The 59,986-nt window shown below is 44.4% G+C and overlaps 2 protein-coding genes across 4 annotated transcripts in view; both read right to left on the minus strand.

The window, feature by feature from the left end:
* NDUFA13 (NADH dehydrogenase (ubiquinone) 1 alpha subcomplex, 13) overlaps nucleotides 1-309 on the minus strand; it is a 1,643-nt gene extending 1,334 nt beyond the window's left edge. Inside the window, exon 1 of the mRNA XM_010563304.1 lies at nucleotides 263-309. Coding sequence (XP_010561606.1) covers nucleotides 263-309 — 47 coding nt within the window. The remainder of the gene's footprint in view (nucleotides 1-262) is intronic.
* Nucleotides 310-10,564: 10,255 nt separating this feature from the next.
* GATAD2A (GATA zinc finger domain containing 2A) lies at nucleotides 10,565-54,853 on the minus strand. Of its 3 annotated transcripts, none has more exons than XM_010563208.1 (12): nucleotides 54,835-54,853; nucleotides 41,934-42,008; nucleotides 31,943-32,214; nucleotides 21,090-21,219; nucleotides 20,421-20,552; nucleotides 18,761-18,850; nucleotides 16,561-16,692; nucleotides 15,246-15,413; nucleotides 14,134-14,413; nucleotides 13,276-13,565; nucleotides 12,316-12,433; nucleotides 10,573-11,278 (listed from the first exon to the last, which is right to left on the minus strand). In XM_010563208.1, the coding sequence occupies exons 3-12, from the start codon at nucleotides 32,203-32,205 to the stop codon at nucleotides 11,148-11,150; spliced, it is 1,734 nt and encodes a 577-aa protein (XP_010561510.1). In that variant the 5' UTR covers nucleotides 32,206-32,214; nucleotides 41,934-42,008; nucleotides 54,835-54,853; the 3' UTR covers nucleotides 10,573-11,147. The 3 variants fall into 3 exon arrangements, with proteins under 3 accessions (XP_010561511.1, XP_010561510.1, XP_010561509.1); XM_010563207.1 differs by having other exon boundaries at nucleotides 12,247-12,433; XM_010563209.1 differs by lacking the exon at nucleotides 18,761-18,850 and having other exon boundaries at nucleotides 10,565-11,278; nucleotides 12,247-12,433.
* Between the last annotated feature and the right edge of the window lie 5,133 nt (nucleotides 54,854-59,986).

Here is a 59,986-nt window from a genome sequence, read left to right on the forward strand (position 1 = left end):
CCCCCCCCCCCCCCCCTCCTCCCGGTGCACGGCCGTATCGGTGCATGCAGCCCCCCCACACACACATTTGCACACTCCGTTCCGTGTGCCCCCACTGCCCCGGGGACCAAACCCCCGTGGGGGAGCGGCGGCGGGGGCTACGGAGCGGAGCGGGGGGGATCGAAGGGGGGGGTGCACCCACTGGCAGGCAGCCCCCAGCTGTGTGCACCCACCAACAAGCGTGCAAGAAAAAGCATGCACCCACCAGCGAGCGTGCACCCACCAGCGAGCGTGCACCCACTGGAAAGCGTGCACCAAGATTACTGACATGGGTGAGCACGCACCGGTAAGCGTGTGCTAAAAAGCGTGCACCCGCCAGCAAGCATGCAGCAAAAAAACGTGCGAGCGTGCACCCACCCGTGAAGAGGCCCCTGGCAGCATGCCCACGGTCCCCCAGCCCCTCGCCCCCCAACCCTGGCTGCATTCTGTCGTCCCCCCCCCCAGCCCGAAGGACCCTGCAGCTCTGGGTGGCAACACAGCCAGCACCCACCCTTTTATCTGTGCAACCCCCCCTACCCCAGCCCTGGGGGTCCCAACTGTGCTGCCCCAGCACCGAGGACCCCTACAGCACCCTGCACCCCCCGCGATGGTTTTCCTCTGCAACCCCCCCCCCGGCTCTGTAAGCCCTGGGACGCTTCAAATCAAGGTCACTCTTGTCTTAAGCTCTAATCAGCGGCCGTAATCCCTCGGCTGCCACGGGGACTTAATAACTTTGCAGATGGCACGGCTGAAGCCGCCGGGCAGGCGCCCACCGGGGTGCTGGGTGGGTGGGGGAAGAGGACACCCCAGGGAGTAGGGACACTCGGGCTGAGTCCCACGGGCAGCAGCTCCCTGCTTTCTCCAGCATCGATTTGCTCCCGGCCACCCGTGGGAGCCATGGGATGGGGGAAGGATCGCTGCCTCCTGGCCCAAATCCTGTCCGTGGAGGACATGGGGACGGGTGAGCCCAGGGATGCTCGTGGTCCTTACGGGATGCACCAGCAGACACGGGGAAGGCTCCTGCTCTTTGCCCCATCCTGAGCGACCCCGTGGGTTCGTTAGCACCAGCACCCAGAGCCAGGGTCATCCTCTGCATCTACTGCAGCTCGTTCAGCCTTTATAGGAAAAGACTAACTTGGTTGGCTTCCCCAGTACCGAATCATTTCATTCCAACCGAATTTGCAGGACAACCGAGCTGAGAGGTGGGAAAAGACCCTTGCAGGGGAATGAGCAGACACCCCTGACCTGCTCCCTGTCCCCGGACCTTGTCCTCCTGCCCCACTTCTGGCAGAGATGGGAGTTAAACCCAACAGCAACCCGTGATTCTCACCGACATCCCTCGGGGAAGCGCCTCTGGAGGGGAAAACACGGCTGTTTTCTCCCCATCCAAGTGCTTTCCTGGTGGGTGCCCCTGGAATAAGCTGCACCTTCAGGCACAACCACAGATCCAGGTCTCCAGCAGCTACTTGGCCCATTGAGAAAACAAAACCGTTCCCTCGCTGTTAGCTTCGCTCACGCTTGGAGCAGGGAGCCCGGCCAGAGCACAGTCAAACCTCATCCCCCTCCGCTGCCGTAGTTTGAGCTGCAGCTTCCCCGGGGGGGTTCCCGCTCCCCAGCCACGTTCCCACCCCGGGAGCTGTTTCCCCACTTCCCGTGTGGTCCCTTCATTACCTCCATGGGCCCTGTGTGCTCCAGGGTCAGGCACCGAGCTCCCCCAGGACTCTGAGTTTTTTTCCCCTTTGAGGATGCTCCAGAGAAAAGGCTGCACCCTCAGGGGGGGCCACCCCTGCAGCGGCTGCTCCCCATCATGCCTAGGCTGATGGAAACCTCCCGTTCCCTTTTTTTTCCCCAGCTCTGAGAAGATAGAAAGCTATCGGTGGCTCATGATAAGCTCACTGAGCTAATAAGCCAGAAAAATGAAGGTGTGGAGGGGATGGGGAGGCAGCAGGGGTTTTTTTTTTTTGGTGGGGGAGGACATAACGTAAGCGGGAAATCACCGAGGGCACGGCTTGGACCGGCTCTGGACTCTGCAGATACTCCAGCCCCACCACACGCACCAGGGAAAGGCTAGAGCAAACCCCCAAAGCCACGTCTCGGGGATGAGGGCTTATGATTCAGGGGCTGAATTAAACACACCAGACGAGGGGAAAGGGAAGAGGAAGAAATTCAGCCTCATTTCCCAGCAGGCAGGGCTTTGTTCCTGGGTTCGGAGTGTTTAACGCTTACCTGTGGATTTTTCCGCTGGCAAATTATCCTAACGAAGCTGGCATGACTTTGGCAGGACACCTACGTGCATTCCCTGATCCAGCCTGGTTGTGCGCAGGGAGGGGGAGGAAGAAAAGCAGGAGAGATCAGTCAGCTCGTGTACAGAGAGAAATCCCCGTCCCTGAGCAGGCCAAAGCCTCCAGCTCCCCTCCACCTCGGAAGCCAAATTTCTGTGTTTAACTCCGACCGGGTCTGGTGGCTTTGCAGGACCCCGAGACCCCCTGGGTTGGGGAGCTCAAGGCTGAGGGAGATTCCATCCACAGGGAACACTGAGGCCAGAGCCCTGTCCGGCCGCTAGCTCCGTGCAAAGGCATCCCGGGATGTTTCATGCTACCTGCTAATTGCCAGAAGATGCAAAACCCATTGGGTCTTGTTCTGCTGCCTCCTCTGCAGCAGGGAGGAGGGGGACAGGCTGGAGCAACACCCTGGCATTTCAAACTTGGTGCACCGACAAAAACCCCAAAATCCATGATGCCGTCACCCTACCTGCAAGATGCATCGCTGTGGCACGGGCAGCTCGCTCGAAAAGCCACGTCTCTGGTCCAGGCAGCACAGGCAGGAACAGTACCGTGATATGGGAACTGCTGGGAATAATGTTCCGTGATATCAAGGAAAGAGCTGCCCAGCAAAGAGGGGCTGCCTCAGGCTGGGGGCTTACACCCACGGGGGGTCACAATCCCCCCGAATCCCGAGAGCCTGCGGTGATGTGGGTACCATGCAGGCATCCGCTTCAGGAGGAGCTGGCTGACGCTGAGGACGGTGCACGAGTGGGGTTGGGGTCTCTGGAGCAGACCGAGGGGGGACACCAAGTCCCCAGGGCTGCCCCACCGCAGCGAGGGTCAGCACGCCGGCTCCCACCCTGAGCTCAGGCAATGGGCGCAGTGCTGAGTGCCGGGACTGAGGGTTGCATAAATGGGATTATTTCTGCATCGTAGGGGGAAGGAACACATTTGATGAGGTTTCTGGGTACCACCACCTTGATTTACCCTTCTCTAGGGCTGTCAACTCAAAACCTCATAAATCCCATCAAACAGCTCCACCCAACCATTCTGAAACACAGGCGAAGCCGGTTGCGTAGCATGCCCCCAACCCACTGATCTCCCAGACCTGTAATTAGCAGAGGAGGCTCAGACCTGGCCCTAATTTTAGCAGCAGACTTCAAGGAGTCGGTCCTTTCAATGGCCACCGGGAAAAGCACCCGAGGGCTGGGGTGCCAAGCGCTCTCCTGCTCTTAAGCCCGATTCAAAAGCGAGGCTTTATTACTGCAAAAAGGGAACAAACAAAAGTTGGTCTGTTCTTCAGAAGTCATTGTTTCACAGCTTGGGTTGTCTGACAAATTTCCTTTTTAATAAATAACCTTTATCCTTAGGAGTGGAATTCCTTATTCAAATACTCATTATTAAGGCAATTATTAAGGCTTTTGCTAAGCAATAGCTCAATATTCCCATCTGATTCACCTGGAGGGAGAGAGCTTGGCTGGTTCCAGCATCCACTCGCCCACCCGCTCCCTGCCCTGAACCGAACCAGCCCTTTTGTTCCAGTCTGGGGTGGCCTAAAACTGCGTCATTTCCCCATCACCACCAAAGTCCAGAGAGGGGAGAGGGGGACTGACATGAAAACCAGCTTTTTAATATTTTACTTGTATTTAAAAGGGTTTTTATATGTCTCTCCCTGATACACCTGAAACCTACTGCAGCTGTAATGATGAAGAGGGGCTCCTTTGTTCATCATTTATAATTTACAGCAAAGAAGGTATTTAAAGAGCCAAACTTTCCCTTCTTTGACTGTATTAATCACAGCCTAAGCTTTTTCTTTTTTTCCCTGTGGCTGAGGCCAGCACATCAAGGTGCAGGACAGGATGGAGCAGCTCCCACCTTCCCAAGCAAGGCGAGACCCCCCCAGCCGGTTCGGAAGAGGGGAGCCCGGAGGAGCTGATGCAATCCCGCCCCGCTGTTACGCGGCTGCCGCATCACGCTCCCGCTTTTGGGACGGGGCCAAGTATTTGTAAGATCAAAACAAACCTGGAAGCCTCTTTGCTCCCGAGGGGATCCCCTCGGTGGGGAGCAGAGCTGGGGGTTCACGGCTGGTCAAGCCATGGGGCAGCCTCGACAAAGGGGAGGGAAGGCTCTGCTGTAGCTGACGAGAAATGGGAATTAAAAGAGGTTGTGGACAGAATTACAATGGTTATCAGGAGTGATTCAAATGCTCCTGGCTCTCGGTCAGGGCTCTGGAGGTGATGGGTTTCGCCGACACCCACAGGCCCTCCTCCTCCTCCTCCTTGTCCTCCCAAGGGGCTCAGCCCCTGCCCAGGCTGCTGGGAGCAGCAGACCTGTAATTTCCAGTGGCTACATTTCCTAACACAGCCCTTAAACTGGGAGTTTTTCAGGGTAGAGTGTAGTGGAATTAACCCTTCAGATGCCAGCAATATCTAAATTAGCACACACAATTAGCACAACAGAATTACCTCTGTGACTTTTGAGATGCTAACCTGCAGTACAGGACCCCTCTACAACGTTCTCTGGTTCAGCTGCCCCCCAGAGCCTGCCAGGTTCAGGTATTGCCATCTTCTTCTACCACTTCAATCCACAGTAGCTTCATGTCTTTGGTACCAAAATAGCCTAGCGTTAATAGCGTTCACTTCAGCAGTTTTGCATAAAAAGACTTCCTCGAGAAGAGCCTTCACCAGCACAGCAATTAAACAGCTTTGAGGAAAATGAAATAGCCTGAATTAAACTGGTTCCTGAACTTGCATATTCAGAAATTTAGAGATTTTTCCAATTCTAGAAGGTCAGAAGCAGCTTGTAAAGGACCCAAAAAAGCCCAAACATTTCAACCATCTGTGAACACTGAGAAAGGTTCAGGTCAAAGCTGACCCAGTTACGTCCAGCGGCGCCGGGAGAGGTGGACTGGGGGGCACCTGGGTCTGCCCGCACTGCTCTTGGCTGTCGGTGCAGATCTGCTTGTAGAACAAGGCTGCTCTTGCGGGGAAGGGGCTTTGCCCCTCCCTGTAACCTCCTCCTCACCGCTCTGCCACCGCACGCTGTCAGCAGGACCCGCAGAACACTCCTCCCATGGCGTCGGCACTTGCAGTTCCAAAACCAGGTTTTAAGACGCCAAAACAAGTCGTTCCTGCTTTCACCCAGGCTAAACCACTTTTCATCCTCAGCAATTTCAGGTGTTTCCATCAGGAAGGCTCGCCAGAGCACAGCCAGACAGCAACCATCACTTTGAAACTGCATCTTCCCATTTACCGTAGGACAGCAGCTCAGCCTGCGGCAGAGGACCACGGCTGGAAATGGCGATTGAGTATTTCTGGCAGGATGAGGCTGGGATGCTCGATGAGTTTCCAGCTTTGCCCAGGGACTAGCAGTTACGAGTTACAGACAGACAGACAAAAGCCCAGGGCTTGATCCAACACATGCACAAATCCTGAGTTACTGCTGTGGTCTTGCCCTTGACAACACAAATGCACACACTGCATATGGAAACATGAGTTGTAAAGAAAAAAAAAAACCCACCTATTTTTTTTCCCCTGCCTTCAAGCTGGCCTTCATTCTAGAGCAGGAACCACGTCCCTTCTTTCCTTTCTCCTCCCAAACCAGTGACTCTGGAGCATGGGCTGTTGGCAAAGCCACATTTCGCCTTGCTGCAAATCACCGTGAGCCAAAAGACAACAATGCATGGCTTCGGGGAACTGCCAGTACCACGAGAGAGTAAGGTGTGATGGGACTCACTACACGCCATGTCTGCGGCACTTCCCAGGCTGCTGTGCAATGTCCCAAAGGCTTTTTTTTATCCAGAATTGGGGCCAAAAATATTCTGGCAATGTTCTTGTTCAAGTTTGGAATCTAAATCTCCTTTCTCCTCCCAGAAGGTAGCAATCCACCAGCTTCTTCAGTTATCCTCGATTATTTAAATAAACTTGAAGAACACAGGGTTAAATTTCTCATTTTGGAATTGCAGAATGACCACAACTGCAGCTCTCCAGCTCCCAGCCCTCTCCGGGGCACGCAGGCAGAACACAGGCAGCTTATTTCATCTTCTCCGGCTTGCTTACTTGGGAGGTGAGGATTTTACGACAGGACACGTACAACAGATAAAAACCAAAGGGTAACCGAGTGGCAGAGAGCAGCAGTTCCAGGGTGAGAAGGGCTGAAGAGGTGTTGGTGTCTCGTTTCTGCCTGGAGAACGTGTGCCCCGTCCAGAGATGGCATCTATGAAGACATTTAATCCATTTGTAGCTTTTAATTTCAATCCACAAAATTCCACGTAGACTTTGTCTTCTCTTCTTCCTTTCCCGTTCTCCCATCAACCTGGTTTTTGGGGGAAGAAACTGTGCCCTTGCCAGAGGAAAGGAGTGGACCACAACCTCATCTCAAGCATCCTCACCTGTAAGCAAGTGGTGCGAAACAAAAGGTATCTCAAAACAGATATACTTGAAATAAAAGACAGACCCAAGAGTTTGTCCATTTGTTTATTGTCATTCAAATACTAAAAATCCCTCACAATACAATATACAGTTATTGATTTCAGATTCTTCTGCCATTGAGACTATCAGGTTTTAGTGGGAATTTTTTTTTTAATTTTTGTTTTATTATCAAAGATTTAGAGTCACAATAAATACGAGTGACAAAAACATACCCTGCGCTGGCGTAACATTACTCTGTTACACTCCTTTGTTAGATGATTATAAATTCTTTTCTTTTTTCTTGTTTTAAAAAAAGCACAAAGCAAGTTATTTCGCTAAATGCAATATACAACATAACTCTGCCTTAAGCAGACAAACACTACTGCGGTTCCTTGAGGTCTTTTTGCATTATATATATATTTATATATTTATATATTTATTATTATTAAAAAAAAAATGCCTTCTGTGCCCCCTCCTTCCAAAAGGAGAAAGTGAGAAATGAGCCAAATAGGGTTTCTGATGAGACCTGCCTAAGTCTGCTCTGCTCTACTCCTGCAGCCCAAGCCCCCCACATTCCATTCTGAACTGTACTTTGGTAGATTTTTTTGTTTTTCCTTCGTAAGCAAAAAAAAGTGACAACTAGGTCTGAGAATTCAGAGGTAAATGAATGGTTCCCTAAAACTATGATAAAATATCTACAGAAAAAAACCAACCCCAAACTATCTCAAATTTAAGATTAACCAAGAGTCTTCCTCACTATTAGAGCTGGAATGCCATGTACAGGAATCCCTAGAATACAAAAATTAGCAAAGTCACCCTTTACAGGAACTGGAAACGCTGTCCAAGTCGTTTGCGCTATAAAAATAAAAGGTTCAACCAGGCCACTTGTCGTGTTTCTGAGCGAAGGACTGCAACCTCGCCAACACTCAGAAATCAAACAGAAAATAAATTAGGTTATAAAAAAATAAAATTAAAAAAACCACACAGCTCCCAAATTGCAACACGGGTTTCAAATGAAAATCCGGGGTTTATTTCACAAGTTGCTAAAATCTAAGTACAATAGTCATTTTCATTATTACTGTATTATAAAATCTTGTAGTCGCAACGTCTCAAAGAAAGGTTATATGGCTTGCAAGAACCAACGCTGCTCTAACCCTCTCCCCAGGAGAGGGGGGAAGCAAGCAGCATCTGAGCAATGTCAAACCAGCTCATGCAGCAGTTTGCAGCGAAGCAGTGGAGGGTCGGGGAAACAGGACACGATGCCAGATACTCCACCTGAATGATACTGATTTACAGGTTAGACTGTCGAGCAGCACGTTCAGTCTCTTGTTCTGAGGGAGCTTTAAGTAAAACGGTCTTTTTCCAGGAGAGGGCCGATGAGGTGACTTTCGGACAGCTCTGCAGCAGAACTAATAGCCCTTACGGAGGCAGGAATCCCAAACATGACAGCAGTAGAAATAAACCAAAGATTTGTTCTTAAAAGCATTGTCTAAACCCCCCTCCTTCACAAATCCCAAATTATTTAACCTTTAGGGTGTAACACGATTATGTGAATATTCCATCTAACTGAGCTTTTCTATTTGTTGGTTTTTTTTTAGTTTTGTTTTTTTTTTTCTGCAAGAAGGGGAACATACAGATGGGGAGGAGGAGATTTGGAAAGACTGTAGCAAGTGTTTTAAGGACTATCTAAACGTGGCAGGGTACCTTAACTAGCCCAGTTCAACACTACTCAACTGAATACGCAGTTTTGACTACAAAGGAAGAAGCAATTCTTCTGGCATTTAACATACGTATACCACTGAAATATTTCCCTGGTGCATTTATCTAAAACTTTGCAGAAACACATATGGAATAAATATATCCTCTAAGTTACCTGCAACACTCCAAGAACCAGAGATTAAAAAACAATGTCAAAACTGGTTTGAATCCCGACAGCCTAATATCCATGTAGTATTTTCTGTTCAGTTACAAAGCCTTCAAAATAATTCTACCCCAATACGTAAGGTAGTATTTGCGTGATTTTCTTCTACATTAAACGAGAACAGATCGCGGTCTAGCATTGCTGAGGGAGCAATGTTTGTAAGACAGTATGTGCAGCCTCATTTTTATTTTCAGTTCCAAATCTTGAAATAAGCCTTCTCGATTATTTTAAGGCTTATCTGAAGTCTCCCCTATCCATTGTGCTGAAATTAAAATTTACAAGCTGCTGTACTGAACTGGCGGTATCCAAAAAGGTTCTGACATAGCTTTTAAAACAGGCAGGTTTAATACTTCTGCTTCTCTTTCCATTCCCCTTTTTTCCAGCATCAGCTGAAGCTACAGCTACTCCAACACTGGAAAGAAATTGTGACGCTGTCCAGGCTCTCCAAAAAGGCATTTCCATTTTAGTTTGAGAAGTTTTGTGTGTTCTTTTTAAACAAATGCACTCCCCCCAGGTGATTTAACAGTGCCAGACATTTGCATCAATGATAAGATAACGCAGGCAATTTGTCAGAAGAGAGAAAAAAAAAACCAAAACAAAACCAAAAAATCTCCACACAGGTAAGGAACTGAAACTTTTTCATAGTATTTCAAAGTGCAAAAATAAAATGCACTCAATTTCTCTCTCCACATCTCCCAATCCACAATATCTTGGAATGAAAAGAAAAATTAAAAACTCAAACCAATTCCTCTCATCCCCATTTAGCTCTTAATATACATTTGTAAAACAAACAAAAAACAAAGTCAAATTGAAATTCTAGGGCTTTATACAGCAACAAATACCATTTTGCAAAACTAGGTTTTCTATACTACTGAACAGTTTTCAAAGTATCTAAATACTGATATTCACACAACAGAAGAGGGGCTAAAATGAACGAGGTTTTTTTCACTATGCAATAGTTAGATCTGAAGGGGGACAACCCTATACAGTTATTGGTTTAAAGTTAGATCTAACAGCAACTGCTAAGAAAATAGATTCAGCATAGACTGAATAGTAACCCCTCCCCCCCTTTTCTTTTATATATAGATATATAGATATATATATATAATTTTGCAAATAATTCTTATCAGCACTACTTCTAGTACTGATATGCAACACAAGTAGTAAGGCATGTATTTCTGCCACTTGAATTCAACTTTAATTTGGGAGAAGCACAGGGAAGAGGGAGGGAAGATGACAGAAGAAAAAAAATCAAACTGGACCTGATGGATTTGGGTTTAACCTGTGGAATCCCCAAAATATATTAAAACCACGTAGAAACCTGTCCTTAAAGCAGGGTTACCTAAAGCTCTATCAAAAATGAAATACTGAAGTGATGGACAGAGGAGCATGCTTGGTACGCCTGGAAGAACAGAGCTCTAGAGGGATCAAGGTAGGCAGTCCTGCCCCCAACATGCCCAACACGTGCTGGCACGGTCATCGGGCCACCGCAGCACAGACCAGGAACGGCTGCTTCTCGGCGGGTATCGGCAGAGGAAGGAGCCTGAGACCTGACAGCAGCTTCCTGGTCCTCTGCTCCCTCCACTTGCCCGTTCTGATTGCGTGCAGCTTCTGGAATTCCTATTTTATTTTTTCTTTTTTTTTTGAGTAAAATTGCTCAAAACAACAACAACAACAAAAACCCTCCAAAAAGAAAATAATCAAAAACAGTTTCAACTTTTAAGTCTCTGGGAACATATGAAAGGCCCAACTGCTCTTCGCTGAATTAGAAAGACTGAACAAAGGTGTTTGTCTATTCAGTAAATTAGATTTTAGACTACCAACAGTTCAAAGTCTATTCAAAACAGAATCCAACAAAAGTGAGAGACTCCTGCACTGGTTCCCACCTGCCAGACAAGTTTTGGTGGCAGCCAGTCCCTTAGAAAAAAAAAAAAACCAAACCATACTCAACTGGAATTTGAGTTTGCACTTATTTATCATTAGCTCATCATCAGAAGATTTTGAAACATTATAATCTGTAGACTGCCTTCCTGGCTAGAGGAGGGGCAGGGAAGAAAAGCAAACATGAACGTGGCTCACTAAATGCATCTGCAAGATCAGGTTGAAATTCCTCTCTCCTTGAACTGACATCCATACTCGATCGCGAACGAACACCGTGTTCCTGGTGAACGGGTAGTTATTAATAAAGAAACCAAAGGCAGAGAGTCATTTAGTCCTCCTTTTGTGCTGGTGACAAAAAAATCCAAACTAAATACATAAAGCCAAAAAAAAAAAGAATTCTTCCCCTTCCCTGACAGCCTTCATCATCAGTCAATCATAAGAATCTGAGAACCAAATGAGCTTAAGTCTTTCCCACCCACATGGTGTCATTTTCTCATAGCAGGGACAGCAGCACTCGATGGGATGAGGAGTGGTCTTCTTGCATCCTATAAAGCCTGGGGCATATCCAGCTGGGATTAAAGCAGATTCCACTGTACTGTGGTATAAAAAGGATGGCAGAAACAGGAAAGTCTTCCTCTCGGGCATTCCTCTGCATTATTTCCACGTGGCGGACTGTGGGATGGACCGTGGGGGAATCATATCCAGGAGATATTCACGCTGGCGGTCTACTGCTGAAGATGACTTGTGCACAGCTAAACTAGGATTAACAAAAGGTAAAGCCCCACCTGACAAGATATAAAAGAGAAGAGAGAACAAGTGTCACAGTATGACACGAACAGGAGACAAAACAGTGGCAAAAACACACTATTCGCGTTTCACCCACGTGAAAACGGATCATCTAAGCATGGATCATCTAAACATGGGGCACTACTGGCCACGGAAGTCAGATGCCTTCAGAAGATGAAAGCTTCCAAAACCACCTGAACAAACAGGAGCAAGATTTTGTACCAGAAATGAAGATTTGAGCAGGCTAGAGCTCTCTACAATGAAATTACATTTTAAATGATAAATTAATCTGTCAGGAATAAAAAAATCAAAAGAAATCCATTCAGTACTGGGCAAGAAAGTAGATCACAGAAGAGCTAGTTGCTACAGTGTTTCCCTCCTGGAGATCCTAATTATCATTTAAGAAAACAAATGACTCTTCTCCAGTCAGATTCTTATATATATATATACACACATAAAATTACATTAGAATTTATAATTTCCATTTATCCAAAGCACCAGCTTTTATTACTTCAAAACCTGAGGAATGCTGGGAGTGTGCACTGTAGCCTTACCTAGAGCAAAAACATTTATTTACTGTATGTTGCTTTCAGCAAGAGAAAACACCAGTCAAAATTAAACAACTGAACTAAAACTCCCAGAAATGAATGACAAACTCCTGCAGCATGGTACTGGCTGTGCATACGGACTCAGTGATGAACAGTCTGACATTACATCTATTTAGTCTATTTATAAATGTGTAAAGCAGTAGTTTTTATTTGGTAGCACCACCCGATTGCCCCTTTTGACAAGCATAAACCACACCAAAAGCAAGTGCCAACACCAATATGAAGAGCAAAGCCTCGCTATCATCGGGCTTTCATGCAGGAAGTGTCAAAGAGAAAGCATCCTTACCCAAAGAACTATGATTGTTGGACAGAGTGCAGCTAGTAAGTACAAAGAAAAGAAACTTTAGAGAAAAATCTACCTGTATTGATGGGAGTCTTCTTCCAGGCGGCAGCGCTGCCCTTGCTGACAGGTCTCTCAGCATGCTTACCTGGCCTACTCCCAAGTGCTGCTGCAGACGATGCATTCTGCAACTTGGGTGACTGGCTAAATGCATGCAACACTCCTCGTGGAGCTCCAGGAGGACCTCGAGACATCTGGCTAGAAGTCTGGCAAGAGAGCAAACGGTAAGACAGGTGTAGCAGTTTTCTGTCTCTCAAGTACAATAGCCTTGATGAATCTTTACTGCTCCTCTCTCCTTTCTTGGCTTCATCTGCCAAGCCTAGAATGCATTACTATAGTTTCAGGGCTGAAAACTTCCAAGACATCTCTACAACAAAATAAGAATCAGCTTTCTACTTCTGAAAGCACCTGTAAGGATGAGGAATTATAATAACTGCAAAGCAGCAAAAAAATGTGCTGTGTAAGCATCTCCATACACAGGCAACACTACTTCCCTGACCTAAATAACCAGTACCTTGATTATTTCAACTCAAAGCAGCACTTAAGCAGCTTCTGTCTTCCTCCAACTGAAAGGTGGTTTTACAAGGTGTGTGAGACCTTGGCTGCTACCATCACCTTTAAACTTCACCAGCAACATTACGTGTTCCTGGCTCAAGCCAATTTTTTTCTATCTTAGGTTAATTTACTCTTCTGCCTTTGGTGCTGGAGCACCTCTTTCCATTTGGTACATCCTAAAAAAAAATTCAGGAACAGACTTTGCAGGATAGGAGTTAAACACTCTGAATAATTACAGTGACTGCAGAGAAACACCACTCTCATCTGTTCTTCAGGTACAGAGAACGTAATTCAAGTATCAGGTCCCCACATGACAAAAAACACTTTCACCAGCCTGGTTTTAAGTTTACACTCAAACACACACACTGTGGAGCTTAAATAAAGCAAGTCCACATATCAGTTTCATGCCAGGATATCAAACACTTGCGCTTGGAGCCACAGGACCCTTGCCCCATCATCACCAAGATCTGGCTTCTGGTGGACAAAGCCTTACCTGCTTGAGTGAGTGGTGCTGCACTATAGGGTCTGACTTGGTCTGTACAGGAGATGCAGTCTGTTGCAGTATCCTTTGCTCAATCTCCTGCTCTTGCTGCAGTGCTTTTACGAAGGCAGCCTTCAGTCGGTTAGTGTGCTCAGCTTTCAAGGCCTTTTTCTGATTTGATGTCATGCAGGTTTCACACATAATGGTTCCATTCTTCTCCTCCCTCCAACGGCAGGTGAAGTCAGTCTTACACTGAGCACACATATAGGGCTCGCGAGATGATACAGCAACCGAAACTTTACCTGGAGAACACAATCAGCTTAGCTCAGCTCCACCTGTGGCTTCCACGAATGAATAATACTTGAGAAAACTCAAGAATATTACAGCATAAAAAAAAAAACAAACCAAAAAACCAAACCCAAAGCAAACCCTCCACCCTTAACTCTCCTCAGTCTGAAGCCTTTTGCATTACTAAATCTTTAAACTCTTTACTTCTGTGAATGTGTGCGTAGGTATCTGGCAGATACTTCTTTAGACTCTGGTTAGAGAATTTAGTGGCGATAGACAAACAAGTGGCTGATAGGAAGTGAACAGCTCTGGGGAGAACTAGATGCATTTTAGAGAAATCTTTTCAACCAGTGTCTAGCCCATGAGAAATCTTAACTTTTTTTTAGAATTTTTTTAGACCTTCTTTATAATTTTAAATAAAACAGTTTGAAAATTATTAAAGGAATTGAGTCTTAGATTTGACAGAGTATGACAATTTAATCCTGTGACACCTGAAACTCACTGCTGCCTGCTACTGAGGTAAAGTCCAGATGGGAAAGATGCTCTTCTTGCCTTTGAGGAACACTTTTAACACTATCTCACCTTGAGTTTCCAGCAAATTCTGCACAACTTCTTCCAACCCGACTAAGTAAATAAATTCGTTATTAGCTGCACTTGGCAGGAAGTTCATCTCTGGTGCAGGTGGTTTGGGAGGAGGGATCTCCAACAGCGTCTTCTCCAGCTGCTTCCGCAAGGCGAGCTTGGCAGCGGCTTGCCGGCTAGCCGGCGAGTCGTTGGAGTTGACAATGGAAGCAGCGCTGGTCGTAGTAGCATTAGCCTGAGCGGATGTCACGGTTGTACCTTTGATTGAAGTTGGTGAAGCCTGGGAGGAAACACGACACAGCTTAGTGACAAGTGCCAGATGGTTTGGCACTTTTAAGACACGTGCTTCTCTCCACCAAGAGGGACGAGAGGGAGGGAAGCAGCGTTGGCTCCAACACTGTGTGGGGTGTTTGTGTGCAATGAAAGCTGGCTGCTTGGGACTAGACTGAATTGTCTGCTTCTAAATCTCATTTTCGCATGTGACCAAACAGATCACAATACATATGTTTACTGCAACTTTGTACCTCCTGGTACAAATATTACCTGTCATCTAACACTAATTCTTTTTCTAAAAACCTTTATTTTTCTTTACTGATAATTCTTATAATTTTTTTAGAAATTCTAAAGAAAAAAACAAAAAGGAGTCCTTTTCCCTATGATTTTGTCAAAGCACTGACTTTAAATTGTTTCCTTTATCTACAGCACTTGTATGGCAATATCAGTGTTAGATGTTAAGTTGCTGCTTCAGTATCTCTTGGTGTTTCAAAGAGGAGGGCTAGCCCATTTTCAGCTCTGTTTACAAGAACACTCATTTATGCTTCTTACGGAAGAGAAAAAAAGATATCCTAATGGACAGCAACATTCAGTTCACTGAAACACTTATTTCTTTCCAATATTCTGTAATGGTTTTCTTCATTCCTATGTCCAGGAGGTGAATGTGAACAGAGAAAGGGACTGCATGGGAAGAACAAGGAGCAGTAATAAGTGACCACATCAGTTAGATGACAGCAGGTCACACCAATTAGATACAGTAACCCAACGATCATTAATTACAACTGTTCATCTCTGTTCCTCTGAATGTTATGTTTGGCACAGAATCTTACGGAACTCACCTGTGGGATATTGACAAGCAGGCTGGTGTTGGGGACATTGGCGACGCGGATCAGACCCTGCTGGATAATTCGCTGCCCCTGAATTTGTACGCTGGGGACCGATGCCCGCGGTGCCAGCAGCAGTGGAGGTGGCCCCGTGCTGGAGTGCTGTCGGATGTTGTGGATTTGCTGGGAAGACACAGAAATGGGCTGATGCAATGGTGCCATGGACAATGGGGAGGATTAGATAGTGGGAAGTAAGTGGTGGAAGTCGAATGGGATGACATGAGACAGTGGAAATGAGGCAAGGCAGGGAACGCAAAGAAAGCGTGACAATTAACATCCGCGCCAAAATGTGATGTTTTTCCCTTTCCCTCTGTCAAAATGAAACAAGTAGAAGGTAATGTGAAGAGATGCTTCTATGTGAGGCCATCACATTACGGCCAAAACAGCTGTGCCCAAAATCTAAGTTTCCGAGTCAAATTTCTTTCAAAATGTATAGTTGTTAAGCCTGTTTCATTTTAAAGGCATTAGGAAAGCTATTTCTTAGAATGAGGTTTTCTCCATAATCAGAATAGAAAGAAAATGAAATACCAAATCTCTACCTTCCTCCTTAATGCTGGCTATGCAACAGATAAAAGCAGACCTTTCACTGCAAAATAAATCCTCATTTAACAAGGAAATATTTTTTTCCTGGTATCCCACGAAAGTCATAATTTTAGAAGACCATATCAAATTGAACATTGCTTTCCTACTCCTTTAGTGACACCACCATGTTCTGTTATAGGTGATAAAGACCCTGCAAAGCAGCACTTTCAGACATCCAGTCAACTATCTCATTTCAGCAGCTCTTATTCAATTGCAAGACAGACACAATGAGGAAAGAAACCCTGAATTTTAGCATTTGAAAAGGTGAAACTGATATGACAGAAAGAATAATGAGGGGGAAAAAAATGGAAGAACGAGGGATTGTGTTTCGTTTCCTCTGCTGCCGCTCTCCTAAAAAGCGGGTGAAGCTGGACGCCTGTAAATTAACTTTCATAATAAAGGCAAACAAACTGCTTTGGCGCAGCTAAGGGAAGCAGCTACACAGGTAAGGCAGTATCTTGCATCATCACAGGATTTTCTCATGCTTCACTGGAAGCATTATTGGAGAGCACAATATGCAAAACTGGAATGATGCAGGACCTTTCAGTAGCAATACATGTAGCCATACTAAGAAATTTCAGCAAGAGCTTCGTAGGTTCCCTCCAGACAAGCACAAAGATGACTAAGAAAAGTAGTTAAGATGCATTAAGGAAAAACAGAGTCAATCTACCACAAGGTAAATACTTACCTGTGCTCCTCTGACAAGAGGTGGCATTACTATCTGCGTGTTTTGCTGAGTTCCTAATTTTGAAGAAGTCTGCTGCCCTCCACGGACCAAGGGAGGAGGAATAACAGTGCCTGGTATACGTGTAGAAGAGGTCTGCAAAACAGAAAATAGTTTACTCGCATTGTTTTGTTCTGGTGTATTTATATGCCCGCTCTCTTCTGCTGCTTAGTGTGCCAATAAAGTAGTATCTGAAATCTTACGCAGCGACACGGACATACGTAAGGATGCAATGGCAGTCTGGCTACACACTCGGGGATTGTTCTCTCTCATCCTGCACAGAATTTAAAAGGTAAAGAGCAGTCCTGAACAACATTTTCATCTGCCCTCCCACCGCTGAAATACAATAGCTCAAGAACTGCTGTACTGAGACACACCAAAGAGGCACGCCATAACCCGAGTACAGGAGTGGGGGTACACGAGCGCAGCTCTCCTCTCTGGCTGGTATGATGGATGCAGTATCTGTCTCGAGCCAATGTAAAGACTGTAGGACAAGAGATGGCCAGGCTGGCTTCAGTTCAGTTAAGTATTCAAAAAAAAAAAAAAAAAAAAAAAGAGTGTATTTTGCAGGGGCAGTCAGAGAATGGGGAAATACAAACTGCTGTCTTCAAGGAGAAGCACGGGGCAGAAAGAAGTTGGAGATGCAGGAACCTGGGGAGGTGAGCAGACTGGGCATGTGCATGTATATGGGAAGGAAAAAAAAGAGACAGGAAAAGGGGAAAGCTTTAGAAAAAATGAAATAGAAAAGGAGTCAGGCTAAAGAAATTTGCAAAATTGTTGCCCATGCTTTTTGGGCTGCAGACTGCATTAAATCCTCAAAGTTATATTGTCATGAGAAAAAGGTGATACAGTTTCATGCACCACTTACATTCCTGCGGACCACTAATGCTAGGCAATCGAGCCTGAGAAGCACTCATGGCTCCAGAGCAACAAACCTATCATCCTATTCATGTGGCTTTACGCACCTTGCCACTTCCCTCACTCAAGCCCCAAACTGACCATCATCTGCGAATTAAGACTTCTAAAAACACTGAAGCGCCCATTTTCATGAGTTACCATGTGTACACACACATACATATTTAGGCAGGTGGGAAGTTTTATCCACTTCTGTTATGCCTTTCAAGTGAAGATCAAATGTTAACTCAACTCCTACACACAGGAATTAGTAGAGTTTTTACAGTCAAGCAGAAGCAGATGGAGGTTAGGTTAATTTGCCCAAACACTGCAAATTAGACAGAATAACTTCAATTCTGGATTCTTAGCTCCCAGCTCTCTGCTCTGTCCAACCGAAGTTTCACTGTCTAATCGCTGTTGATTTAACTTGTGGTCCAGTTCCTCTGAAAGTGCTGTCTTCAGTGAAGGCAACTTGCCTCAAGGAAGAGATTACTCCAACTGACAGATTGCTTTAGGTTTTGTGAATGTTTCCTAAATGGGTAGCAAATTTACTCCTTCCATCAAGTATAGCATTCTAGGGGATTTTGAAATGAAGAGTTGCCATTTTCCAAGTGAAAGCATTTTGTGCTGAAGCAGTTTTGAAATTTGTTTTGAATTAGCCCAAGGTAAATAACCAGAAATGTTTTAAATCCAAAAGCAAAACAAGATACTAGACTCAAGAGGAAGATTAGGTTGACAGATGTCAATTGCCTCTGCTTTTTTTTTTTTTTTATTTCCCCAAGGCTTTCCAACATTTCGTTTTAATTTAGTCTGAACCAAGATCTTTCCTACCATCATGTGCCATTCAGTCACCAAGCCAAAAGAGAAAATCACATGATTCACTCAGCTCTTACAATTAATCATACTGAGGGCACAATTAAGTCTCTTGAGGGTACGGCAACACACCGCCACAATATTTCTATGACATAACTCCATGGCATCCTCTTTTGCCAAAGGTCGTTAGTACTAGTATGGATGTATTTGTCAGCAGAGTGGATCAGGATGATCAGCCACTGAAAAATAAGCTTATGAGAGTTATCTCCATGTGACATCCTACTTTTATCTCCCACCCCAGTCGTTCTTAAAAAGCTTATAGTGGGGTTTTGGGAGTTAAAAAAAAAAATTCCACCTGGCTCCAAGCCATTAATGTGATGGGACTGTCTTTCCTGTGTTGTGCACCTTCTTCTCTGCTCCATGCCCTGAACCTGGCAGCCTGGCCCACCCCACTGACCTGGAGGGATGGCTTGCCAGCAGGAACACTCTGCGGTCCCCGCACCAAGGGCGGAGGGGTGGCCACAGCACTCCCAGAGGAACCAGCAGGCTGGAAGAGGAAAAACCAGAAAGAAAGCAGACGAGTGTAAGGGTGTAAGCAGAATTACAGAAGCTAAGGGAATAAAAGCGTTTACCTCCTTGCGCCTCAGTAAGAGAATCTTCAAAGACTGCACACTCTTCCCCCCTCCCCCATCCCTTTCTTCCTCCAAGCATCTCAACATGCATATTTAAATGAAGAAATTATTAGGTAAGTATAGATACCAGGAAAATAAAAGATTCTATACACCAAAAGCAGAGCAATGGGGAAATCTATTTTAACAGCCTCAGCTTAGAGCCCACTTCAGTCTTATCCACCATTACTACTAGTCTCAACTAACTAGGTTCAAGCATAATGCAAAGTGAAAAAATGTTTAGGAAAAGGACTTCAAATATTAAGAAGTTTAAAGTTTAGGATATGTCATTTCACCCTAGTTAGTTCAAACATCCAGAGGTCATTTGTTCAGCGTTCAGCAGCGAGTTCAGTGATGCAGATACTTGCATTAGTTTTAATCCCATCTACTGAAGCACTCAGAAGTCTGGGAGAAAGATGCCAATAAAACAACCAAAACCAGCCAAGAGAGCTGTATTAACATCCATCTGCACCGTGAAGTGCACTTAAATCTACACATCGCCCCCATCACAAAATCCATCAAGTCAGCATCACACGCTGTAAAATAAAATTGTTTAGTTGCTATTGTTACAGATACTTGAAATTTAGCCTGTGCCTTGATAGCAGCGCGTGGGGTGTTCGCACGCCCCCTCGCCTCCCAATCTCCTCTGCTCTTCTCCTGCCACCCTCCACCTCTACCCTTCAGTGCCAGCATGAACAGCACACATAGCGAGCAGAACGGGCAACTGCTCTGACAAGAAGGTAGATTTTTTTTCTGGGTTAGTTTCTGAAGAAAACAGCTCTCCTCCCAGGACTCTGGATATGGCGCGTGGTTGTGTGAGATGAGGGATGGGGAGAGGAGGAAGGGAAAGGAGTTCAGGGTGGGAGGGCTGAACCACTCCTTCCAGGGGCTGCCTGGATTTTTTGGATGATGAAAGCATGCAGCTAACCGCAGACTTACTTCACCTGGTAAGACCTGGAATCCAGACCTGGGCTTCTGCCATGCAGCACAAAACGCAGCTCTTGGCCGCCAGCTCCCAAAGCCTGGGGTTCAAACACTTTTAACTCTACCTGTCAGCACATCTGTTATGCGCAAGAACCTCCTCCAAATGTATTTCAGCAATCTCTACGCAGCATTAAGGACTGGATTGAGTGTTTAATAATTGGAAGTATACTACATTCATAAATGGATCTGAGTTTTAACAAAAAGGTCTCCAGCTTTTGAAACTGGCTGATAGGATAAACTGTCTTGTTGTTTGGTCTTGGCAAGACAAAAAAAGGAATTCCACAAAAAGGAATGGTTAACAGGAAAACCACTAAAAACTTCATAAAGATTTTATGAGAAGTGAGATATGCTTTATTTGAAAGCTATCTTATGTTCCATAGGTTACGGCAACTGCCACAGTTCTTTAATTTTTTTCCGCTCCATTTCAAAAGATGAGATGGTAAGTATCTGTAGGAAAATAAATACCTTCTGAGTAGTGGTCTCCTTCTGGATTTGACTTTGCCGTAACTTTTTCAATAAAACAAGCTTTGCTTCTTCTAACCGTAACTCTTCTTTTAGTTGTTTAATCATTCTCTCGCGCTCCTCTGGACTGCTTTTCTGTAGGGACAGGTAAGGCAATAGAGGGTGGGAAAACAGGGAGGGGGGGAAAGGGAAAAAATAGATACCATACAAGTTACAGCAAGAACTTACAGCGCTATAATTGTCATGCACGTCTTAATATCACCAACATGCCTGCAGTATATGGACACAAACTGAGTATGGAGGAAGAACTCAAAGGCAAAAAAGTTTTTGAGGTATTTTCACTAGCAAAACAAGTAAACAAAGTCAAATGAAGAGTCCCACAACAAATCTGTGTTATGCCATGCTGAGTAAGGGACATTGTGTCTACTAAAAAGCCAATTCTGAAAAAGGTGCATTTTTTAAGCATATAAAAATCAAGGAGTTAAGAGCCTGAAAAAAATAAAAAAAGACATCAGTCTTTAACAGCTTCAGGATTCCCTGCTTGCAAATCCATCTTTATAAATCCACGTATCCACCTGACCCTGTGATCGCAGGTGCCTCTGTGGGAACAAGTGGTGTGTTTTCTTCTTTCTAGATGGCACAACTTAAGTGTGTCAAGACAAGACTACTCACCATGAGTGCCTCTGTGTTGGTCTCTTTTAATGCTATTTTTGTTAAACCATTCATTCTAGGGCTAGAAGGTTCATTGTCGGATAACACTATAACATCCGGTGAGGGGACTCTCTTTTCTCTCTTTATTTCACTGCCAATCAAAAGAAAAAGACAGAGAACCAGTCAATAAAAATAAGCAAACAACTACTTCATGCTGCAAAGTAATGTTATTTACAACCTTGTGCTAGATTAATCCCAAATCTCTCAAATTCTGAATAAATGCAACATGGATGAGCTCAATCAATTTCTGTTCTCCTTGTGGATATCAAGCTTCCCAGTACAAAAGCATGCTATGAGGCAAGATTCAGCCACAACACATACCAATGGTGAATTCCTTCAAATTATAAGCTTTTCCATCAGCCACTTCACCCCCCCTTAGAAGACACAGAGTCTCTCCAGGGCTCTGCTTGCACTGGGAGAAGACCACATCCAACCCTAATCCAGGAACAAACAGGTCTCTTGCTGCTTCTCTTTAATGGGCTGAAAGGCAAAACCATACTCCCCTTTTTCTTCTCCTTTCCTAATGCAAATATTGTAAGTTGTGGCTTTTCATCACTCAAGATACTGAATCTGAAGGAAACCCAGCACAAAACAATTCACACCTATTCACTTACCTAAGTTTAAGTACTTCATGGCATTATTTTCTTTCTACGCCAACACTACTAAATTCTTTTCCGCTATTAATGGTGAAAACCCGTAGCAGTCTCAACACAGATGGACACATCCACAAAACTTCACTGGAAACCACTGAAACATGTCTAGACTTACACTGATTTTAACTCTTTATTTGGCTTTAACATTCAGTGTCTTGAGTGATGATGGCACCTTCCACCTGAATTCCTGACAATAAATCACCTCTCAGCTCCATTGCCTATGATTATCATACAAGAACAAAAACTTAAAACTACGTGAACCAAAAGGGACAGAGATGACATGACATGACAACAGATGCCAGTGCCAGCACAAGCTGGTAACTGTCAGATCACCCTTGGTACCAGGATTTGGGATTTCAAACTACAAAGCATAAGTATTTCAGAGCAAGGTTTGTGGCATGTGATTGCCGAGAGGTTTAGCAGGAGCTTCACAGGAACGGGACAGCAAAGTCTTCTGCACTGCCCAGGAAACAATGACAGTGCTTGCTTGAGAAAGGGCCAACAGCAAGAATTGTAGGGGAACGTAACACAAGTAATTGTTTTGGTTTTCTTATAACCCAAAGCCAGAAGCAGGAACAGTAAAATTTACAGTGAGAACCTTCTGGCTTACAGTTATGCATTAGACAAAATGCATGAAGAATTTGTATCAAGCAAGATGAAGTTCACAAGTAAGAGATGTGGCATATGAGCTTTGTACTTTCAAGTATCAGGCAATTACCTTTTAGATTAAACAACAATTTCTAGACTTAACTGATATGCCACATTTATTGGGAATTCAATGATCTAACAGAAATTAATCCTTATTATCTTATTTAGTGATGCAAAGAATATTCACAACAAATAACAGCACTGAAAAGCTGTGTACCCTAATAAGCTTTGTGAAATGCACACCTTCAGTAAACGCTGAAGGCAGGTCAAACGGTATTATGGATACTGCAAAACCAGCCTCACATACTGAAAAAACAGCTTTTAAAATACAATTTCCATGTTAGTGGAAAAAATAAAGAAAAAAGTAGAGTGTCCTCTAGAGGGCACAGCAAGCCAGTAAACTGGAGTCGTTTAAACTCTGGGGTTGCTTCAAAATTAACAGTGGCACAGGTGAAGTATTTTCCAGCTTTTTCCTGTATCCAAATGCACCAAACTGGCTCAGGTCACTCTTAGCAGGGAAGTAACTAACTGGCTCGGTACACTTCTCCCGACAGCGGTGAACAGCAGGCATGCAGGGAACGCACCGACGTGTTGAGCTCATCACTGCTGAGCCCTTTTCAGGTGACAGCTGGAGCAGCTCCACGTGAAAGACTGAGACTCTAGTTGAGTCAGGCACTGGCTGTTCCTCCTCAACCTTTAAGGTGAAATCCCCCATGAAAAGCATGGACAGTTAAGTTACCTAAAAAGTTGAGAACTGCACAAACACGGGGATTGGAGCAGCCAGCGTTCGTGACCCGAACCAGCCCACTGCCAAATCACAGGGGCTCTTCTTGCCAGCTCCACCCTTGAACCAGCCCAGACAGCTGCAGGGAGGGAAGCTGCAAAGAGCTACGGGGTCGACACGTTACAACCCGAACGCGTCCGCAAATACGAGGCGGCGTGAAGGATTTTATTTGGCTGCAGGTGACGACTCTACCATCGGCGACGCTTCGCCCCCCTCTCCCAAGCAGCGGCGAGGGCAGCCCGGCCGATACCGGGCCGTCCTCCCCAGGGAGGTTGGCGGAACCCGGGAGCTGCCAACGGGGCCACGCCGGAGCCACGGCCGCCAGGCTCCGGCCGGCTTTTCACCGGCCGAAGCAGCAGCGTCTGAACCCGCTTCGGATGTCGGCACCGGGGCTCTCCCCTCCCGCCCCGAGCGGGGGCCACCGCCGGGTCACGTGACGCTCCGGGCACGTGACCCGCCACGGCGAAAACCATGGCAACGGCCGGTCCCAGCCGGTGCTGCCCGGCCTTCATTTTGTGAGGTGAGGTCGGGCTCAGGTGCCGGCAGAGAAAATGGAGCGGCCGTGCCCGGGGGTCCCCCCCTCGCCCCCGGGGTCCCCGCCGCCTACCCGCCACGGGCACCCACGCCGAGGGTCGCTTGGCGTTCTTCAAGAAAATAAGTGGGAAACGGGGCGGGGGGGGGAGGAGGAAAAAAATAATCAAAAAGCAGCCCCAGGAGAGTCGCTGGACTGCGTCGTGGAGTCCTCCTCGGTTTATTTTCAGGCTGGACAAGGAAGGCCAGGCTGAGAGATGACGCCTGCCAGCCCCCGGGCTTTCCCAGGATATGGCAAGGAGGAAAATCTTAATCCTGAAGTAGTTCCAACGACGCATGCCGAGAACAGAATGACAAGGCATCTGCAGCAACGTGCGATCGACACCAGTTTGCATTCATCAGCAATCTCAATACTCTTAATCTTTGAAAAAAAAACCACCCCAAAATTTAGGAGGAGGGGGAGCGCACATCGCAGCCCGCCATCCAAGCCTGGGATCGCTCAGCCAGGGAGCCGGGCAGCGTGGAGGAAGAGCAGCCGCTCACGCTCTCGATGCGGGACCAAGCACCGCAGCTGCTCCAAACGCTTCTCGTCAGCCCACAGACCGCGGCCAGGGCACCAGGAGCTCGGGATGGAGGTCTGTCTGCCCAGCCAAGGTGAACAGCGGCTGCTTGGCCAAGCCGTGATACCACACGCACCTTCCACCAAGGCCCTTCCCGAGACGGGCTAACGGCACCTCCAATAAGGAGCTACTGCAGCCTGGATCAGGGATCCCCTCTGCTGCAGGGGTACCCCTAGTTACCTCCTTGAACTTGTGCAAGGCACCACTGCTTTCACAGAAAAAAAAAAAAAAAAAAAAAAAGCTGCCTAGGGCATTTTGTAGGACCATGATATGAAATCTGGAACTAGGAAATATAACCTTGCCCTTAACAGCTCTGCAGTAAAACCCATCTTTTACTCATGTGAAGCAGGAGGTGACAAGACCAGGATCGCTGGTTGCTAGCCTCATGGTACTTCATCTAAGGGCTTCCCCAAACCTGTGCGATTTCTCCATTTGCAAGATACATTATGATACTCCTGACAGCTATGTTATAAGACACTGATCTAATAAAAGCTGCATTAGAAACCACTAACTTCAGAGTTTTAAAATCATGTATTTTCACAAAAGCATTAGCCATATCTATTTAGGACCATCTGTCTAACCAACTTTGAGTCTGTTGACATGCGACCTCACAGAGAAAAACCATTCTTGCAGCGGGGAGATACTATGTATTTTTTAAGGCAACACATACTGACCACAGCAACCGAGTTGACTCATATTCAGTATTACAGGATTTAGATCCTCAGCAGCACGACCAACTGCATAGTGAATGAGGCGGCACAAGACTGAACTCCAGAAATGTAGACCAGAACTCTGCAAAACAATCTTCCTTCAAAAAGGAGTTTGCTTTACTCTTTTGTTAGCCTGTGTGTAAAGCAAAAAATTCAAAGCAGATGTTTCAAAATAAGGAAGACAATGGAAATATCACCACTTTCAGAAAAATACTGCCACCAGCAGTTAATAATTTGGGATAACTGCCCCGATACCATGACCTTTATCCTCTGAAGCCATCAGGCATATCCTTTAGGTAAATAAAGACATAGTTCCATTATTGTCCCTTCAGCTTTCCTAAGTGTTGCTGTCTCAATCATTTGGACTCTACGCTAGAAGATGAAAGCAGGGTTGCTGCCCAGTTACGTACACCCATTTAAGCATCCACAGCAATAAAACACAATTCAACAGAGACCTTGCAGAAAGTTTGTGTAAGGAATCAAATGCAGACCTCCTAAGTACCCTAAGAAAAAGGCCATGCTTCCTCCAATATCCTCTTTTAAAATCTCAAAGCATAAGGACAGACGCGTCACGCTACTCAAGAGTTTTCCTTAGCGTCTTGGGGCATCCTGTAGCAATTCAGAGCACAACAACTATTCCAGAAAAAACCAAACCAAACAAAAAAGCCACTTTCCCATGGGGACACTGCGTATTTATTTGTTGAAGAAAAGAGGGTCAGGTGGCTGAATCCAGCCTTGGAGGTCTGCTTCCACTTAGCTGAGCCAGAGGAAGATTAATTAAATTTTTGTTGTGAAGATGATACATCCGAGGTCTAAGGTATCTTGAGATGGACTCAAACTTTTCTAACAGATTCAACCTCCTGCGAGACAGAAGTTTCAATGAAGTATGACCAAGGAAGACAAAGTTTAAACTTAACACTAGTAAGAGAAAAACAGACACCCAGGAACTACTGGCTCTGGTAGAGGGTTTAATTTCAGAGGACTCGTGCTGCAGCTTACAGAGAGCTTCACGACACTAACAGAAGAGCTCCTGTATCTCAACAAGCAGCCTTTGCATTCATTCATACTGATCCAGAAGCATTACACAAAAAATAATCTTCCTTTTACAGACCAGATGATCTTACCCATGCTCTAAAATGCCCTTTTTATCCCTCTTCCAAAAAAAAAAAAAAAAAAATCAATGCAATGCTGCTCACTTGGTTAAAGTTACAGAACTACTGACCCAAAATATTAAATCCCCCACTGCAGTGCAAGAAAGACCTATATAGCCCCGTCCTCTGGTATCCCAACATATTCTGCCCATCTGCAGGTAACCAAAGGAAACATCACAACTGTTATTCAAACTAAAGCTTAATCTGCATTAGCAAATATGCAACAGTTTTGCCTCAGTCCATTAACAATCTCTTGTATACTCTCATCCAAAAATATTTGGCAAGGAAGGAAGACAAACAAGGAAAGAAAAAGCAATGCAGTGGGGAATTTTTTTTTTCCTGGAGATGTTTTATCTACATGAATCAAAGAAGTTGCAATGGATCTAGTGACTGCGGTGCAAAACTGAAGCAAAATAAACTTCATCCCTTCCTCTGAACATAAAGGAAGGAAACTTTAATCAAACTATGTCTGCATTTAAAATAAAACATTAAAATTCCCCAAGAAACTTTGCCATCAATTTTGTCACAATATCCTTTAGTACAACGCATACCAAGAGGCATAGACACAACGTACATAAGCTGAAAATGAGATCTAGAGTATGGGGCTGTGCCATATTTCCAGGCTTACTAATGGCAAGAGAGGAGCCTGTTGCTCTTCACTGGTGCTGCTGTGAAAGCTGTTCCCAGTAAATTCCAGTAAAGTGGAGAGTTTGGGCAGCCAACACAGGCTGCATCCTGATGTGCTTTGGAACATGTTAGAATTTCAAAGTCAAATCCATTCATTTAGTAAGGTTTCAATGTGATTTGGCCAGATTAAAAAAAAAACAAAAAAAACAAAAAAACCCAAACAAACCTAAAATCCTTCAAAGCACCAAAATTTAGCATCAAAACCCTAACACGAACATGCAGAGCACAGCCATTAGGCCAACTTTCATACAATTTCAGAACAATTTCTATAAGATGTTATTTTTAATTATCCCGTGTAACAAAAGGAGAATATGATGATTCTGGGGTTCCAGAGCAGTGCAGTATTTGTCAAGCACACAAATCATAACCAGCAAGACCTAAAATTAAAGGAACTAAGGAGTTCAGTAGATTATCTGTCTGAGAGCACTAACTATAGGGATGCCTACAAACTCTTCACACTCATCCTTCCTGGCAGTTTTCATTTAAGCAAACAAGCAGTGGCTTAAGTCAGGCCAGCTCACTTGTAATTTCAAGAAGCTGTGGGTATATTTGATACTTGCGCATACCACACATCAGGAGACAATAGATGGGTGCAAGCAATTTTTGTGGAAAATAAACCAAACGTATCAAATACAGACTTTTTGGCTTATCCAGACTTTTATTTCAATTGGAAGGAAAAATCAGACTCTGTAGCTTAATGTGAGAAGATGACACACTACATATAGTGGTTTGGAATGCAGGGCTTTTTGTTTGTTTGGTGGTGGTTTTTTTGTTTTGTTTTTTTGTTTTAAAAAAGACCCCAAATGATACAAAATCTGTAGGAATAATTTCATTTATCAGCCAGCCTTAAACTGTTTTTGATCAAGCCACAATATGCTAGTTTATCACTCTTGGCAAATAGAGAAAAGACAGGAAAAATTGCAAGATGTTCAACTGCCTAAAAAGTTTTCCAGTTTGCTTTACAAACGACACGTTCATCCCAAGATTGCTATCAAGACTAAGTAAGAACCGGGGATAGATAGATAGAAGCCAACTCTTATATTTGTGTTTTATTAACAGTATCACCCTCACCATTGCCATCACACTTGTGTGCTGTGACAAAACCATTTTCTCTCTCTCACTTGCTTTCCTGGTATGACTGAGAAGCCTTGCTTTTTGGAATTCTGAAGTGAAACATATTTTGAGGTTATCTATTTGGAGAGTTACTATAATTTTGAGGATTTAAGATAGCACAGTGCAACAACCAAGCACAACACAGCTGCTTACAGGGTCAAGTAGTATCCTTGCCCGTAAACACCCCACACCTCTATTTATGAGCAAGGTTTTCCTACAGTTGGGATAACAGTACGCTGCTCCTGAAGGATCCTGACACTTTTGGTCCAGAAGAGAGGACAATTCGTCCTCATAGACCTGTCTGAGGACAGCAGCTCCCATCCAGACAGCCAGTTACACGACTGTGTCCAGAAAAGATCACTTGTGGTCTCTGCCAAACCTTAACTGTGAGTACACCAGAAATCATGAGCTTAACCAGTACTGTGTATGCAACTAGTTCATTTTGTATGATTCAAGAAATAGTACTAGAAAAAAAACAACCTGAAGATGGTCAGAACATATACCATAGATGAAGGGAGCTGCATCTGGAGTACAGTAAATGCAACGTGATGCAGCAGGTGGTATGATCCAAGAACGGCTCCAGGAGAAAACCCCAGCCTCAGCTGGAAGCAACTGATGCTCAACGCAGGGCAAATGTGGTAGGAAACTCATGCATTTAAGGGGATGGAAAGAAATGAGGAGAGATGAAGAACAGAGGAAAGGGAAAGCAGAGCTTGACAGCACAGTAAGATGTCAGGATTCAACCAGGTCTGACAAATGTTCTTTCCCTCCAGCACCCATACTCACGTAAATCAGGGTACTCACAAGCAAAGCAATTTATGTTACACTATTTTACCATCCCACCGCAAATGAGACATGTCCTTATCAAGGGGGGAGGACTCTCCTTCCTCCCATTCCCTCTCCGCAGTAGGTCTAGGATAATTACACACCAGTGTAGCTAGCTCCCAGTGCTGCAAAAACGCCAGGCAGAGGAGCAAGATTTTGGTTTGGCCTTGTGTGACCTCTCATCAAAGACTTCTTCTACCACTACAGACTTTCTCCTGTTTCTTCTGGCATCAGAAAATGTGCTCAAACCAGATCCTATTTTTAAATTTAACTTCAAGGTTTAGGAAAAAAAAAAATATTAAAGGAAATATATTTTTAAGTTTAACGCAGAGATATTGCCAGGTTTGTATTTCAAATCTTGAAAATCAACTGATTTCAGAAAGATAATCCATTCAATCAGCTTTATGTCAGCTAAACTGTGATTATTGCTGGGCCACCTTTTCCAAGGAAAATATTATGTTTTCAATTCTAAAAGCATTAAGGAAGTTTAAAAGCCAAAACACCACACATCACTAAGCATGAATTTTACCAAAAAAGTTTGTAGCAGTTCAGTCATTTTAAGCAACAGCTCCTTTTTCATCTCCTCAAAAAATCAGCTCTACTGCTTTAAAGACACAGGTCTTCTGAAAGCTGCAAGCTAAATTCCTCTAGAGATCAAAGGTCTGGAAAGGTAAGTCCTACACTTAAAAAAAAAAAATTATCGTTATGAAATTAAGATCCACCTTCCCTACAAATGCCGATTGTATTCTTATACATGCAAGGGATCAGACTCATCCAGAGACAAGCTTCCTCTGTATCACAGGCATCTCCAGACTCAGATTGCATTTGCTTGGAGATATTTGCATCTTGAGGCCGGTCAGCTGCTCAGCGCCACGTTTATGCTCCGGGAGCGGAGCCACGCACGGACCACGGGCACCACCGTGACGCAGGAGCGGAGCCCCAGAGCCTGGGAAGCTGCTGCTTTACTTCCAGAAGTTTGCAGAATCATTCAGGCTCATTTTTGTCATTTGAGATGACCCAAGGTTTAATTCCTCTCTATTAAGAGTTTTATACAGACACATGTTATTAAAGGTGTTCCAGCTTACAAACAGTATCCAAAGAGCTTATCCAAAGCCTCATGAAATTCTTAATTATACTTATTATGATAGACTTCAGCAGACTTGATATCAGACTGCCTCCTTATGCAAGCATCTTTTTTGTATGGGGAAGCCTCTTCTCCCTCCTTGCCGAAACTGAATACAACAATATCATATTACCACCTGAAATAAGAACGCTGTACGGAGAGAGGATGTTCTCTCATCGCACGTAAATAGGTGTTATTGTTCCAGATGCTCTCTGGGAAGTTAAGTGTACAGCCCCTTGTTCATCATCCTGTTTGTGCGTCTTGCAACAGAAATGGACACCAACAGAGCAGAAACACTGGCACACATTTCAAAAATACTATAAATTCACAGACAGCACATGCATGTGGGGGCAAGTACTGCAACAAAAGAGTTAGAATACCTGATTCTAATTTATTCAATTTTTGGTATGAGCAATCTTTTTAGAGACTCTTCAAAAAAAGAGCATGCATACCTGTGTTAATTAGCAGGCAGCGATTACACCAAAAGACACCTTTAGAGATTTACACCTAGTCAGCACAATACAACTGCTTGACATGAAAGTCATCCATTACCCCAATTAACTGCTTCTGTGCAAGACATAAGTACCTCCTAAATATCAAATTGAGCAACTTAAGATAATTCTCCCTTTGGCAGATGGTTTATGGAGAAAGCTGAAAACTATCACCTTCCCTCAATCACGCTGATGGAAGAGGTCTTGTTTTACATATACTAAAGCAGTATTTGGATAAAGTAATCAGGCTCTTGCAGTCTAAGTTTTTCTTAAAAAAAAAAAAAAAAAGCATCAAAAGTTGGGAAAAGTTTACAGATGAATTGCCATTAAACATCAAAGATATCCATTTGCTTAGTAGCACCCATAAGCGCCCCTCCTCCCAATAATTCCTGCGCAGGTGATAAGGATCTCATGTTTTCAGTTTCACACCTCAAATCTGCACTGCTGTAATACCTGACATCCAAGCGAACACAGATTTACTACTCCAAGAGCTGTTTAAGCCATTTTGCACAGACAGGCAGGTCTCAGTTCTTATGTATTACCACTCCAGCATCAGCTGGTGTTAGAACCAGGAATAAACGAGGCTTCTAGAATTCCTGCTCAATCTATTGCACCTTACTGCACTATAAAGAAAAAAGCAAGACCTTGAAGGGCCAACATCAGGGCCACAGAATTTTTATGCTGGTACAGCCAGAATCTGTGGTTAGAAATACAGTAGAAGATTTGGAATCTGGCTTTAAAGTGATGCCCATAAATCTGTATGTCAGAACCACCCGATCCATGTGTGTATCTCATATACAAGTCAAAGGAAAAGCTTTACATTTTTGTAGGAATAAAAATCTCCAAAGTGATAGGGACCTTTGAATTCATGCTTTCAGATGTCAAAATTCAGACATCTTAAGAAGGCTGGACTTTCAAAAAAGTATTAAGAACTTGTCCTACAGAGAATTGCTGCAGACAGGTGCTGTCTTTTCATAACACTTCTAGTGTCAAAATCCACAAGTTACTTCGAAAAGGAAGTCAGACTTATCCGTACAAACTGCTCTGTCAGGAAGAATCAAGTTGCAATTAAAACTCCTCTGTTTAGACAATTATAATCTATTATTTTTCCTATATCACAGCTCAATTAAAAAAAAACCCAAACCACTCTTCCTCACATAAATCTCAATCAGTAGCTCAAAGCGCATCCTCTTTGTAACTTGTACGTTTTTCTATTCAAGACTGTATTTCTTTACTCAGCTGCTCATCACAGCTGCCACTGCTGTCAAAGCTTGTGGAAGAAAAATCAGTAAGGAAGTTATACAGAAGTAGCTGTTGAATCTCACGTGAAGAGCCAGAGCTGCAACAGACACGTAAAATTTTAATTCTCTCTACCTTGAAGATGCAGAGAACAACTTCTTAGTGCCATCTAACCACATTTTACTGTGCTGGTATCCCAAATGTTACAGTGCAACTGCAGCACGTAGGTCGTAACTCACCTTTTGGAGGTGCTCATGTCCACAGGCTCATCTCCCGTCTGAACCTCCACTTTAATGGTTGCTTTCACCTCTCCACTTTTTAATAATCCTTGCACTTTTCCAGCTCCAGGATCTGTTTTTATTTTCATGTCACCTTCAGCATTTATATCTGTTCCTAATAGTCCTTTCTCCATTTTTATTTTTTTACTGTCCACATCGTTATGCGTTATCTCACGTTCTAATGCTCGTTTCTGACTTCGTGTCCTGCATGCTTCCTCTGTCATTGTGAGGCTCTGGGGAGAGAGGAGACACAAACGAGTTAAGTACACTGGAAAAAAAGTAAGTTGGACAAAACACCTTAATTTCAAAACAGGGCAAAGTACAGCGGTTACTGCAAAAGAAGTTCAGAAAGAGCAATAAAAGTTTTGCCAGTATGCTCACTTACCCTATCTTCAAAATACATCTCAGTCTGAAGCTATTAAGCACCCGGCATCACTGTACTTACACCTTTTTATGTTACGCAAAAACAAACAAAAAACCAAACCAAAACAAGAACACACACACAAACCTCACTAAGCATAAACTAGAATCACCAAGGAGAAAAAAAAAACCAACCACCAAAAACCCCTGCATTAGAGCACAGGAGAATATACAAACCCCCACGACGAAAAAAGTTTGGCTCTTTACCAAAAGGCAGGAAGAATGTATGTATTTGCCTCGCATGCAAATAAATGCAATTACTAAATTCTAGATTAGGATCTCCCTGGGACTGCTGCCATGTCTTTCTGAGGACCTAAGCCTGATTGCAAGTTTCGGGAATCAGACACTATGGGGAAAAGGACCACCACACCCTGCGTGAAGAGAGGCTTCCATATTTCTTGACAGCCTGCCGCCAGGCGCTAAGGCACTGCCATTGTAATACTCAAGTTGAGACTTTCTCCCCTCCTGGTGAAGGAGCCAGGCTTTTCCAGGCGGCAGAGGAAGCGCTGGGCTCAGGGGAACCAGGCTTAACTCCTCGCCTGCCAGAGGCGCAGGAAGTTTTGCTCCTGGTGGGCTCTGACATCTCAGCCCGCACTTCGGTACCTGCGGACACCCATCCATCAGACGCGGAGCTGAGTCAGGCTTTGATCCCATGACATCACTGGGCTCCACATGACCCTTCCCAGGATGCAGCCTGCGAGACAAAGCACTTTCCAGAAACCAGTCTGAGCCGGCGGCAGGCAACCCGCAGCGGGGCTAACCCTGCCGCCGGCCAGGCACCCCGGAGCATCCCTCCTCCGCCTCCTCGGGCACCCACTGGTCCCCTCCGGGAGCTTGGGGACACCAGGCACCGAGGGGGTGGCATGGGGGAAGAGGGAGAGAGACACACCACACACACCCCCTTCATCTTTTCAATTAATTAATTAATTTTAAGTGTTCCTCCCATCCCAGGTTTTTTTTTTCCTCCTCCTTTTAAAATGGATTTCAAGAGTAAGGCCAACACACAATAGTTGAACAAAGTCTTTGAAATGTTTTTAGCAGCGAGAGATTAACATAATTATGCAACATAAGTAACCTCTGCTCACCCCCACCACCCCGTTATTCAACAATGTCACATAAGCATTATGTGATATTGCCATTTTGATAGCATAAGCCCCACGCAAGTGACCACAAGTTTCTTTGCATGGTGTTCGATGAAATCTATGGTGGGGCTTTTTTTAAGGGGGGGGTGGGGGGGGGAATTAAAATCATAGTCAATACACAAAGTGCCTCCCCTCGGCTGATCTGCATTTACAGTGTGACCACACTTGAACTTACAATAATGGAAGAAAGGTGTGTTTTTCAGAAAGGCTAAGTTAATTTTGGTATTTATGAAAGCAAGTAAACAGCGCGCAGCCCAGGCAGGCAGCCAGCAGCACGGAGATTTTCGGCGCAGCTCAGCGTACCCCAGCTGACAGGCAGCAGCCTTTTCCAAACCCCACTCTGCCTCAGACAGCCCTCTGAAAGCGCAGCTTTTAACTGCAATAGTACCTCAGTTTAAGTATCTCTGCTGACAATACAGCAGCATGTCAACTGCTTCTCCCCCTGAACGAGCCGATCAGGCAGCCTGACGAGGAATCACAAATCTTATTCCTATTAACTTGGTGCAAACGCATCTGAACCCAGGGCTAAAACAAAAGACCGGCCAGCAATCGCCCAGCTTACGTATACAGAGATGCGCTATTAATCACAATGACTTTCTTGAAGCAAGACTGCTTAGTCAGTAGGAAACCTCCTTAAACCCTGATCTGGGTTTATTTTCAGTATCTTCATATTCTCCAACCTCGCAGTGATGAGAAGCAGCAACTCCAGCAGCCTGTGCTGATCCAAGAGCCACAGCGGCACTTCAGGCACTCAGGCTCCAAACTTTAAGAACATTTACATGACACTGTATTTCTGCTCCTTCGTTTTTCCCAGTTTTGATTGGGGTAGGGAAAGGCAGTCTCTTCAGATGTACTGGGATATTTCATACACCACACACAGAGCTGCCAGGCAGAACTCTGCGCACTCATGGTGGAATCTCGCTTACCTAAATAAACATCACAAGCAGTGGAAGTGATCTAAATCTCGTATCGACACTAAGTTTTATCTTAAAAATTAATGCAGTCAAAATCCTAACGTAGAAACAGGTTATGCATACTGAATACTTCACGAAGCAGCTGTTTTCTAGCTAACCAAGACAGCTCATCTTGGAGTGATGGAGGCAGGCAGGCACTAAGCACCCCACTCAGAGCATTTCCAGGGGCAAACCCTTTGCACGCAGACTCCTTACAAAGGTCAGACTGAACAGATTAACAACCTTGATGAAAATGCACAATGTCCCTTTCCAACAAAACCCTCTCCTATTACAAATTCTCAAGGACATTGCGTCTTGCACCCTGCAGTTCCTTTACGAACTAGCAGCAGCCATTTCTCCTTGTAACGCCACCATCGTCCCCTTATCAGACACTAGCAACAAACTTTACTTGGAAATGGCCTCAGCTTCCCTGTGCATTCCCTACTCACACAGTCAGAAAGCGACATCTCCGTTTTCCTTCGAGGAACAGTGCTGCTGCTACAACAACTTTTCTGCAAATCACAATGCAGTCCAAGTTTTTGTTAAAAATTCACAGCGTCTTGTCACAACGATGTAGGCTGGAAAGCAGCAACTGGGGACAGCGATTGCTAGAGAGAAGAAGAGTATCTGTAGCACAACCAAAACAGTGTGTTGTGAAGATCTACATTACTGGAAAGACCTTGGGATGAGATTGCACTAAGATTTTTACAGCTAAATCTGAAAATTGCAAGTGCAGGCTCACTGTAATAGAGAGATCTGGTTGCACAGTTCCCCTACCACAACAGTGATTAAATCATATTTATTGTAGGTGAGCCCTAAAACCAAGCTCCCTAAAATAGTTTTAACCCCTTCAGGAAACAGTACTGGAAAATAATTTGCTAACATGGATCCAGATGCAGAGAGAAATAAAGGCAAATTAATGTGACACCGAGAGAAGGGGGGGAAAATAATGAGAAGGATTTCTTTAAAAAGCCTATTCTGCCTCTCTTTTCAGGAAAAAAGATGAAAACTGGTAACATCAGAGTCTTTTATGGGAATCACCTGGGTTACTGGGCCCTATCTCCTGCAAGTCAGAGGGCATCCAGAAGCAAGTGCACAGTTTAGGCGAGTCCCTGGCAGGATCCGTTTCACACAGCAGACTAGAAAACACTTCCCAAAGCAGCCTAAACTCAAGGTCTGTAGGAAAAGGTTAAAACCAGATGGGTGCCCTGGAAGAGAGGAGGAGGAAGAGGGTACCTGCAGAGACCTGCACCAGCAGGGACGTTGTCCTCGTTCACGGAGAGGACGCGAGCAGCTCCTTGCGTGACAGGAGGAGGTAAGAGAAACCCAAACCCACACGGGAAGAAGGCTCTCTCCTGATGGCAAATCTGGCAATCCCCAGCACCCAGGGATGGCATGCTGGTCTTCACATGAGACTTTCCCAGCACTATTAAACAGCACCTTACCAGTACGCTGTGTGACCAGCCCTTAAGTCTGCTGGATTTATTGAGATCACCCCTTCACCAGTTGGTTCCGCTAGACGAGAATAAATCAGCTAGATGTTTCAGAACATTCAGGCTGTTTCCAGGATAACCTATAACTTCGGAAGCTACTCCCAAAATCCCCACTTCTGCTTCCCCACTGTCAACAGCAAAAGGAACCGATCAACGTGAACAGTAAACAGCTTTGGTTCAACTTGACTATACCTTTTATTTGAAAGAAGGAAGAGAAAGTAAGGATTACACAGTAAATTTTAAGTTTTATGGAAGGTTCTGCTTTTTATTACAAGGAATGGCATAGCTTGGGGTGGAACGCTCGGGACCGAAGCAGCAAATACTCAGTGGTAAGCGCTATCACTGTAACAGATTAACTACTACGATCAATTCAAAAGACAGTTTAGTATACCATATAAAATGCAGTAAACTCCTCGGACTGCAGGCCATTACATTGGTCACCCTGAAGCCTTGCCAAAAACTCCTCCATGCAGCTCCACCGCCCTCTGAGTGCACTGACAACAGGCAAAACCCCAAACCTCCTGAGTTCACCACCTATTTATGCTAGCCTGGTAAACATTGTGTATGCTTGTGATGCCACCTGATGCTTTCCATTGGGAAAAGGGTCAAGAGAGCTCTCTTGCCATTTTCCAAACCCTTCCTCCCTCCAAAGAGCAGAGCAGCAAGACCAAGAAGACAAGCCTGGTTTAACTCAGCCAGTGTTTTTTCCAGCAGGGATGTGTAGGACACCGTGACATACCACCCAATCCCTTGCAAAGGGCTGGGGGTGCTGAAGCAATCACCTGCTCTTGCTTGCTTTGCTGCTGCAGGGAAAAGTTACAGAAGAGGAAAAAACTCAAAGTTCCAGTTTAAGACTTGGGAAATGAATTACTTTATGCTGATTTTTCCAGATGTGCGGTCCAGTCCAGAATAAACCCAAGCAGCTGCAGAAGCCATGCCCGGCTCACCCGGCTGCTGCCTCACCAGGGCACAAACAGGCAACTGGGGCAGCAGCCAGAACAGGTTGGATGCACAAGCACACAGAGAACACCAACATGGTACACAAAGACAAAACAACAATAAAAAAAAAAAAAGCGCACACTTTGCTTGCTGTTTGTAATGTACACTTCCACTTTTCCCCACATCACATTCAGAGTTATCCATATCACCTCCTCTCCTGTTTGTGATTTACAACTTCCTCATACAAACTCCAAGCAACTCCTTCACAGAGAAGTAGTTCTGCTGACTTTTCACTGTTTAGCACAACTCGGTGGTTTGAAGTTAAAAGGACTGAAGTTAAAATTACATCCCGACGCTATGCTAGAGTCATCAGCACTGCTGGCGAGTGCCAGCAGCAGATACGGGTTCAGCGCAGATCATCTGCAAACAGGCTCGAATCCCACTGCAGCCACACACTAACCCATCCAGCTATGCAATACTTGCTCTTTTTGGAAGCCAAAAGCAAGTATCAACAGCCTTCTTCCCCAGCATGATCTGGAAACTTTTACAGCAAAAGAGGGGGAGGAAAAAAAAAAAAAAAGGACAAGGTTACAGAGAAGGAAAAAGGAAACAGGGAGGTTAAGACACATTCAATGTCCCTCAGTGCGTATTTTCTAAATGTAGTTGATCAAAAACTTACTGACTCTGAACAGTCATTCACACCCAGCACGGATTTGATGTGCACACCAGACAGGCCTCCTGCAAGCACAGCCCATGCAGTCACCTTGGATCATCCATGCACCCTGCCCACAATGCCTAGAAATTAGTTTCTCATAGCAGGATGTAAAAAGTTTCAATGAGAAGCCACTGTTTCAACTGAGCTTATTTTCTTGTTACGCCGTAAGTGGTTTTTTTTCCTATGTATACACTGATCACGAAGCCATAAGTGAGATGTCCTGGAAAAAGTCATTAAAATTTTTACATGTGTGTGTGTGCCTGTGTATTCATGTGTGCATGCATATAAACGTGCATGCACATGCACACACACAGAAGTTCATGACCTTATCACGTAGATGTTTAGAAAAATAAACTTTAGAAAACCAAAGTAAGAACTAGATTTCATTTTTTTAATGACTAAACTAATGCAACAGCAGTAGGACAAGAACACTGGTTATTTTGTAGGTTGGGGGAAAAAAAAAATATTCATCCCGCACCTGAATTCAACTGGGCAACCAAAAATCCATCCCTTCCCTGGTGAAGGCAACAAAAAGCATGACAGCAGCCAGAGGTGGGTTGATCATTTTGCTATCTCAGCCATTATTTCCACACCACGAGACCTAAAAAGAAGAAGAACTGCAAGTGCTGAAGCCTCCTTCAGCAGAAGGGACAAGAGGAGGGTACCTGCTCTGCAGCCCACTCGCTGCTCCCAGCAGGGAGAGGCTCCCAGCCCCTGGCTGGCTGAGCACTGCAGCCCACCAAGGGTTAAGCCCTGCCATTTTGGTGCCATTCACTGATATGTCCATTAAGGGTGTTACATAACAAAATGGCAGCCCTTAACCCTTCCCTCGCCGGGCTCCCACGCTGCTCAGCTGCATGTGCTCACGCCAGCCGGCCACCACAGCACCTCCCGGCTGTGCAGTCCTGCTTCTCCTTTTTACTACTATTATTATTTCCCCCCTTCTTTAAGCATTCAGGGAAAAATAAATGAGCTTGCTTAGGACTGTTAAGTACTTGCAATTAAAAGGAGACAGAGCCCCACAGAAGTTTCCTCTGTGGCACGAGTGTCGGGCATCTGGAGGCAGCAGAGGAAAGTTCTCCGCTGGCCAGGGGACAGCAGCAAAGCGGTCCACCAGCAGGAAAGCATCATTTCAGGGATACCAGCCCAACGAATCGCTGAAGGAAAACAGCCAAAATGTGGGGTACCAGAATCCTACGCTGCCCTGAAAACAGCCACGACATCCCCACGGCTGCTCCCAGGGGCCGGCTTCAGAGGGGAGCACCTGCAGCAGCTCCTTCTGCACCTCAAGCCCTGCAGAAGCTGCTTTTATTTCCATCCGAGTGACCAGGCACTAAGACACACGCCGTGCCCACGTTGCAACTGCTCGCAGTCATTATAGTGCAGTAGGAAGCAATTCAGCCTGGGTTTGACTAAATATTTACTAAAATGAACAGATAAACATTTGTAGAAAGGCGCTGAAGTCAAGCTTGGAGCACCACAAACATGAAGTTCTGTATTTGGCCAGAAACGGGACTTCAGTAGCTGAAGTCCCACTGCACTAGGAGTCACCCTTCTGCTTTCCACGGTGTTTGTGTCAACTCACCTTAAAAATCCTTATCACGGCTCAGTTTGGCTCTATTTATTAATGTGGAGTCTAACAACTATCTAAGTGCTCTGCGTAACAGAGAGAGAGAAGCATTCACAATTCTTAACACAAAGCTCAATGTGCCGCAGATTCTGTTAAACCTGTAGCTGTGTAAATGGCAAATAGCTGCTGCCTGTAAAAATCAATCTAGTAATTTGCTATTTTTTTTTTAAGAACTTCAGAGAACTGTTCACTATCAAGGTGATCTTAGAAAAAATTATAATAAAGCAACTAAAAAGACTGCATAAAAATATCAGGTTTTTTTTCCAAATACCTTTTACTAGTGTCGCTATTCTCTACTTGGAGTATCCAGCCTAACAAAAAAAAAAACCCAAAACCAAACCCCAGCCCTCCCTTCTCAGTCCTGCCACAATGACACAGATTCCCTGGTTCGCTCTGCAAAGCGATGCCAGTTTCTCACATGCTCTGTGATTGTGATTCATAGCTGTAGTTTTCAGGAATGAACTGCACAGTTCAGTATGGAGTTGGTTCATTGTCACCCCTGAGCTTATTGGGGGAATTCAACCACCCTCACACAAGGCAGTCGAAGAAGAAGAATGAAATCAAAGTCATTTTGTTAAAAGACACCAGCTATTATCAGAAGCGCACGATCTGACTCCGCCTCGGCGAGAAAGACTCTGCCTTTCTTCAAGGTATGGATTCTCTAGGCACATCGATTCTCACAGATATTAACTAATCATTAAAAACTGTTTATCTAGTGTTTACTTTGATTCAAAAATAAAACCTTCCACTTAAAGGACTACAACTTGATTTAAACTTTTATTTAATGGGAACAGATTTAAATATTAAGTAACGGCACCATAGATTGCAAGCAGATCCTCTCCCCTTCTTCTACCCCCCTCCCCATTTAATGTATGCCTCTTATTAGAGGAGGGATCTAGGTTGGTTCATTCATTTTAATGCAAGAGCAGCAAAATTAGCATCTTTAAATACTCAGTCACAACAACAATCAGCTTTTCCAGCACCACATGCTGTGCATATGATAATACAGGCAATTCCTTGGGTTTTTTTCTGCATTTTAAAAACTTAAAGAGAAGGGAGGCTCTCTGTGCACACAGACCATCCAAACTGGCTTCAGCATCACTCCTCTCCAAGAAGTGCTGTGCTCTGGATTCATGTTCAACCCAATATAAATTATTTAATACAGCCTCAGTACGATCATAGAGGGAATTGGTGTAAGTGGATACAAAGGACAAGGTACCAAAAGAAAGATCAAAACAACTAAGGAATTTTCTTGTTTATCAATCAATATTCTAATTCTTTTAAAGAGAACGCTAAAATTGTATTAATTCTAAGGTCCACTGCTTTGGGTTTAAAGAGGTGTTTTTAGAGGGTACAGCCACTACACGAGGGCTTTTTTTGACCTTAATTCTCCCCCAAGTTTTATGGATCTATTTTTGTCTTAAAACTACTGGGCAGGAAGTCTGCTAATGACTATGTCTGGGCTTTGTATTACCAAAGAAGTCACGGAGATTCCTCATTGCAGGATACCCGTTAAATACCAGTTTCAATTATGGTTCAAAATGCACTATTTGGATAACAAGTTGAATTGGCAAAATAAGATAGTATTTATGCACACTGCTCTACAACTGCACAGAGCTATGTTTTTCAGGTGTTTTATGGTGGTAACTCACTGAACAAGAAAGCAGATTAAGAAATTTCCATGACTATGGTCAAGATGTCCAAGTGTGACACTCTCTGCTACTCTCACTGTCACGCCTACTCCTTCACCTCTGAAAGGTGTTTTTATGATTTCATTTAGCTTCTTGGTCTCATGAAAGATGGCACTACTTTGCAAGATTTGGGAATTTATGTAACAAATAGCAAAAAAAGAAAAATCAGTGGTGCTCATCGCTTGCACAACATTAGTTCTGAAGCTGACTCTGGTAAAACACAGTAAATCAAATGAGTAAATCTATGAGCAGAGACATCAACACCTACACCAGGAAAACTGAGACTGGAAGAAAAGCGAAGACCAGAAATGCTTAAAATTGATCACCAGAGCCTTGGCAATACATGCTGGGCGGGGGGAGAGGATAAATCCTTAAATTGCTATTCATAAAATTCTTCACTTGACAATGCAGTGGGACAGATGAGCACCATCACACACAGGACAGCTGATCAAGATAGCTTTACTTTAGCTACACCACTGAGCACTGCCAGAGCTACAAAATATCTACAGAAATTTCACTTCCATTCAGAGTTTTTCTTCTGTGCACAAACGATCAAAATATACAGAAAGTCTCAAGGAAGGAATTTCTGTGTGCTTGCTTTTGCTTCTCCTCTTGTTCAAGACTGACAATATTGTGCAGCTGTCGTGACTGCCCAGTTAAAAGAAGTGAAACTTCTTTGTCCCTTAGTAAGCTAGGGAGATTTACCTACTTCAGAGCGTGGATTAAGCGCCAAGTGAAAGGCCACTTTTGGTTAAGGCACAGGAACCGAATTCTGATCCAAGTTTAAACTCAGAGCCCCTCTACAGCTCTTCCTTGTCCTCCTGGACAAGACAGGAGCTGATGGTGCAAAAGACCAGAGGACAATTCCACCCTCCCAGCCCACCTCCCCATTTTCAGTACTGAACGGAGGGAGAGGGGGTCTCTGTGCAATATTAGAGACTCGTCCTCCATCTTATTCACAACTCCTACCTGTCAGTGAAGTTCATGGGTTCCAGGTGGGATCCCGACTAGGCCAAGTGGCTGAAAGTGACTGCAGCGAGGATCCTGAGGGAAGAGACAAGCTGGTTAGTATACCTGGTGACATGCCCACCACCTTCACCCAAAACATGCTTGCGGATGAGACAGTCATCCTTAAACATTGGCACGCATATGAAAGATGAGAAGACTGCATCCTATTATTTTAAGGAAAGGAACTGCAAGTCAGGCTTGTGTTCAAATGCTTTCAGATTAAAAACAAAAGCACATATACAAATATTTTAAAGTTACTGCTTTTCTTACTGCGTATTTCTTTAGTCTTTACTTCTTACATTAACACTCTAGGGGGAAACCAACTGCTTCTTGATATCTCTGGTTTGACCCAAACACCTGTTGGAACCAGCGTTCCCATTTCTAACTGACAGTTTCCCTCAAGGAGGAAGAGACCTACAAGACCTGCATTTGTCCTAATGGCCGGTACCACAGGAGCTTGCTCCAGGCAGGTCTTACAGCAGTCACTGTGCCACCTCCCCATTTTACTTCTTGGACAACAGCAGCATGGGTCCATGTGTGCATGCAGGAGAATGCCACTTGAAGACACATCTTTAGAAAGAAACTTGCTGCTTTTAATTTGTCCAACAAGCCAGCAGGCCCCTGGACAAGCATTTTAATAGCTAGTAAGATGCAGCCAACAAGGCAGTATTTGTCCAACGTTACCTACATAAAAGTAATATTACTTAAGCAGCAGGAACATTAAGAGATGCAAACGAAGAGAGTCATCTTTGGAAGTGATACCACAGTCACATGCATGCTCACACATAGGCTCAGTTCAGCAATTTAGTAACAATTTGGTATTTTCACTTAAGGGACATCAGAGCAAGTTTTATTGCCAAGCTGGATTCACTGGCTAAATACAGTCAGAGGTTTTGCTGGGGTACACCACCACCCACACCCCATAACACAGATGAAGTCAGTTGTCCCCCTGTTCCTGGTCCCACTTGAGACCACATCACCGTTCACTGCAGAAGCTTCCATGAAGTTGTACATAAGCAGAGAATGAAGGGGGAAACAACTTCTTAGAGAAGTTTTTGTCCTGCAGGACAGCATATAAAAATAATTCTAAAAGAACATGCTCATGTGTTTTATCTGCTTCTTACTCCAGAAAGAGTTCTGACAGCCGATGCTTGTTTATGCTTTACAAAAATCCTTTTATGAGCCTGTACATACAGTGTGTGATATGCAAACCTTCCTTCTCCCTCTCTATGGAAACACTGAGGGAAGAAACCCACAGCCAGCGCACGCTGGTCAGTTAGAAAAATCAACTAGTTTTGCCATACTAGTGGATTGGTAGGTACCTGCACCAGCAGCACATGCCAAGTCAAATGCCTCTTATCACAGCCTGCTTTTACACAGCACATAGCAAATAATCAGTTGACAGCCACAATTTTAGCAGCGGGTCTTGCACAGGGCTGTGCACGCTGACACAACGTCGTGTCAGCTCTCGGGGCAGATGGCAAGAGGCGCTGGGCTGTAGGTGGAGCACAGTAATTGATGCACACTAGCTGCCAAGACGACTCTTTGGAAGCTCGGCCTCTTATTTCTGCTAAGCCACCAAGAACTGAGTCATTTCCCTCCTCAAAAAGTTGCAGAGTTATTTTTCTTTTGTCCAGAAGGCAGGACAACAGCTCACTGACTTCTAGTCCTCCTCTCTGGACAAGGGAAAAGGGTTATAAAGGGTCACCCCTCTGACACCCACCCAAGGATCAAACTGTCCCCCCCTCAACCAAACTCCAGCAAGCTCAGAGGTCATCTTGTCCCAAAAGCTGGGAGATTGTGCCCAGTCATCTTCTCTGTTTTACTATTTTAAGCACCCCAAAAGGTTCCAATAAGTTAAACAAATTGCTACAAAAGTGCAGATATAGAAACTTAATAAATGGATATGCAACTGTATTCTGGTCCCTGATTAGCTATCTAGAGGGCAGGTCTTGCTAATTATAGCTCATCCTATTAGTCCAATGCTTTTCTAATTAGAAGCCCATTGAAAACCACTGCAATAGCTACTTCAGTATCTCCAGCAGTGCTATAAAACTCGACAGATACAGCAGGACTTCCATGCTGCTCCTCGTGCATCTGGCCTGGACACAAACAAACAGTTCTTCATCGCGGAAGATGACAAAAAGCAACACACACAACACACACCGCGTACCGGGTCGTGACAAGCACTATGGCACAACCATGGTAATTGGTAGTTAGGACACTATTGCAGCAAGCAGGAAGCCACAAGTTGTAACACTGCTGGAGGGGGGGGGGAAATAAATGAAAAAAAAAAAAAAAAATTATTCTGCCTGGTAGAGGTAATTGCTGAACAGGACTGGTAAAGGTCTCAGTGGGAGGGGAGGATCGTCCAGGCATCAGCTCTGCACTGGCTCAATCTGAAGCTGGCTCAGCTCTGCCGGGAGGACGGCACACAAGGCACCTCCAGCACAGAAGAAGCCTGTGTTTTACAAAAAGTTTTCCCCAACAAAGAGGTATGTGAATGACCTTGGCAGCAACCTCACATCAGAGTGCTCCCCGTGTTTTGGAGGAGTTCAGCAGAGATTGCTCCTTCCGACGTGCTCTGGACGTGGGAAGCCTAAGCTACCGAATCGTATTTCTGAGGCTCTGGCCAGCCTCCATTTTTAATGAACTGTAGCATTAAACTCCCATAGTGCTCGTGTCATGGGACTAAAATAGTTTTCATCTTGCAAGGACACCAGAAGAGCAGTTTAACCGCTTCACTGCCACGGGACGCTGGCAGCGCAGGACCAGGGCCACCTCTTACGCTGACCCACATTCAGCACGTGGAAGTTTCCACTGAAACCCAACAGACCGCTGGCAACGAGCTGCCCGGGGACGCAGCAGGCACCACGGCCCCAGATCCTGCTCCGGCTCCCACTCTCTGTCGCTCTGCGGCCGGCTCCATCCACGGCTTAGCCTTCTCCTGCATCTCCAAGATGGGAAGTTTGCTTTATGTGGCACACGCCACTAAGGAAAAAAGGTTAAAATGCTTATAAGAATATTTTGAAAGATTAATTTTTAAAGCATCTGTTCAGGGAACCTCCTAGGAAGCAGGCAATAAGCAGTTAAAACTCGGAAGTGAAACTCTGTCCAAGCAGCAGCTCTTAAGTTTTGACAGCACTTCCATCAGAAAGAAAAAGCCACCGCAGAAGAAGCGGAGTGCGTAGCTGGGCACCCGAGCTGCAGGTACGGTGTGCTTGGTGCAATGCTGCTGTCATCCAAGGACACCAATGGGGCTCTGCCCGCACTTGGGGACACCACACACTGTCTTGTAGGTCCTGCATCGGCTCCTCCACTGTCCAAGAAAACAAAGTCTTTAGTATCCTATCACTCTGCAATTTCTTTCAAAGGTTGCATGTTTCATTTAAAAAGAACCCTGGCTCTCATTCTGATGTAGCAACTTTCTAAAACCTTAATAAGTGAAATGTTCAAGAAATTGAACAGGCACTGGACTGAACAGTATCTCTTGCTAACTCGCCAGAACAGAAATCAGATTTATTTGCTCAGAGCCTACTTTGTCACTCAAAGTTTTTCTTCTCTATGAAATGATGATGAAAGCTGTAGATCAGAATACTAGGGACCACATTTTTACCAACATTACTGAATCCCATCAACATTACCTAGAAAAATTATGATCCAGTAAAATTCAAGAGAGATTCAGCCTGCAAAACAGGGTTTTAAAAGCATTAAATTTTCAGAATAAGACAGGCTATGGATTCTCTAAGAAGATTAAGGCATGGAAACTATGACACAGGTACCACAGTTTAGCATTGCTGTACATACCTCCTCAAACAACTGAGATAAGAAAACTTTTGTACTTTTTGGAAGGCTGAGTGAACTGGTCAGCAGGAAAAAAAAAGGAGTCACATTTCAATTTAAGTATTGACAGTCAAGGGGCTAGCTTCTGTCTCATGTGTTCAGGCTTTACTTCCATGAACATTTTTGAATACAAGAGTAAAGTCTTCAAAGACTTTATTGGTCTAGAAGGAAAACTTGAAGTATCAAATTAGGGTTTTTTTAAGCACCTAAGTATCAGCTGAAAGCATTTTTGTACGCTCCAAAAACACAGACTCCTCCCTGCACGCATCTCAACAGAATTATAGGAAGAGCCATTGTATAGAAATAATAGTCATGGTGCACGTTTTCACTACAGCGTAAGCAACCACCATGGAGTGGAAAAGCTCTTCTCCGGCTTTTTACAAATGTGCCGATCCATTCTGTACCTGGCATACTGTCGTGGTTTAACCATTGGTAACCTTCTACAAATATTCAAGCATTGCTTTTTAACTTCTGTGTGCCTAAAGATTCAGGTGAAAGCTGCCAAAACACCCTGCATACCCGCTCTTCAGTTTTAGCCTCTCTACAGTGGAGTACCACCTTGTAGGAAGGAAAAAAAGCTCCTTTCAGATGCTCATTAATACCACCGCTACCCGTTTATTGTGTACAAGTCAGATTGCAAATAAAACCTGTTACAAATTAAGAGTCTCTCCCACTCACTCCTGAATTCCTGTGCCAGAGATAAAACATACGACTCCCCTCCTGGGCCATCGATAGCATTTATAATTACACCCTTCAGATCAATGCTTGCGTTCGCAGGGCAGGGAAACCAGGGCCTGTAGTAACCCTTTAGTTAAGCCGGTCCGCAGACGGGGATCACATGCTGCGCCAGCCGGCGAGGGCATCGTTTGAGACAGCAGCAGAAAGTCAGATATAGAAAAACTACTTACTGGCAACAGCTGTTCTTCAAGCATGTCACCCCAGCACGTCCTTCTTTTGGAGAACGCTTGTTTTCCAGCATTTGTTCTCTACTGGATACCAAGTGGATACCATGGGCTGATAAATCACATGGAAATGCACACAGGCCTTCAAGGAGAAGCCCTGCCTTTACTTCTGGATCTGGGAGAGTATGATCTACTAATTACACTAGCTGCACTGCACTCCATACAGACCTTGACACCAATTTAGCAGAACTAGAGTTCAGCTTTACTCTGCCCTCTCAAACCCTGCCATTCACATACACCAGTGTGCAGGAAAACAGGAAATCTCGGAGTAAATTTTCTCCAGAAAATCCAGGCTGAACCTTTTGAAAAACACTGGTATAATCTAACCTCTTGCAATCAAAACTTACTGTTTTGAGACCAAAGTGCAAGTGCATTTCAACTTCTCTTGTTCCTTAGTCTAGAGTATCTCAGTGGTAATTACGTTAGCAAACTCCTTCCTCCCTCCCCAAACAAGCCCCATGATCTACCTGTGCTTTTACTGACATTAGCCAGAATTCAGTCAAGTGTGGATACCTGGAAGATGCAAAGATAAAGAGGCTCCAATAATGCAGTTCAGAAAGAGAAATCAACGCTAACTGCAATTTTTTTTCTTCCAGGAAGCCTTGCTATTCAAGACCTTGCAAATCTGGCTTTCTGTAACCAGAGCCTGGAGTACCCAATTACTGCTGTCCTGGTCAGCAGTTCAGAACTCCGAAGCGAAGCGCCCACAGCAAATGCAACAGAGTTTACAGATGCTACGTGGAAAATGCAACACTGGCTAGCCCTGCGCGGAGTCCCAAGTCAGCACAAAATGGAGTGCATTTCTCTGCAGGTTGATTCAGAAGATCAGGCAGGCTCAAAATACCCAGATCACAATTTGGTTGGCTACTCATGAATAGAAACACCCATGATTGTCTAGGGTTGCACCACTACGGGCTCTAGCAGACACAAGCATGCAGCTCGCTTTTCACTCATAATACAATTTATGTCTTCAAATGGGGGGGGGGGGGGGGGGGGGGCCCCCAGCAAAACCCTGAAAAAACAGTTATTCCTCAAAAAGTCCACAGGAAACAGCTCTAAGACTCTTGAGTTTCATAAAAGTAAGAACAATGTGTTATAAAGTGAACTACAAAAGCTGATATTTCTAGATAAAGTTAACCTTAGAGCAATCCTTTGGGTAGACCAGTTTTGTTTTGCTTTGGTTTTGAGAGCGATATTCCCTTGTACAGAAGCATTTAAGCAATGTCCTCACTCAAAGGAACAAAGATGTATGATAAAGAATTAGGGAAGTCCATGACTGAAACAGAGAGAAAGTATTATTTTTGTCATTAATTTTACAATTAGTAGTTTAAACTGTGAAACAGGAGTTAAGTCAGAGAAAGGATGAAACCACTGATTAAGAGGCTGCACTGGAGCCAGGTCCAAACAGTTTTATACATCTGTTTCACATCTATCCAAGTTAATCTTTGTAATTACTATATGGGTAGACCTGACTCATTAAATCAAAATCTTTGCAAGAAGCTGACTTGCAGGAACAACAAAAAACACCCTGCATGTCAGAGACAGCAGCCAAGCAGCAGACATGAAAAAAGTGCCCGTTTCAAGAAGAGGAACTATAGTATCTACTGTTAAGCAAAAGGAGAGAACACCAAGAAGAGCTAAAAATAGATTCAAGTGTTTTGGTTTGGGGGTTCTTTGTTTTATACATAGCACAGTTTGAACTATTTTTCAGTTACTCTGTATTTATGGCCAATTATGTTGATCCTCACCCAGGGCCAAGATCTATTGGATTCACGGGGTGAGCACGAAGGGTTCCTATCACCGGAATATTCGTCATCCAGATCAATCCAGATCAACAATGCCAGCTCTGCGGCTCTGACACTGCAGGACAGACATTTCCTTCAAGATGACTGAGCCTGTCCAACTATCCTCCATCCACAGCGAGTAGCTGCAACAGACTGGTTTTAATCAAAGTGCAATCTAATCACCTAATGGTGCCGGTCTCTGTGGATTGTTGTATAAACATGTTTTTCAAGAACTGGAATTACTATCTTCTGTTTTCAGATGTAGAATATATTTTTTACAGAGGAAGGGGGTGTCTCTTTTCTATGCAAAGAGGCAGCATTATGAAATGCATTTGCAGAACTGTTTGGCAGAATATTAAACAGGGGAAGAGGGATGTGTGCATGAATTTATCACCTCCTTCACTGAGTGCCCAACAACCCCAAGGAAGAAGACTGGAAAGCTCTGGATCTCTCATTAGGAGACAGAGACGGAAATGACTGGCAACGTCCAATTAAAAAAAAAAAAAAAAAAAGCAGGTGGCAAATTGTTATTTCTAGCTCTGGTGAAAAAAAAATCAGTTCTACTTTCATCATCGAGTAAGATGTGCTTTTTGCATGCATCATATTTGCTCAGGAATGCCATATTTGGGGGCTTGCTTTCATCTACTTCACTGATGCTCACTGCTGCAATGAGGCTTTGCTGTGCTCTGCAGGCAGTTTGTGCTCACCAAGTGCCAGTGACTTTAATTGGGCAACCTGGCATCAACTAAAATATGATAACTTGATTCCTCCTGAATAATTTGGTTTGTGCCTACCTGGCTTTAGCATCAGCTACTGGAAACACAGTAGTAACCTTTTTTTTTTCTTTTTTAATTTTTGGGGGGGAGCTCAAGATACCATCCTCCACTAATGACACATTCTTAATCTCAGTTGTAGGAGTACAGTAATAACCCATAAGCTAATAATTTTGTAGCAGCAATTTTAGTTTCCCCAACTATATTATTTAAAAACCTAACAGAGGGTGTGTGTAGAGAATGACACCGTTCAGAAATCCAAATAAGGGAATGAAATGGCAGCTTGGCAGGGACCCAGTGGCCACACCTATTTACAGGGGAAGCCGAGCACAGCCACCATCATTAATTAATTCAGAAGCCTCCGCACACAAAACTTGATCTGGATGCACACTGCATCCCCCACCTGAGATCAAAAGGGAGCACTGCACGCTGAACATCATAAGCCATGCTTGCACACAGCCATGTCCATATAAAAACAAGGAAGGCTGTGGGGCTGATGTTTAGCCCCTGGTCCTGCAGTTAGAAGGGAAAAGGAAACAAAAGTTGTCATTATCACCCATGGGATCTAGGGGGATTTTTCATCTTGAGTAAGCCTAACTACTGGTAAAAAACCTGTAAGGGTCCCTCGACCCAGAACAAGCAGTAGGCAAACGGATACCGAAGATGAGCAAGACAAGATTTAGACTCTCGGTTACTTCAAGTGGCTTTATGTAAAACAACGTCTAACTTCCACAAAAACATGAGGGCATTTTGAGTAGAAAACAACCAGAGGTGTCACAACTACAACAAACCACATTTTGCAAAGGAGATGATCTTATCTGGTTTGCATATCTGAATGTCCTAAGGGATCAATAACATGCGCAATATTAAAATGAGTCTTATTTAATCACTTCTATAGTCTTCATCATCATAATTCTCAGGCACCTCACAGAAATAAGTTACCCATCAGGTCTTAACTGACAGGATTCACATGCTTTTGTTCCCCAAGCCACTTCTATCACTTAAAGGTCCTGGCTGCTTGTTAAACCATCATCTTCAGGTTTAAAAACACTTTTTGGTAGCAAAAGGAATTAGTACATCCCTCTCTGGATACCTTTGCTAAAGGAAGGACAAGCAGCAGAGGAATCTTAAATACCTTCAACAGAAACTCATGGAATAAAGATTGCAGGTAACAAGTTTGGAGGTGTACTCTGCCTCCCAGATCCCAGCTTTCCTGCAGAGCAGAGAAGTATACAATCACAATCACAAAGTTTGCAATATTTATTTAAAGATGTCATGTAACAAGTTTACCTCCTTCAAAATTTAAGAATTCTAGAGCTTTTCCTGCCATAGAATACCTTACATATGTGTCATATACCAGACCACCCCCAAAGACACTGTGCTTTCCACCTCCTATTCTGTGTTACTGATTAATTTTGCTTCCTTTTTGACTGTTAATAAACTTTCCCACAAACAGTATCTGCAAAAATATATTAAGACCTATTGATATAATAATCAAGAAGTTCCTCGTGGTGATCCTCCTATTCGATCCTGCCAGCAGTAACAGTACCTACATATTAGCAATCTTTCATGAATTGCAAGACATTAATTTAGTGCTAGCCTTAACTGTAAGGGCTACCTGCTATCTTGGAGCATAACTTTAATGAAAATTAGAATTATGTGTAGCCAACCCGGATTAGTCTCGAGCTGAGCTTCTGAAAGTTATGCAAGGATTACTTTTCAAGTTTGATGGAGAATGTCATCTCCTTGCTGGGATCTTTCCTTTCGGAAGAAGCTATACCATGAGCCACAGTCTTCTTGCAGTATCATCTGCTTTCAGGAACAGGTATAGAAAAAGCTGTTACAAATGTCATCTTCCTCCCCCCCCCCCCACACGAAAACGGAATCTGAATTTTAAAAAGGCCTACGACATCAAATTCCTGTCACATTTATAGAGTTAATCAAGGCATTAAAGGCACACTTCTCCCTGGTGTATGCATGGCCCAGAAAGGAAGCATACTGCCCACAGAGCATCCTCAGCTCTTCGTGAGCACAACGCACAGATGGAGCAAAGCTTCACTGGATACCTTCCACAGATACCAAACAAAAGCAAGCAGCTTTACTACGAGGCAAGGGTTCTTCCACTACCAAAATAACTAAGCGCTTGCTTTCAAAGACTACATCTCAAGCCTTAAAAACAAACAAGCAAGCCAGCAGAAAGCAAAATTGGAAGTCCACACTCCAGAGCATCCTACAGAGCATAATCCTAGCACCATACCTGCAACTGGCACATATGTAATTTCACTATTTCACAATGAAAACCTGAAAATGTTAGATTTATATTGTGTACAAATCTCAATAGGTGGTTCAGCGTGTTTGTACATACCACAACACTAGGGACACATACACAACTGCAGTACCTAATTCTCTTGGAGACAGGATTTTCTAAGATCCTATTAAATATGAATGCCTTCAGTTTACTTCCTCTAATTCTTGCAAGCATTTCAAAGCTCGTGATCACATGGCTATTTCAGCAAATGAACATAGTGGGCATAGCTCACAGGCTATGGCAAGGAAGTTGCTCCTACTTACAGCAAAAGATAAATCAGCATTAGCATGAGATCCAATGATTCCATTTTCTGACTCATTTTAGTACCTGGAAAGTCTTCAGTATTTGTAGCATAAAACAGACTAAGAGAAAAGCCATTACTGACCATCTTCAGCAATACTTTTCCTATGAAACAGTCACAAAAGTGACTTTGCTGCTGCAATGAGGCTTGCCCTGTTTCAATGGCATCCCACACTGGTGCTGGGCTCCGTTTAGTCCAGCCACGTTCTGGGCATTTACAAAACTGTTTTAAGAAAACCTGCTGCTAACACCTGTCTCAGCCATGGGGTAATTGTCTGGTGTGCAGGAGATGTAGTTTCAGCAGCCAACATTGACAAGAGTCTCTCCATCTAGATCAAGTTAGGAAACAAGAAACAAGTTAACCAGCATCACTCAATTGGAAGCATTCTATTGCATTTAAAAAAAAACAAGGAAAAAAAAAAAAAAGAAAAGCTTTCTTGAATGCCAACTCCTATTGTCTTATAGGTAGTAAAATTGGGTATTTATAACCTAAAGTGAATGAGACAGGTCATGTCAAAATCAATTTCAAGACTAACTGAAAACTCAATCAAGGCTTCATTTTTTTTTTTTTTCCATTGAAAAGCTACAAAATAAGACTTTGTTCCCTCAACTCCAGCAATCTGCCACTTCAATGCGAAGACCCCATCATAAACTCCTACTTATTTTGGATATTTAACAAAGAAGGGAAAAAACCCCAACAAACCAGACTGCCTTGAGATCAGCTCACTCTTAGCTACATACCTATGACCATGTTCATCTGGTCTCCCATCAAATATCATTAAAAAAAAGCCACCCTTTTGAGATGCCATCTAACATTCTTAGTTGTTCTTACCCACTTTTGTCAGAACTTTGAGTAACAACATTTACTGTTAAAGAATTAGTAATTATCATAAAAAGAGTTAGCGGAACCTATTCAGGGCAGGCAAGGCAGAATATCTATTTCCATACTCTCTGCTGGAACTACCCACATTACTTACACAGTGAAACAGCGATGAGTTATTTTTCACTTCATGGTGTGCAAAAATAAGAATGTATCATACAGTCTCACTTGCTACTAGGTGTTTTAGAAACTTCTTCAGGTACCTGACTTGTAAAATATCCATTTATATTCAGCTGAAGATACTGGAAGTGGGGGGAGAGGGGGAGGAATGGTGTTTACTTCATGTCAGGGCTTATCTCCTGCCTTGGGGGAGTGCTCTTTTATAGGCTTCATTTTTTTTTTGTTCCCATCCCTCCAGCTCCCATTCACACAGCTGGAGTGAGGGTAACAAAAAGCACATATTGTTATGGATGACTGGAAGTGCAGTGGACTGCCTCCCAATTGTGGATCCATGCAGCTTGGGCTACTGGGTCCAGAGTGATTTGGGTATAACTTTTTAATTTAGTTTGATTCGTGTTTATACAGGAATAAGCCCAAGTCAGAAGGTGACGCATAAGACACCAAAACCAGAAGACGAAGAGCTCACACACTGATCCCTTTCATGCTGCAGCAGAGTTCACTACAGGGCACCGCAAATTAGCAGGGAAACTGCATTCAAGTTATTAGTCACCTCATAATTGTTAAAGGAATTGGAGACCAACTCTTCTTCCAAACATGGCAGAAGTAAAGCCTTTCCGGCAGAGCTTTAACTTAATGCCAGATCATCTGGAATACCAAACTTGCCAACATCTCCAAAGAGGCAAGTCACGGCCAAACTACCTCACCTAGAGAGTCACCCAAAACCAGTCATGAAAACTCCTTTACTCTTGCAAACGCTGGTTTTTGGTTTTTTGGGGGGTTTTTTTTGGTTTGTTTTTCCTTTGGGAGAGAAAAAGGGGGGAGGGAGGCGAAAGAGCAGGAAAAGAAACAAAGAAGTAGGAGAATGAATAGAGGCTGAAATGCTTAACTCACTCTTAAGAGTAAAAAAAGTCAAACCCAGAATTCAGTAAGAATGAATACAGACAGAACAGACTGATATAAACTCAGAGATGTGCATGTTAAATAGCTCTCTGACACCTAAACAAGACTTGAAACTTCTGGAACGCTTTAACATTCCAATCATTTCCATGATACAGACCATTTGATATATTCTGCTTATTGTGAGCAGCACCTGACTGAGTCACAGAGGACTTCTAAATGGGAAAGGACCCCCATCAGGTCTGGGTCAGCGGATCAGTTTGTTTTGTGCACGAACCAGAAGTCAGAGTGAGGACTCAAGGAGTCCAGTCGATGCCCAAGGGCTCTCCAGGAAGGACAGCGGTGGGAGGAGAAACAGCCTTCCGAAATTGAGCCTTCTTAAAAATAAAAGACAAAATAAACATGCCTGATCACAAGCTTCCGCACGTCTTGGTTAAAGGCACACAGACTTGACCCTGCTGCCAGGAGAGACCCACCAGTTATAAGGGATGTAGAGGAAGAAATTCTGCAGAGCTCGAAAACTCACCCAACTTGTGCACGTCACCTACAAACACACAAAATCCTGAACATGAGAGTCAGGGGCGAACTCCCTGCTTCCCTCAGTCTAGGGTTTGCCAACTCCCCATTAGACACGTGACACTCCTTCCCCGTATTTGTCTGGCCTTCAGCATCTGTGGCTGGCTGTTAAATTTTACTCTCCTAGACCTTTCAAATGTTTGGATTTCCTAATACAACAAACTGGCATTGCAGATCATGAGGTAAACCTGACGACCCTTTTCGCCCTCTTTTCATCTTAAGTCCTACCAGCAATTCTCGTTTGAAAAACAAGATGGCATGGGTTAAACAATCTCAGAGATAAAAGCTAAAGAAGATGAAGACTAAACTAAAAGGAACCGTTGTTATAAGCCACGTTTTGCATCCTTCCTTTGTAACACACACTTATATCCATTTTGCAGATGGGATAACCAAGGCATAGAGAGGCTTAAGTGACTTACCCAAGGCAATATAAAACTTCTCCTCCACGGAGGACGGGGAGGCAAAGGTAATGGTGAGAACAAGCTACCACAGCACACAGGACATCAGCTGTCCCGAGCAGTGTGATTTCAAGATGCAATAACAGGGACAAACACCTGACATTGCCTACCCCACCTCCGAACTCCACTGGATCCAACAGCTCCGGCCAGACACCGACCCGCTGCTGACCAGCGCCATTCTGTGCTCAAGCTGCAGCGCTGAACTGAGTCAAACTCTACTGATAATAAAGACAAGGAGGAGAGAAAAGGGCATTGCTACAGCTGCACATAGCAAAGGTTTTCCACTTTCTGCCTTACTTCAGTATGTTGAAACAGCAATACATTCAAACATTTTTGCTTCAGAGTCAACACATCAAAAGCGGACAAAACTTTCTTGCTAAACATTGATTTTCTCCCATACAATCCAAAGGGCCTAATCAGTTTTTTTTTTCTTTTTCCTTCCAAATGCCCTTGCCACTCCAAGAGAGTGAGCTGTGCTCATGAAGCAAGAGTCACGACGCTGCTTTCCAGCCTCCCTTGCACTAGAAAGAGAGGAGCATAGCGGACCACAGGTTAAAAAGCTCCAGCACAATGAAGAGGTGCTCTGTAATTAAGACATAGGAAAGCTGTACGGGACAATTCCTCCCTGCCCCGTGGAAGCCGCAGTCTCCCGAGGTGATGCCAAACAGGTCACACAGACACACACACAAACGCTCACAGGTAAACAGCAGCTGTTTACTGGTGCCCCGCTGGAGAGTCCCAAGACCTGACACACCAAGAAGTCAAATACCAAAGAACGCAATTAAAGGCAATGAAAGGTAGAAATGCCGGTACCTTCAGCAGTTGGGGAAGGAAGAGGAGAAGTGCTGAACAGCAAAAAGCCAACATAGGAAACCGCATATTAATAAACCTTAACCTTTGTTCTGTCCCTGTCCTACAATGCTTGCTTCGGGCAATTCACTCTCCTTTTCCCCACCTGACAATGGACATATGATTCATCTGACACTGAGGTTCACTGACGTACACAGGTCATTCAGACTGAGCAGTGCTAAGCATATAGAAAATATCACAAAGAAATTAATAACCTCAGAAATTCCAGGTGGTGCATAAGAAATAAAGCAAGAACCACTAACCTAGCGAGCGTCAACATATTCAACAGATGTCCAGTTCCCCAGGTGAAGGGATGCCACAGAAATGCAGAAACAAAAGGAGGGGGAAGAAGGCTAGAAAACCCTAAAAAAAAAAGGGATCCCAAGCAAGTCTTTACACCAATCAATCATAGTATGAATGCATAAGTAAGCACAATGTCTATATATAAGTGCCAAATTCTAGCTTGTTAAGTTTTAAGGGCACAAATCTAAAACAAGCAGCATCAGGGACAGCCTGATGAAACTATCAAGAACAGACTTTCAAAGAAGAACGCAACTGAAAGGCTGTCCTGGAGTTTTCTAGTCCATCAGTGGCACGTTTCTCTCTTAATTATTTTGTTTAATGCCAGGAGAAGAGGAAAGAGTGCTCAAGTACCATCCCCCCCCCCCCAATCAAAAAAATATGCTAATTACATTGCACTTCACATACTGGTCTACAGACCGTGTGCTGTGATACCTCAAACATGAATAGCATTACACAAAAGCAAACGCTACTTCCCCAAGTCTAAAAATAAGTCTACCATATTTTCAGATACCACAGTCTCCTGGAACATTTGGAGGGGGGAAAAAACCCAAACGTACTACACAGTTCTACGTTACTTAAATTATTATTGAAAGAGATACAAATTGTAAGTCAAGAAGTGCCTGGAACAGGGCTGTACTGTTGGTCATTCTAAGAGGAGGAATATTAAAAAACCCCTCCACAGCACAGTTCATTTTTCCTTTTATTTTTTAACGAGAGCTCAGCATGTGTACTTTAATTCAGAAGGGGAATGCACACACTGCCTGTTTTCTTTCCAACTTTTTTGTTGTGACCTATTTGAGCAGTACCTATACTCAGGATAAAAGCCGGTACCTGCACAGGTACGTTATCACACACATGAACTCTGTACAGAGCACACAACTTCCTACCTCACAAGACACATAAAAGGGAGACACCGTGCTTTGTGAAACACGAGCAAAATAAGCACACAACTACTCCCCCCAGAATATGGCAGTAAGAAACCAAAGTATTAAAGCCTGGGGAAGAGCTCACAGTTCATACGTGCACAGTAAGTATCAAAAACAAAAAAAAAAAAGTTCTGATGCCCAAAGATTTGAAATTTTAAATGCCTAAGTACACTTAATACCTACTATCAGCAAGTAACATCTAAATACTGCATGTAGAAGTTTATGGTTCAAAACATTCTAAATTTAGTCATCAAAACAGCATTTTCCACACAAAGTTACACATAAAGCAAGTGCTCCATCAAAGCAGAAAACCTGAGCTTTGCTGACCACTACAGCACCTTGTCGATTCCGTCCTTCCCCATTTCTCGTACCAACGACTTTTCGTTGGTTGGTGACCAGCCAGGGATTTCACAACACGGACACTGTTTCAAGAGGTACCACTGAAAACGTAAGATGATCTGAAACGTAGCCTCATCACATCTGAATGAATTTTAGACTTCATTTTTAAAATACTTCCAGCACTATCCGAAAGATGTCAGAAGTTGACTTCCTTTATCCCAAGCATCATTCCTTCTTCTTCCTTCCTTAAAGTAGCATAGCAGGAGTGATTCCGTAAGAAAGTAAGAATGCTTATAGCCCATACAGATGGGTAGGGCTAACGAAGAGCACACCCAGAAATAGAAGTGTAAGACCATAAGACAGTAAGCCCAGAGTTCCTTCCACAGTTATAGTTCCTTTAACAGCACAGGGATAATTCCAGTTCAAACCTGAGGCTGTGTGGAGAGATCCCTGAAAGGGCCAAACGTACCTATGTACGTGTGCTGCTGTCTGGCTGAAAAAGCGATCCAAATCCTTCATCTTGCCTTGCATAAGCCTCACAAACATCACACAATACACCAGCACTGTCTGAATCTGAACCAATGATTTTAAACAGCTCCACATATGACTACCGGCCTGTAATTACTACAAAAAAGTCGTAACGCAGCTATATTAAGTTACAGTATTAGCATACTGACACTGCATCATATGCCAACAGTGTTGCATCATCACCCATTGATGCAACCTCATGACTATGTAACGCTGTTAGGGATGGTATTAGCTACTCCTCTGTGCTTCACCTCTGAGGGAAAAGAAATAGATTCGGCTACTTCCATCCTGCTCCACTGCTGGATACCGAGTGACCACAGAGATACAGCTGTCTCTCTCCCAGTGAAACTCAGCAAGGCGGTTTTTACTGCAAGCACAGAACTCTGTCCTTTTTACACTCACACGAAGTTCAGCCAGAGCATGCTAACTGGCAATATATTTGCTCTTTTTCCAAGTAAAAGTTAGAAGAGCATCAGCCTGTTGCTTACCTACACACAATGCATAAAGAGGTGAGCTTTTACAGCCTCAATGTCACATGCCAAGCTGCGCAGCCCTCCTCATTTTCAAAACCAGATAGTTGGGGGGAAGAAAAAAAACAAACTAAACAGTCCCCAGCCCTGAAACCAGTGTCTTTTGTGATCCTATCCGAGATACTTAACCACAGAGCCTCGCTGCCTCCAGGATATCACACCCTTTTTTTTTCTGTCCAGAGCTTGACAATCCAGGCGCACTGAAGGCTATGCCAGCAGCGAGTAATGGAGCGTGATGTACAGGAATACGCCGTTCCGTACGTGTCGCAATCTCAGATGGCTGTGAGGTGGCACTCGGGGGTAACACACACACACCCCCGACAGCCAGCTCTGCCTCCCCACGTACAGCACGGTCCCTGCTTATAGCCCTCGGGGGCCTATCAGCCTCCCCATGGCCCAAATGCCAGCAGGCATCAGTGCGGTATCACTGCCACATCCCAGCAGGTACCATCCCAAGATCTGGTGGGACCGACCATTTGTCACCAGAGCCTGGCCCGCAGAGTGCACGTGTACAGCAACACAATGCCCAGAAAGCCACCACTCTGTACACAAAAAGCTTTCCACGTGCTACATATCCCTTGATTTCTTACTTTCCTCTGCCATCTCCTGCCTCTGGTCCCCAGCACCTCATCCTCTCCGCTAGCACATCTCTCACGCCCCTGCTTCTTCCTACCCACATCTCCTTCCACTTGAGACACTGGTCAATAGTTTGTCTGGAAGAAAGCAGGGTTTCGTTCTCTTCTCCCGCTGATGTATGGCAGCTTCCAGCCTACTGGCATGTCTCTTATTCCCAAAGGCCCCTCTTCGTTTCACTTCCTGTGTGACTGCCTCTACAAGCAGCTCTGCTACCTCTGCTTCCAGCTGCATTCACAGACGGGCAAGCAAGAGAGAAACATGAAAGTCAAACACCTGCAAAAGAAGCTGGAAAGGAGGATTAGGGCCATGCCTGCAAATTAGTGCTCCGTGACAGTCAATGCTCTATGCATCAGTTTAGGAACCTCTGTCCTGGGGAAGGGGGTTTACGGCACAAAGTATAAAAATAGAAGAGTGTGGGGCAGCCAGAAAAAAGACAAGTGAAAGTAAAACCTAAGACGTATAGAGAGCGTAAAATAAAAAAAAAGTAAGCAGATGCTCTAGAGAAGTGTGTGCATCCCGACTTGCAGGCTTCCCCGGCTTCGTCGTTCAAAAGCAGTAACCCATGCCGGACAGTTTTCAGTCACCGGCCCCCCCGCTCCTCCACAAACGAGAGCAGCGATTCCTGGACACTCGGGAACTCGCCGCGTTCATGCGCTTGGGCAGTGCCACTTCCCGAGGACCATCCCCACCGGGGCCAAATCCTGCCCGGCCCCTCCCGCAGTCACCGGGAACGTGCAGCAATGGAGAAAACCGGGGGCAGCTGGGCACGGCGCCCAGCGAGACCTTCACCCGCAAGCCCCCGCCGATCACCCCGTTACCGACACGACACCCGGGGGGAGGCGGCGGTTGCCTCGCACCCCCTCGGGGGTGGTGGGGGTGGGGGGTCGTGGAGGCACAGCCCGGTGCACCTTGAGCCGCAGGAAGGAAGGGCGGGCGGGGACTCTTATTGTGACACGGGCCGCAGCCCGGCCGCCAGCCGGGCCAGTGCCACGGCGGGGGCTG

Source organism: Haliaeetus leucocephalus, unplaced genomic scaffold, assembly GCF_000737465.1.
Source record: "Haliaeetus leucocephalus isolate CR32 unplaced genomic scaffold, Haliaeetus_leucocephalus-4.0 Scaffold164, whole genome shotgun sequence".
Taxonomy (NCBI): domain Eukaryota; kingdom Metazoa; phylum Chordata; class Aves; order Accipitriformes; family Accipitridae; genus Haliaeetus; species Haliaeetus leucocephalus.

Excerpts from the sequence above, each read along its gene's own strand:
- GATAD2A (XM_010563207.1), bottom strand. The coding sequence starts at position 32,205 with ATGACAGAGGAAGCATGCAGGACACGAAGTCAGAAACGAGCATTAGAA. Across the intron at positions 13,566-14,133 it reads GAATTTGCTGGAAACTCAAG|GTAAAGTTTCGGTTGCTGTA; the intron begins GTGAGATAGTGT and ends TGTGTTCTCCAG. Across the intron at positions 12,434-13,275 it reads AGCACCACTCACTCAAGCAG|ACTTCTAGCCAGATGTCTCG; the intron begins GTAAGGCTTTGT and ends CTCTCTTGCCAG.